At 38.6% G+C, this 72,089-nt stretch overlaps 1 protein-coding gene across 1 annotated transcript; it reads left to right on the top strand.

Moving 5' to 3' along the window:
- The first annotated feature begins 51,838 nt into the window (after positions 1 to 51,838).
- LOC104238582 (acetate--CoA ligase CCL3-like) lies at positions 51,839 to 57,444 on the top strand. The gene is made up of 3 exons (XM_009792983.2): positions 51,839 to 52,183; positions 54,671 to 55,261; positions 56,331 to 57,444. The coding sequence occupies exons 1-3, from the start codon at positions 51,968 to 51,970 to the stop codon at positions 57,225 to 57,227; spliced, it is 1,704 nt and encodes a 567-aa protein (XP_009791285.1). The 5' UTR covers positions 51,839 to 51,967; the 3' UTR covers positions 57,228 to 57,444.
- Positions 57,445 to 72,089: the final 14,645 nt, after the last annotated feature.

The following is a 72,089-nucleotide window of genomic DNA, read 5'->3' as shown; positions in this document are numbered from 1 at the left end:
GCTGGGTTATAAGGTAAAGGTTCCGAGATTAGCTTATTGTATTCTATTTTTGAGACCTAACACTTCGTTAGGAGGTGTTGTTTAAACGATTTTCTTCCCGACTTATAAGGTTAGTAATTTTTACTTATTCTTGAATTAATTCCATGCTTTTCCATAGATTTTTACTCTTAAATCCAAGATTTCATAGTGTGAAAATGTAACGACACCGGTCGTTTTGAGCATTTGCATTTCGCTCGCCAGTTCTAGAGCATGACTAGCCCCATGTGACGTATTATGACTTATGTAAATCGTCGGTTTTGGTTTTCAGGATAATCGGAATAGATTTAGAAGAACAATTCTCAGTTTAAAGCTTTAAATTTGAAATGTTTGACCAAGTTTTGACTTTTTAGTATTCGATCTCGGATTTGGATTTTTATTATTTGGTTAGCTCCGTTAGGTGATTTTGGACTTGGGAGCACGTCCGGAATGTATTTTGGAGGTCCATGGTAGATTTAGGCTTGAATGGGCAAAATTAGAAATTTGGCATTTTCCAGTCGGCAGTGAAAATTTTGATATCGGGGTCAGAATGAAATTTCAAAGATTGGAGTAGGTCCGTTGTGTCATTTTTTATGTGTGTACAAAATTTTAGGTCATTCGGACGAGGTTTGATAGACTTTTTGATCGAATTCGGAATTCGGAAGTTTTAGAATTCTTAGGCTTGAATCCGAGGGTGATTTGATGTTTTGATATTGTTTTGAGCATTCCGAAGGTTGGAACAAGTTTGAATGATGTTATGGGATGTATTGGCATGTTTGGTTGAGGTCCCGAGGGCCTCGGGTGAGTTTCAGGTGGTCAACGGACCAATTCTTAGTTTTTGAGAGTTGCAGATTTTTTCTGTTCTGTTGCAAAGTTTTGTTCTTCGCGTTCGCGAAGGATTGTTGAGAGAGGCATCTAGTTTGTTCTTTGCATTCATGATTTAAGTCCCGCGTTCACAAAGGTTCCTGAGTTAAAGCTACGCGTTCGCGATGAGCGTTCCGCGTTCGCGTAGGGTCGACTGTTTAGTCTTCGCGTTCGCAGGTAGGCCCTCACGTTCGCGAAGAAGGGAATTTTGGCCTAAGGAAAATTGTGCTTCACGAATGAGAGGGAGCTACCGCATTCGCGAAGAAGGAATTAATAGCTGGGGCAGAATGTTTAAATAGTGCCTTCGCGATTTTTAGCCCATTTCTACCATTGTTGAGCGTTTTTGAAGCTTTTTGAGAGGGATTGAAGAGGGAATCGAAGGGAAATACTTGGAGGTAATATTTTTTAACTCAATACTCGATTCTATGGTGATTTTTAACTAGTTAGACATAAAATTAACGGGATTTAAAGCCTAAAATTGGGGAATTAGGGCTTGAAATTGGAGAGGGTAATGGGATTTGAGGGGCCATTTGAGGTCCGATTTTGATGTTCTTGGTATGTATGGACTCGTGGGAGGATTCTATTGATGTGATTTTTATTGGATTCCGAGACGTGGGCCCGGGGTCGGGTTTGGCCAATTTCAGGATTTTTGAGTTAATTCGATTATTTTCGCTTGGGCTTTGTTCCTTTAGCGTGTATTAATGATGTGGAACTGATTTTGCTTAGATTCGGAGCACTGGGAGATCGATTCGAGAGGCAAAGGCATTGCGGGCTAGAGTTTGGACTGGATAGAGGTAAGTAATGATTGTAAATGTTGTCCTGAGGGTATGAAACCCCGAATTTCACATCGTTATGCTACTTTGAGGTGACACACACGTTAGATGATGAGCGTGGGGTCGTGCACCCTTGGGGATCATGACTTGGTCTGTCCCGTACGATTATTAAGTCGCGTATTTGATTGAAAACTGTTTGATATCATTGTGTTTTGAAAAGTATTACTATATTTTAGGTTGAATGCCATATTTGGGCCTTGTGCCAGTTGTGTTGGACCCTTAGGGGCTTTTTACTACTACTCCTCATTGTTTTAACTTAATATCTGTACTCAATCATACTATACTTTACTATTTTCATAACTCAGTCGTATTTACTCCGTTTTGATATTTTTAAATGATATTTTGGGTTGAGCATCATGTTTTACTGTTGCCCGAGTGTCTTGAGAGATTTCTGACTGAGTGAGGCCGAGGGCCTGTGTTGTGAGGATATTATGGGATCGGGCTACGCCGCAGCATATTGTTGCTGATTCATGATTATGAGGCTGGGGGCCTGATTGTTATGCCATGAGGTGGCTTGTTATGAGGCCGAGGGCTAGTTTGATTATGCCACGAGATGGCTTGTTATAGTGATTGCGCTGTAGGAGCGCCTCCGGAGTCTGAACACCCCCAGTGAGCGCGAGTACCAAGTGTGAGTGATGTGATGTAGCCCGAGGCGTTGTTGTTGTTTCATATTATTGTCCGAGGAGCGGTTATTGATTCATGTTATGCTCGATGGGCTGATTACGAGTGGTTGTGAGGTAGCCCGAGGGGCTGGTTCTGTTGATATTATGCCAGAGGGGCAGTTTATGGTACATATTTTTTTCTCGAAAGGCTGTTTACGTTTCTATCATTTTCACTCACTATTTTGTCACTCGTCTGAAACTATTGGAAGATGTTTTAAAAAGGAAAGGGTTTTTACTGAAACTGAGTTTGATTTACGAAATAAATGATTTCTGTACTATTTTGGAAATGTACTGTATTTGATGTAGCGTTATGCCGTGGTTTACTTGTTTTCCTACTGCTCAGCTTTCATTTACTTTTATTATTTACTGAGTTGGCGTACTCACATTACTCCCTGCACCTTGTGTGCAAATTCAGGTATTTCTGAATCCGGTAGCGGGTGTTGATCACTCAGTGGCAGATTCATCGGAGATAGCAAGGTAGCTGCCCGACGTCCGCAGCCCTACTCTCTCTCTCTCTCCCTCTTATCTTCCTTAGCCTATTATAGTATATTTTCAGACTCTTCGTTGTATTCAAACCTTAGTAGATGCTTGTGACTTGTGACACCCCGATGTCGGGCTTGCATTATGTTTTCACACTAGTTATTTAGACTTTTATTATGGGATTTCTCGTTAAATTAATGGCTTAAAAGGACTTTTATAGAAAACTGGTTGATTTGGAAATTGTGTCGACTGGCCTAGTTTCACGATAGGCGCCATCACGACCGGGTCGATTTTAGGGTCGTGACAGAAAAATGGGATTTTGGGGTAAAACTCATGAGAGCTAATTTTGGGGATTTGGACCTCAATTTGAGGTTGGATCTTGAAACTAACTATATACTTGTACTCATGAGGTTATGGGTCATCGGAATTTGGTCTCGATTTTGAATTTAGTCCATGTGGGCATGGGTTGACTTTTGTTGGCTTTTGGGATTTCTTCAAAGATTGAACTATTATTGATTGGGCATGATTCCTTTAGCGTTGTTTGACTTCTTTAGATGATATTTGACTAGGTTTTGATCATTTTAAGGAGTATTTCTAAGAAATCATGTATTGGGTTATGAAATTTGTTCTGAAATAGGTAATTGTCTTGTCTAGCTTTGTTGATGGAATTTTTCCTAAAGAATTATACTGTTTGTTACATGCGGGGTGATGCATATGTGAGGTGACGAGCGTATATGCATGTGCTAGGGTTATCCATGCTCGGGGTTGATTATATGCCTTTTTGCGCTTGTTGAACTTTGTGATCTTTTAACCTATCCTTTATTTACTTTTATTGTGAAATGAGTTTAACTATCCATGCTAGAAATCCTTTTAAAACATATGGCATCTTAAAGAAATTTAATGAGCTATTTTTGAGATTGTTGATGTACTTTACTTGACCCTAGCAATACATATTATGAACACACATCTATACCTGTTATTTTCATATTACTTGAGCTTCTTTATCCGAAATAAGATATTATGATTGGGGCATTAAGGAAATGTTTGGCACTATGGGTATTTTTATGCAGTTGATATGATATAGGCACGATGGGTAATTCCATGCGATTTTAAATGAGATTGGTCGTTGGTTGTTTCTTTCCAAAAAGAATGGGAGTTGGATTTTTGCTATGGTTAGTTATTCATTAGACACATGAATGCACTCTACATTGGTTCTCGTCTATGTTTTCTATCTTGTATGTTACTTTCTCGCCTATGTTCCTTATAAGTTTACCTCTATGTTTTATATCATGAAAATCTCTACATATTATTTTCATGTTACTTGAGCTTCTTTATCCGAAATAAGATATTATGATTGGGGCGTTAAGCTAATGTTTGGCACAATGGTTATTTTCATGCGGTTGATATGATGTTTGCACGATGGGTATTTCTGTGCAGTCTGAAATGAGATTGGTCGTTGGTTGTTTCATTCTGAAAAGCATGGAAGTTGGATTTTTGTTATGGTTACTCATTCGCTAGACATGTACATTCACTCTACATTGGTTCCTGCCTATATTTTCTATCTTGTATATTACTTTCTCGCCTATATTCCTTACGTAGTTTATCTTTATATTTCCTTTTTGTTCTGTTACTATCATATCTATGATCCTACCTTGTTTATTATCGTTATATCTACAATTTTAGTTGATTTACTATTGTTACATGTCCTCGTCTAATTCATGCATTTACTTGTTACTAACCTTTACATGTTACATATTTGTTACGTGCTTTACTTATAAAATATCTTTACATGTTACATGCATTCACTTACTACATGCCTTCAATTGCTACATGCATTAACTTACTACATGCCTTCGCTTTCTATGTCCTTACTTGCTACGGCTTTCACCTACTACATGCCTACTACATGCATTTACTATTACATGCCCCTGCTTGTTACATGATTTCACTTATTAAATGCCTCTACTTGATACCTGATTTTACTTGCCGTATGCCTTACTCATTTCATATTTTACTCTCCTATGCTTAGTTGGATTGGGAGACTATTAGATTGGTTGTGTGTATATGATTTGTGGAAGCCTTGTTAATATATATGGGACACTAGCTATTGGATACTAGGTTACCCATCTTACTTTGTTTGAGTTTGTATTTTCTAGTTGAATTGACGAGTTCGTGCTCTTTGTGCTATGTTGTGAATTTTTCTATGCTATTTTTTATTGGATGGTCTCATATGAACTGATATATTAAGATCCGGTTACAGCTGCAACAATATTTATATTAATATTGGGATAGCATTGCATGTTGCAACAATATTTATATTGATATTGGGATCAGGTTATATGCCGCAACAATATTTATATTGATATTAGGATCAGGTTGCACGGTGCAACGATATTTATATTGATATTGTAACGACCTGACTGGTCATTTTAGGAATCTGCACTTCGCTCGGTATCTTGAGGGCTCGAGTATCTCTGCATGATGTATTATGACTTGCGTAAATCGTCGGTATTGGTTTTCAAGTTATCAGGAATTAATTTGGAAGAATGAACTTCAAGATTTAAGTTCTAAGTTGGAAGAATTGATCGAGTTTGACTTTTTAGCATTTGACCTCGGAATGGAGTTTCATCAGTTCCATTAGCTCCGTTGGGTGATTTTTGGATTTAGGAGCGCATCCGGATTGTAATTTGGAGGTTTGTAGTTGAATTAGTCTTGAAATGGCGAAAGTTGGATTTTTGAGAAGTTTGACCAAGAGTGGACTCTTTGATATCGGGGTCGGATTTCAATTCCAAAAGTTGGATCAAGCTCATAATTTCAAATGTGACTTAATTTTGGGCAAAATTTAAGGTCAATCAGACGTGATTTGATGGGTTTTAGCATCAATTGTGGAAGTTTGAAGTTTCAAGTTCAATGATTTTTGGATTGAGGTGTGATTCGTCGTTTCGATGTTGTTATGTGTGTTTTGAAGCATCGAGTAAGTCCGTGTTATGTTATGAGACTTGTTGGTTTGTTTGGACGTGGTCCCGAGGGGCTCAGGTGAGTTTCGGATAGGTTTGAGTTGTGTTGCGCTCGTTTTTCTAATGTTTCGAAGTTGTTTTTTCAAGCATAAATGGTACTACATTAAGAAACTGAGCTCCAATTTTTGTTTTTATTAAAGCATTAGATTTGTATCGTAATTACGAAACCATAGCAAAAAGAATCATCGAATTTGGACATCGTGTGAGGAGTTTATGGTCATTTTACTAAGAATTGGGTTGCTAGATTTTTCAGATTAATTACGAAATTGCCACTGATTTCGTTTTTAAAAACGAAAAAAGGGATGATTTGTCCTTCTACTATAATAAATTGTTTAAAGTTGTCCTCCGTTATACTATTGGGCCATAAAACTCCTTGTCGTCTTACTATCCTAACAAATATATCCTTAATTAGACGGAGATAATACGTGGAAGCCATCCGTGCCCTTTTTACATCTGGGCACATATTAAGTGACCCATTCCACGAAACCCCCATACCTATAACCCATAATTTATAACACAAATTAAACCCATTTCATTCATTTTCTCTTCTTTCTCTTTCACTCTCTAGAACTCTCTAACCGCTCTCTTCCCTATTTGGTAGGGCTGCCATTTTATCTAGAACCTTCTTTCATAAGGTGATAGGAATTGGTGGGGATAAATAAAAGTTTCTAGCTTCCAAGACGGTGCAATCGAGAGACTACTACTAGATCGGAGGGGTGACTAGAACTAAGTGATGGAGAAGCAAACAATTGTAGAGTTGGATCATGAAATGTCTCTTGGTAACTCAGCAGAAATCAAATATAGAGGTTTTGTTGTGACAAATTATTACAATCATTTAAAGTCATTTTTTTGCAGAAATTGTGTTGCTAGTCGTGGAATTATTTGAACCCTTTGAGATGAAGTGTGTTCCTTTTGCTCATCTTTATAAGCACTTGCATAAGATTGGTCATAGTTGGTATCCAATTTGCTACAATTTGGGTGTTCATTTGGCATTGGGAACAAATAATTTAATTGTGCTTTAAGCCTAGGAACTTTTTCCAAAGCACTATATAAACTGATTTCTGTTTTTTGATAAAGCATAAAATGATTCTTTGTCTGAATTATATGGAAAAGTAAATCGACTCCACCCTGTTAATAATCAACAGAGAGGTTAGAGAGTTCTAGAGAGTGAAAGCGAAAGAAGAGAAAATGAAATTGTTGGTAATCAACAGAGAAGAGAGAGATTAGAGAGTTCTAGGGAGAAAGAGAAAGAAGAGAAAATGAATAAAATGGGTTTAATTTGTGTTATAAATCACGGGTTATGGGTATGGAGGTTTCGTGGAGCGGGTCGCTTAATATGAGCCCAGATGTAAAAAGGGCACGGATGGATGTCACGTGTCACTTCCGTCTAATTAAGGATACATTTGTTAGGATAGTAAGACGGTAGGGAGTTTTATGACCCAATAGTATAACGGGGGACAATTTTAAATAATTTATCATAGTAGAGGGACAGATTAGACCCTTTTCCGTTTTAAAAATCTCCATTATTTTCAAATATTAAAACTAATATATCTCCTTCAATATAAGGTCAAATGGAGTGATTCAAGAGCCTAACTTAACTAGAATTTTACAAGGAATCCATTGGAGGCATCAAAAATGAGTTTCGAGATTATTTGGTATAAGAAATGTGGCAGAACAGTGTTAAAACGAGGGTTTTGTTCATTTAACATATTTTGAGTTGGGGAGCTCGGAATTTGGAAATTTTTGAGGCAATTATCACCATATGAATTGGGGTAAGTGTTCATGAATCTTTCTTCGATTTTAGCTTTTGGTTGATGAATTTTAAAGAGGAAATTGGGGGTTCTGGCCTAAAGTTTCATAATATGATTTTTTGTGTTTTAAACATCGATTTGGAGTTGGAATTGAGTGATAGTAGTATGGTTGGACTCGAAATTGAATGGGTTATCGAATTTTGTGAGTTTTGTCGGGTTCCGAGGCATGGGCCCGGGTGTGATTTTTGGCTGAGTTTGGGATGTGATTTAGGATTCGATCTTTATCATTTAGAATTGTTTTCTTAGGCTTTATTTGATGTATTTGAGTTGCTTTTGGCTAGTTTTGAGTCATTCGGAGGTCACTACGTGCGTGATGGTATTTTTGGAGCATCACTTGGCTTGCTCGGTATTGTTATTAGCTTGTTCTAGGTAAGTATTTTGCCTAACTTTGTTGAAGGAATTTTTCCTCCTATGTATCATATTTTGCTACATGTGGGGGTGATACATATATGAGGTGACCAGCCATTATGTATGTGTCGGAGTTAATCATGCTCGGGGATAGATTGTGCTATAATTGTGTCTTGTAGGATTACGTAACTTCCTTGCTTCATGCTTCACTTGATTTACCGATGTTAAGAATGTAGTTGTAATAACCCGACCGGTCATTTTGAGCCTTTGCACTTTGCTCATTAGTTTGGGGGCATGAGTAGTTCTGTATGATGTATTAGGACTTGTATACAAAATTTGAGTTCATTTCGAGTTGATTTGATATATTTCGGCGCGAGTTTTGGAAGTCGAAAGTTTGAAAGCTCATTAAATTCGATTTGATGTGTGTTTCGTCGTTTCAATGTTGTTATACATGATTTGAGGCCTCGAGTAGGTTCGTATTATATTATGGGACTTGTTGGTATGTTCTTACGGGGTGTCGAGGGGCTCGGGCTATGTTGCGCTCGTTTTCTTATGTTCAAACGTCGTTTCTTCAAGTATAAATGGTACCACATTGAACAAATGAGCTCCGATTTATATTTTGATTGAAGCATTAGATCCGTATCGTAATTACGGAGCCATAACAAAAGGAATCGTCAAATTTGGACATCGTATGAGGATATTATGGTCATTTTACTAAGAAATGGGTTGCCTGAATTTTTCAGATTAATTACGAAATTGTCACTGCTGCGTATTTAAAAATCTGCACTATTTTCAAATATTGAAACCAACATATCTCCTTTAATATAAGGTCAAATTGAGTGATTCAAGAGCCTAACTTGACTAGAATTTCACAAAGAATCTATTGGAGGCATTAAAAGTGAGTTTTGAGATCTTTTGGCATAAGAAACGAGGCAGAATAGTGTTAAAATGAGGGTTTTGTCCATTTAACATATTTTGAGTTGGGGAGCTCGAAATTGGGCAATTTTTGAATTTTCAGCATATGTATTGGGGTAAGTGTTCTCTACTCGGTTTTGTTTATATTTTATGAATTTATCTTCGATTTTAGCATTTGGTTGATGAATTTTAAAGAACAAATTGGGGGTTTTGGCCTAAAGTTTCATAATATGAATTTGAGTTTTGAACACTGATTCAGAGTCGGATTTGAGTGAAACTAGTATGGTTGAAGTCGTAATTGAATGGGTTGTTAGATTTTATGAGTTTTGTCGGATTTTAAGGTGCGGGCCTAGGTTTGGCTTTTGGCCAATTTTGGACTTTTGATTAAAGCGACCTTTTTTCGATTGGGATTGGTTCCTTTAGCATTTTTTGATGTATTTGAGTTGTTTTTGGTTAGTTTCGAGTTGTTTGAAGGTCGGAATGTGCGTGATGGCATTTTTGGAGCATCGCTTAACTTGCTCGATATTAGAATTGGCTTGTTCGAGGTAAGTAACTCTTCTAAACTTAGTGTTGAGGGTATAAAACCCCGCAATACGTGTTGTGTGATTGGTATTGAGGTGACACACATGCTAGGTGACAGGCCTGTGGGCGTGCACCCTGTGAATTGGGACTCTATTGCTCCCATGGCCCTGTATAGTGGCCCTATTTTGTTGATATTTGTGTTTTCACCATGTGATAAAGTAATTGAGCTGTCAATCATGCTAAACATCATGTTTAGACTTCATGTTGATATTGTTTGTACTTATAGTGGTTATTTCTGATTGTTATCTCACTGATTTCCATTGATATTTTTGTACTCGGTCACATTCATACATTCATATCATATCTCAGTCTCAGTTGTTGTTATTGATACATCATATCATTGATGTCGGGCTAGATTCATGACATTGTGTGCTCGTGAGTGAGACTAGAGAGATTGATGATTGAGTAAGGCCGAGGGCCTGGGTGAGAGTGACATTTTCTGGATCAGACTGCACGCCGCATCATATTATATCTATTATACTTTATGGGATTGGGCTGCACGCCGCAGCGATATATTGATTATATATATGTATATGGATCAGGCTGCACGCCGCAACAATATATGGATCGGGATGCACTCTACAGCGATATTGGGTCAGGTTGCACGCCGCAGCGATATAGCGCTTGGGCTGAAGGAGCCCCTCCAGAGTTTGTACACCCCTAGTGAACGTAATCGACTATATTATATATATATATATATATATATATATATATATATATATATATGGATCGGGCTGCACGCCGCTGCAGTTATTATACACTACTGAGTGATTTAGTCTACTGAGTATTGAGCTTTGTGAGAGAGGATGCGAGGCAATGAGATTGAGTACTCTGAGAGTGTGAGTACATGTTTCAGCTCTGAAATACATGGCATTTACATGCATACATGACATGCAGACATAGAGATGCCTTTTTCCTCATGCTATATGGTATCACATCATTCATGACTTATTATACACATTGATATATGGGTATGGAGAGGCACTTTATACTTGTTGTTTGGAAAGAAAATGAAATATTTTATTTATTGTGAAAAGGATATTTGAAAAATTACAGTTTTCAAACTTACTCGTACTTTTGGCATTTTCGGTAAGAGATTTGGGATTTTCTTTCACTAAGATATTTGAAAAGCATGACCATTTTCTGGAACTGTGAACGAGTTGAGTATTTTACTTTTGAGATATCTCTTTTATAATTGCATTTATGTTGTGGAAAATATTGGCATTGGACCTGATCCTGTGTTAGCTCGTCATTGCTGTCAACCTAAGGTTAGGTTTGTTATTTACTCAGTACATGGGGTCAGTTGTACTGATTTTATACTTTTGCACATTGCGTGCAGATGTCGGTTGCTATTGTTTTTGTGCTCGATGGTTTCAAGACTTGAAGATGTACCGACGTCACTGTTGTAGTTGCCTCATTTGTTCGGGGTAGTCTTAGCTTATAAAATTCTATTTATGTACTTTTCAAACAGACTATGTATTTCTTTCATTTCGATTTTTAAACTCTATTCTTAGAAGCTCGTGATTTGTACTACTAGTCCTTGGGATGTATGTAGAATTCAGTAAATTTATTTTTTGTTTAATCGACTTAATAAGATTATTGAAACTGGATAGCTTTAGTTGGCTTACCTAGTGGGTTGGGTTAATTGCCATCAAGACTGGTGGATTTTGGGTCGTGACAGTAGTATAAAATGTTAGTAATCAAGAATTAGCCCAATATAACTTTATTAAATTTGGTAGAATTCTTAGAATACATTGATGTGTCTAATTCGGTCATCTCTATGCGAAATCAGTATTACATTACTACGGCCCATATTCATGAGATACTAGACTCTTTGCTTGTGTTGTAGATCATTGTGACAATTGTGGAAGTATTTGAATAATACGATTCTCGAGGGTTGTTGAATCATTGTTGATTTGGAAAGATGTGATTGGGATTTGTTTGAAATATTTGTTAAAATACTCTCCTTGATGTTATTTGTGCTTCCTACCTTATTTGTCATTGATACTCATATGCTTGGTAAGGAAGATTGTAAAGCACGAAGGGTAATGTTGTGCCATTGTTTATACATTATCATGTGAGGGAGAGTGTAAAGCACGAAGGGTGATGATGTGCCATATCATTGAGAGTAAAAGCATGAAGGGTGATGTCGTGCCGTATTATTGAGAGTAAAAGCACGAAGGGTGATGCCATGCCACATTATTGAGAGTAAAAACATGAAGGGTGATGCCATGCCATATAATTTGAGAGTTAAAGCACGAAGGGTGATGCCGTGCCATTTTATTTATATCATTATTCTTGTATGTTATCTTGAGGTCATGGTATGATGGGTGTTTCCGTGCAGGCGAGGATGAGGAACATGCATTATGTTTGATATCAGTCTTCTGTGTATATGTTCTTGTCTTTACCTTGAACTGTTATTGTCATAATTATTGATGATGTGATTTACTGCCATTGTTCTGTCATGATCTCCATCTCAATTGTTGTTGTGTTGCTCATACCTTCTACTTGCTTAACTTGCAAATACATTCTTATTTCCTGCTTTTATAATTATACTCATGTTGTATCTATTCTGTTGTACCTTGGTGTAAGACTTCCACCATGCTAGTCATTCATGCTCTTACTCGTTAACTTGTAAAGATCTTGTGTTTCCTTCTCGTTTGCTATATTTGTACTTAGGCCTCCACTATGCTAGTTAATTGAAGTTGATACTTTTTGTTTTCCTATTGGTTGTTATTACTCACGTGCTTTCCGCCTAATCTTTTGCGGTTGCCCACATGTATATCCTCATCCATTGTTGTTACTTGCATATTTTCTACTTTGTAATTCATGTTATGGTGTTTTTGTCATCTGGTTGGTTATGCTATACATACATTTGGGAAGGATGAGTTGAATGCATGAAGGGTGTTGCCGTGCTAATTGATTTGTCACATAAATTTACTTATATATGGTGAGGATGAGATAGAAGCACAAAGGATGTTACCATGCCATTTGACTTGATATCTTGGATATACTTCTCATACTAGGAAGGATTGTAAATCTTCTACTGTGATTCCTGCTAGTAATTGTTGACTGTCTCGTAGAGTTGTATACGGTACTTTTATCCGTTATATTTGAAATTGCTTATACTGTTAGTCTAATGTACAGGTTATAACAATAAGCATCTTTCAACTAAAAGCTTTGTCACTACCTCGAAGAGGTTAGACAAAATACTTACCAGTACATGGGGTCAATTGTACTGATATTGCATTTCTCCACGTTCCGTGCAGATTTTGGAGCGGAGCTGCTGGTGAAGTCGGGTGTTGATTCAGAAGATATTCATGCATTTGGTTATAGCTGTCACTTGTCCTTGGTAGTTTAGATTATTGCTAATCTGTTTATGTAACTTTCAAATAGAACGTGTATTTATTTATATCAGTTTTGAAATTCCAAATCTTAGAAGCTCGTGACTCGTACTACCAGGTCTTGATAAATTTGTAAATGCTCAGTTATCTATTCTCTTTTCTCTTATAGCCTCAGTGGATTGTGTTTTTCAGTTAGATTGCTTACCTAGCGGGTTGAGTTAGTTGTTATCACGACTTGTGATTTTTGGGTCGTGACAAGGTGGTATCAGAGCACTAAGTTCGTAGGTTCTATGAGTCATGAGCAAGTGTCAAGTAGAGTCCTGTGGATCGGTATGATGACGTCCATACCTATATTTGGGAGGCTACAGGGCATTTAGGAAAAATTTCCCTTTCTTCTTTCCTCATCGTGCAGCCTTGTTTCAGCTTGAAACCTACGACTTTGACTCTTCCCGGTCGCTCATATATGATATTGTGCGCTCAATATTCGCTATGAGCCGACGATCAGTGATGTTGCAGATGGATTACGATGGGCTATGGATGCTTGATTATCATCGTGATGTGTTGTCTAGACTCAGAAGCGGATGCAGTGTTAAAATCTTCTAGTCGTTCATTTATGGTACGAGGCGGGTGCATATGTCTGGTTGGTAAGCATAGATTTGGGAAGATTGGCGGGTAGCTAGGCTATTGTGATTAAGGTGGGTTCATGGCAAGGTGTCGATTTGAGTAAAAACTGGTGGGTCATCTGCTGTATGATGAGTTTGGATCGTATATCTCGTATGAGGTTTCCATTCGATGGAGTGCATATGTCATCCTTCCAGGGCATTTGGGGGAGTTGTTTGCCTGTTGCAATGATTGGAGAGTGTTTGGCAAAGTCTTCGAGGTGTTCTATGACTAGAATTTCATGAGTTTAGAAGTACTCAGCTAAATAGTCGTGCAGTATTGGGGAATGCTATGAAGATATGGTACTTTGGGTTGCCGATGAGGTGTTCTATGACTACGAGCTAAATGGTGGAGTCTGCTAATGACGATCGGATTGTAGGATTATGGGCCGTATCAGTTTCCGAACCGAGAGATTTCTAGGTTATTTCTTTGAATGGGCATATGCTGGTGAAGCACAGGTGGGCTTGAAAATGGTAGCGAATGGTAATCGGATCCGCGGTATTTCCTTGTCAAGAAAGGTCTACAAGTCAATGTTAGGGTGGTGCAAGAAATGGCTTCGGGTTCCTAGGAAGTTCCCTCAGGGCGATCATATCGGATTGAGTCCCTTTCGGGTTTGCGGTCTGCGTGACTCGATTGAGTTGGAGGTAACTCGTTCTGATTGCTCGATTATGTGTTACTGAGTTTCGAAGAATTTATCATGGTTATGACCACGGTCGGAGTTGATGTTTTCTACAGGTATAGAAGATATATTGCATGTGGTGGTGTTTTCCTGGGTTGATATAAATGAAAGATTCTCGGTTGATGAAGTGTTCAATTTTTGTAAGGTTCAGAGTTGACTATGAGATTTTCGTAAGTGTTGCGAGTTAGCATCTTAGAGGCAATGCGCCGTGTGGGGTTGGAAAGTTGCATGTGCAAGGTTGAAGATAGGTTAGGAGGGAAGGATATGAGTTGTTGATGTCACGAACGATTTTGGGTGTTTAAGGTTTAGCTGGCATTGTGTGTTCCCATCGAAGTAGAGTTCACCTGTTAGTAGTTACATTCTGTTTCGACTTATTGGTGTTTCTCCGTGAGATGATGGAGTATGAATTACGTGTCAGCTATTTGAGTAGCGGCGTTGAGATTGGGTATGAAAATTTTGGTATTTATGAGGCTCAGAGATTGAATGTTCTTGTTGGCAGACTATTCTTTGCTTGCGAGTTAAGAAGAAATGTAGAGGATTGGATGATTGATGGTAGGTGTTATGGAAAAGGTTGTTATAGACTTTTGGAAGGTTTATTACATGTTTGAGGAAGATCGGAATTTGGTTTGGGATTATTTTGAGCCTAATAAAATGTATATTCTGTATCGGATCGGACCTGTTTATTCTTGCGCAGTTGTTACCATATGTATATCATCGAGTGAAATGGATGTCATTCGTGCCGGGTTTATGTTATATGTTTCTCTCTTATACTACGACAGGTTGTGAGGGTTACATGATTCTTCGTACGCATATTGTGATTCAGTTTAGGCCTCATGGCATTATGGGCGAGATAGCCTTTGTGATGTTGATTTACTTATTGCACCATAGTAGTGCTTGTCTCAGTATTGTTTGTTCCTAATGATTTTGCCCACAGTTATATTTTGTGCACTCTGTTGTGCTTGATGTTGATGCACATATGATCAGTGAGCCCGAGTATTATGGCTCGACGGGTACCCTATATGGATTGATATGATGGGATCGGGTTGCACGCCGCAATGGTACAATGATGAAATGTGGCTTCTTATTTCTGTTTTGTGTATATTGCTTTCACCCTGCTGAAAATATTTCATAGTAAAATGCTAAAATTTCCCTACCTGCTTAACTTGCTTAGTAGTTTTCTTATTTAGTTTTCTTATTGTTATCTGTCATGTCTGAATTATTACTTGTTAGTGTACGGAACCGGGTTGTGTGTGTCTCCATATGATTATTGTCGATACTTGTCAGTGTGGCTGCTTGTGTTGGCTGAGATGAGGTTTCTAGACCTGAGATTTGCGCTATTGTATTGGAATGAGGAAGGTTTGGAAGAATAACACTATAGTTTGTTGAGGATTTGGACAATTGCTCTGGTCGGGCGAGTGAGTTTCTTGGCTTATTGATCAGATGAGTGGTTAAGCGGGTATGCGTGTTTCTTTCATAATTGGTAGGGTATGAAGGTTTTGAACGAGGTTCTAATCGATACGGGGTTTGCTATCGGCACCGGATTTGTTTTGGATTTGGTTTGGGCAGTAATGGTGGTCGGCAGTTCCTACTGTGAGTGTCGAAGAGATGGGATATATCATGTGATTACATCTTGTGTTATGGTTATGACTTGATACGGCTTGTTCAGACTTATACAGTGTGTGGCTATGGGATTCGGGTCTTGTAATGAGTTCTGGATGATAGAGATTGAGTTCTAAGGTTTAAGGACCAAGGTTGAAATAAGTATCTCTAATTATATTGGGTTGGCGGGCTTACGTGGATCAGGGTGATATGAGATCTCCCCTGGGTTTATGCTTAGTATGATTACACCGTGATTTGATAGCTTTGGAACGACTCCTAGCAATTTCGAGGACGAACGTGTGTTTAAGTGGTGGAGGATGTAATGACCCGACTGGTCGTTTTGGAAATCTGCACTTCGCTCGGTATTTTGAGGGCTCAAGTATGTCTTCATGATGTATTATGACTTGCGTAAATCGTCAGTATTGGTTTTCAAGTTATCCGGAATCAAGTTGGAAGAATGAACGTCAAGATTTTAGTTCTAAGTTGGAAATTGACCGAGTTTGAGTTTTTAGCATTTGACGTTGGAATAGAGTTTTGTCAGCTCCATTAGCTCTGTTGGGTGATTTTGGACTTAGGAGCGCGTCCGGATTGTAATTTGGAGATCCGTGATTGAATTAGTCTTGAAATGGCGGAAGTTGGATTTTTGAGAAGTTTGACCGGGAGTGGACTCTTTGGTATCGGGGTCGGATTTCAATTCCGGAAGTTGGAGCAAGCTCGTAATGTCAAATGTGACTTGTGTGCTAAATTTAAGGTCAATCGGACGTGATTTGATGGGTTTTGGCATCGATTGTGGAAGTTTGAAGTTTCTAGTTCAGTGATTTTTGGATTGAGGTATGATTCGTCATTTCGATATTATTATGTGTGTTTTGAGGCCTCGAGTAAGTCTGTGTTATATTATGAGACTTTTTGGTCTGTTTGGACGTTGTCCCGAGGGGCTCGGGTGAGTTTCGGATATGTTTAGGTTGTGTTGCGCTCGTTTTTTTAATGTTTCAACGTGGTTTCTTCAAGCATAAATGGTACTACATTAAGCAAATGCGCTCCAATTTCTGTTTTTATTGAAGCATTAGATCCGTATCGTAATTCCGGAGCCATAGAAAAAAAGAATCGTCGAATTTGGACATCATATGAGAAGTTTATGGTCATTTTACTAAGAATTGGGTTGCCGGATTTTTTAGATTAATTACGAAATTGCCACTGATTTCGTTTTTAAAAATCTGCATTATTTAAAAATATTGAAACCAATATATCTCCTTCAATATAAGGTCAAATGGAGTGATTCAGGAGCCTAACATGACTAGAATTTCACAAAGAATCTATTGGAAGTATCAAAAATGAGTTTCGAGATTATTTGGCACAAGAAACGAGGTAGAACAGTGTTAAAATGAGAGTTTTGTTCATTAACATATTTTGAGTTGGGGAGCTCTGAATTTGGAATTTTTTTAGGCGATTATCACCATATGAATTGGGATAAGTGTTCTCTACTCAGTTTTGGTTATATTCCATGAATCTATCCTCGATTTTAGCTTTTGGTTGATGAATTTTAAAGAGGAAGTTGGGGGGTTTGTCCTAAAGTTTCATATTATAAATTTTTGAGTTTTGAACAACGATTTGGAGCTGGAATTGAGTGAAAGTAGTATGGTTGGAATTGAAATTGAATGGGTTGTCGGATCTTGTGAGTTTTGTCGGGTTCCGAGGCGTGGGCCCGGGTGTGATTTTTGGCCGAATTTGGGATTTGATTTAGGATTCGATCTTTATTATTTGGAATTGTTTCCTTAGGCTTTATTTGATGTATTTGAGTTGCTTTTTGCTAGTTTTGAGCCGTTCAGAGGTCACTACACGCGTGATGGCATTTTTAGAGCATCACTTAGCTTGCTCGGTATTGTTATTGGCTTGTTCGAGGTAAGTGTTTTGCCTAACTTTGTTGAGGAAATTTTTCCTCTTATTTGTCATTGTTTGCTACATGCGGGGGTGATACATATGAGGTGACAAACATATATATATGTGTCGAGGTTAATCATGTTCGGGGATAGATTGTACTATAATTTTGTCTTGAAGGATTACGTAACTTCCTTGCTTCATGCTTCACTTGATTTACCGATGTTAAGAATGTAGTATAAAATGTTAGTAATCAAGAATTAACCCAATATAACTTGATCGAATTTGGTAGAATTCTGAGAATACAATGATGTGCCTAATTCGGTCATCTCTATGCGAAATCATTATTACATTACTACGACCCATATTCATGAGATACTAGGGTCTTTGCTTGTGTCGTCGATCATTGTTGAGAATTGTGGAAGTATTTGAATAATACGGTTCTCGAGGGTTGTTGAATCATTGTTGATTTGGAAAGATGTGATGGGGATTTGTTTGAAATATCTGTTAAAACACTCTCCTTGATGTTATTTGTGATTCCTGCCTTATTTGTCATTGATACTCATATGCTTGGTAAGGAATAGTGTAAAGCACGAAGGGTGATGTCGTGCCATTGTTTATACATTATCCTGTGAGGGAGAGTGTAAAGCACGAAGGGTGATGTTGTGCCATATCATTGAGAGCAAAAGCATGAAGGGTGATGTCGTGCCACATTACTGAGAGTAAAAGCAAGAAGGGTGAAGTCGTGCCATATCATTTGAGAGTTAAAGCACGAAGGGTGATGCCGTGTAATTTCATTTATATCGTTATTCTTGTATGTTATCGTGAGGTCATGGCAGTGTTCGTGCAGGCGAGGATGAGGGACATGCATTATTGTTTACCTTAAAAATGGTAATTACAATTATATTTGATTTTGTGGTTCTAAAAATACGTGATTTATTTTAATTCTAGTTGTTGGGCAATAGATGCTAAGTGTGAGCTAGGAAAGTAAAGTAAGAGTAAGAGTCAATGTTGTTATTCAAACCGAACGGCTATGAATCGGAGCCTCGGACTAGCCCAAGCTGGGCCTCGAGGTTGAGCTAATGAGCTTGACTGGGGATGATCGATGAAGGACAAACAATTCCAATGGCCTCAATAATGGCTCTTTATGATCAATGATGAATAATAAATGAGGAACAATTAATGAAACACAATAAATGTAAGCAATAAATCGAAGGAAAGACAATGAATAATGTTTAAGTTAGAGAGCAGAGAATGTTCTTGTTCTTGTATTAAATATCATATGTCTTACAAAATGATAAGGGTCCTAGTTATATAGGAGGGGGAATCCCAATATAGTACAGGTGCATTTATTACAAAGATATGCGACTGGTACAGCCACTTAATGTCACGGTACGGACTTGTACTATTCTTGTAGACCAGGTCAACTCTAACCACGTGCCTTGGGAATCTCCCGCTTGTCCATCATAGCCACCGATTTGCATTGCCTCGAGGTCGAACATAAGGAACCCTCAGTATCGAACCTCAAGTTGTACCACGAGGGTTCTGGAGACGGGCTGTGAAATGCCATAATGATCACAAAATCAGACTCTCCGATTTTAGCCGTATACAGATAGTCCCTGCATTTCTTAGAATAGATTGATATGAAACGACTTTGACCTCGATTTTCCCGAGCCTTTCATGATGATGTCATGCTCGTGATGTAAGATTTCGGGGTGACTGAAATATCCCATCGGTTCGTCTCCCTAGAAGCACTGAATATACTGATGGTTCCTTTTCCCAAAAGCGGTGATTGCGCCGCCGATCCGTTTCTCCAAAAGCATTGATTGCGTCGTTGATATGTTTCCCCAAAGGCATTGATTGTGCCGTCGATTACATTACTGTCCCTCTATAAATGGGGGATTACTTGAACCAAGACTTCATTTAGCCCTTCTTCAACGGCCTTTAGCCCTCATCCAAACTCCTATTTCTATGGTTCAAAACCGTGACCATAAGGTCACACGGCAGCACTTTGTCAGTTATGCCATAGATATTTTTCATATCCTTTCCCCACTGAGTGGGATTATACTGGTTATTGTTGTATTGTTGTGTTGTTCCGAAATAATGAGAGAGAGACCTCAAATTCTTCCTGCATCAAAAGATATGTGGACTGTAAACCGCTGCTCATCGCTCTTAACTTCAACTTGGAGTGGCGGTCCACTCCCTTTGCCTCCCATGGAGTGAGGTGGTGCTATCTACTAACTTTTGCATCCTACACCGGTGCAATGTCTCAAGAAGTGGCTTCACAATAGCAGTGCTGATGAGACCCATACTCGCCAAGTTTTTTACCAGGCCACAATTTTCCTTGCTTGCTAAGAGCTTTTGCTCTTTGATATGCTATAGCCTCTTCCTCATCTATTGCTGCCTCGGAGGAGGTCCTCGAAGAAAACACTCTGAAGATCGAAATGGGGTCCCTGAGGAAACTGTTCTCGAAGATGATGTTCCCGAGGATATACCATCGGAAGTAGATTAGGCTTTTCAGCTGTTGTTTTTGCTTATTTGTTTCTGTGTAAGGACCCTTTGTGGGTTTTTGTAATCGTCTTTTATTAATATAAGAGTTTCTTTATTTTGCCTTCAATTTGGGCTGAACTCCATTTTGCCTTCGTTTGTGAGAAATCCAAGTGCACGACTTTACCGATAGGTCTGAATACTGGACTCGGTCATAATAACCCTTAGGTCTTTAATTGGTTAACATGATGTTCCTTGGAGCTCTCTGCTATCCGTTAGACTAAGCCTGTATTGATTTGATACGAACCAAGGTCGTCGGGGCTTCGAGGCCCGAATTGAGTGAGAGCAGGGTCTCAATTTTTGAAATAAGGCCTAGCCCTTTTAGGCCTTGCTAATAGTCCTCGAGTAGTAAGCTCCTCGAACAAAAGCAGCTTTTAGATTTTGCAACTAGGGGGCATTTGTTTGATCATCTGAAAATAAAGATAGACCTTAGGCCTTTACAAATATTCCCCAAGTGAGAGTTTGCTCGAACTCAGGCAACCTGCAATTTGAGCGAAATTTTGCTCAAACTTAGAGTAAAGATAGCTCTGAGGCCTTATAAATAGTCCCTAAGTGAGAACCTGCTCGGACTTGGGTAGCCCATGGGCTAAATAATCGAGTGAGCGTTCGCTCGAACTTGAGAGAAAAGGTGGCCCTAAGGCTTTATAAAAAGTCCCTGAGCGAGAACTAGCTCGAACGCGGGTAGCCCGGGGGCTAAATAATCAAGTGAGCGTTCGCTTGAACTCGATAGAAAGAGTGGCCCTGAGGCTTTATAAATAGTCCCTGAGCGAGAACTGGCTCGAGCTCGGGTAGCCCAAGGGCTAAATAATCGGGTGAGCGTTCTCTCGAACTCGAGAGAAAGAATTAATTGGCCTTCAGAATAGGCGAACAATCGGCGCTTGCTCTATATATGTGTTTGCTTTCTTCTTATTTGAGGATTCCGCTACTTTGAGTAACTATCCTTCTTGTAGAGTTTTTCTTCTTTGGATCAGTGCATCCATCATTTTAATTCAAAGCTTTCACTTAAGTTTTCATCTCCTTCTTCTCGTTTTAAGCTGGCGCTTATGCTCTTACGCGGTTGGTCGGTACGACCTCTAATATAGATTGGCACTTAGGCTCTTACGCGTTGGGTCGGTACAACCTCTAATATAGGCTTTATTTTTTTCCCTCGTCAAAGACTTTTTTGAAGTTTTTGTGTTAGTCCGACTCTTCAATGGTTTGACAAGAACCTCAGTTGTGAGCCATTATGTGACGATAAATGAGCACCTCGTGAGGTTTCGCTCGACGGCTGAATTGTTTCGAAGTCTTTTCATTGTTTGGAGCTGACATGATTGAAGCTCTTTTGCTTATGCCGAGGGTAGCCTGATTAACTGGTTCTTTTCGAAGTAATTGAAGGCCTGTGATTTTATGGTGATGGTCGAGCGTCCCCGAGTCACGTTAGTTTGGCCGGAGCCTTATGACCGTAGTCATTGTGTTTGGTTGTAGCCTTTTAGTCCCCGAGTGAGGTAGCCTCGGCGTTTATATCGAGGGTATGCCTTTTTAGGGGTCTTACATGTTTGAATATATAGCCTTGACTTTAAGATCGGGATTATGCCTTTTGTAAGGTCTTATAAATTTGAACATGCCTTACTTGAGGTCTTACAGATTCTTTGGTTACTTGGAACAAGTATAATTCATGTCTTGCTTGAGGTCTTACAGATTTGTTATTGCCTTATGGAGGTCTTAAAAATTTGTTATTGCCTTATGGAGGTCTTACAGATTTAGTATTGCCTTATGGAGGTCTTACGAGCTCGAGGTTTCCCCATGGAGGTCTTACACTATTGATAATGCCTCATGAAGGACTTACATTTTCTAGTATTGACACATGGAGGGTTTTCGGGCTCGAGGTTGCCCGCTTGGGGTCTTATGGCCTCGAGTTTTTGATAGTTCGATGGGGTGACAATCGGCGACAGTCCCCAAGACATCGAAAGCTTTTGGCTCTGGAGTCGTTCCTTGTAAACTTGATGTTGCCTCATTGAGGGCTTATAAGCTCGAAATTTTTGAGTGTTCGGGAAATATCTGGCCCTAGGGTCGTTTCTTGTGAAAATAGCTAACTTCTTTGAAGCAGTGTTTTGATGGTAAAAGATGTTCCTTTCGTAAAAGCATTTTGATTGTAAAAGATACTCCTCTGATTACTCGGTATAAGCATACATGTTTTCGTCGTCGAGGGTTCGATCATTCTATGCGGACATGGTTCATTTGACCGTTTCGCCCGATACATCATTTTTCTATTGAGACCCTCTTTGGCTCATCTTGATTTCTCCGTGGAGATGATCTCCTATGGGGATGCCCCTCAGTATTCAAGGTTGATTGAAGAGAAGCTTTTGAATACTTGTTAAGTTCTCCTTAGGTAGCATATAGATGTTGGCTCGTTAAAAACCTTGTCGGTTAAACCCTTCTTAGGATAAAATCCGATCGAAGGAAAAGAGTGCACCGCATGCTTTAAAACCTAAGGTCTTCAAGCTAGAAGGTGCTTCGACTTTTCTAACCGGACACCTGCACACGGGTTAGTGTAAGACGTAAATAAAAAGGGAGACGATTATACCTTAGTAGTGATGGCGTTTCGAGCCTCGATACGCTTCGACTGCTTGCTCCGGGGACGCGGTACGGTCTTTTGATCATTCACTTGGGTGCAGCTGAGAACGTAGCTTGTGATTTTTACTTCGCTGTTTGTCTATCTTTTGGCTCCTTCGATGTTGAAGGTGTCGATGTCGGTGCTACGTCGTGCACCGCAAACATCTCTCTTGTTGCATACAGCTCCCCGTATGCCTTTTTTATTCCGTCCTTCATTGGAAACTTCATCATTTGATGAAGGTTTGATGGCACTGCTCTCATGCAGTGTATCCATGGCCTTCCGAGCAAGGCATTGTACCTCATGTCTCCTTCGATAACATGAAACTTGACATTTTGGGTTGTGTTGGACACGTTGACCGAGAGCATTATCTCCCCTTACGTTGTCTCACTCACCATGTTGAATCCATTGAGGACTCGAGAGACGTGCATGATCTAGTCGAGTAGTCCGAGCTGCTCCACCACCCTCGACCTGATAATGTTGGACGAGCTACCTGGATCCACAAGCACACGTTTAATTTGAAATGTATTCACAAGAAAAGAAATTACCAATGCATCACTATGAGGCTGAGACAAGGACTCGATGTCCTCTTCACTGAATGTGAGAGCGTCCTCGGGTATGTAACCTCGAGTTCGCTTTACCTCGGTGATGGATATTTTTGTTCGTTTGACAATGGGTTCCTGTGGGATGTCGATTCCTCCAACGATCATGTGGATGACATGTTGTGGCTCTTCTGTTTCATTTTTCCTGTTCGTCTCTCTTTCCCGAAGTTGGTTTTTGGCTCGGTCACTGAGGAACTCTCGGAGGTGCCCTTTGTTTATTAGCCGGGCTACTTTTTCTCGGAGCTGTCTGCAATCTTTGGTCCTATGACCATGTGTGCCGTGAAATTCGCACACCAGGTTAGGGTTCCTTTGCAATGGATCTGATAGTATGGGTTTTGGCCACCTGGTGTCTTTGATTTTACATATGGCTGATACGATATCCGAAACATCAATGTTGAAGTTGTACTCAAATAATCGGGGTGCATCCGTCGATCCTGTATGTCTGTTGAATCCGGCTCTGTCATGAGTCCCCGAGGATTCTAACCTCGATCTGTCCTTCGGTCATTCCGGGGTATGTTACGCCTTGGGGCATTTTTTCGATCTTCAGTGTATGGTTGGTATCTCTCCTTGTTTGGCCTTGGTTCCTTTACCAGGAGCCTGCTAGGATATACTGAGCCCGAGGGGGCTCCTAGTTGGTCTTCCTCGACCCTAATCTTTGATTGATACCAGTTGTGGACATCCGCCCAAGTCACGGCGGGATATTCAACCAAGTTATGCTTTAGCTGCTTCGAAGCTATCGAGCTTCGTTCGTTCAAACCTTGAGTGAAGGCCTGCACTGCCCAGTCATCGGAGACCGGTGGTAATTCCATTCACTCCATTTGAAAGTGAGATACAAACTCCTGTAGCATCTCGTTTTCTCTCTGCTTGATTTTGAAGACGTCGGATTTCCTTGTAGCAACCTTGATGGCACTGGCATGTGCCTTTATAAAAAAATCTGCCAGCATGGCAAATGAGTCTATCGAATTCGGGGATAGGTTGTGATACCACATCATGGCCCCTTTTGAAAGTGCAGGCGAGGATGAGGGACATGCATTATTGTTTACCTTAAAAATGGTAATTACAATTATATTTGATTTTGTGGTTCTAAAAATACGTGATTTATTTAATGCTAGTTTTTGGGAAATAGATGATAAGTGTGAGCTAGGAAAGTAAAGTAAGAGTAAGAGACAATGTTGTTATTCAAACCGAACGGCTACGAATCGGAGCCTCGGACTGGCCCAAACTGGGCCTCGAGGTGGAGCTAATGAGCTTGACTGGGGATGATCGATGAAGGACTAATAGTTCCAAGGGCCTCAATAATGGCTCTTTATGATCAATGATGAATAATAAATGAGGAACAATTAATGAAACACAATAAATGTAAGCAATAAATCAAAGGAAAGACAATGGAGAATGCTTAAGTTAGAGAGCAGAGAATGTCCTTGTTCTTGTTTTGAATAACATGTGTCTTAGAAAATGATAAGGGTCCCATTTATATAGGAGGGGGAATTCCAACATAGTACAAGTGCATTTATTCCATTGTTGTTACTTGCTATTTCCTACTTTGTAATTCCTGTTATAATATTTTTGTCATCTGGTTGGTTCTTCTATACGTACATTTGGGAAGGATGAGTTGAACGCATGAAGTGTGTTGCCGTGCTAATTCATTTGTCACATAAATTTATTTATATATGGTGAGGATGAGATAGAAGCACGAAGGGTGTTATTGTAAGGCCCCGTGAAAATATCTACCCAAAACCCGAAAGCTCCTAGTGCGAAGTTAGGAATATGTGTTAGAAATTGGTAAAATTCTTCGCGGCTCACAAGCTCGCCACGGTTCGGACCCTTTGGACTGATCTGTGCATTAAGAAGTTAAGGGATAATATTTTTCAGAAAAGTGTGTTTCCTCGGTCCATTATGCGGTCGCATAATGGCTATGCGGACCGCATAGTCGCCGCAGAGTTAGATAGTTTGATGGTTAATTTCGAGGTCAATTATGAGGCCAATTATACAATCGCATAATCAATATGCGGGTCGCATAGTCATCGCATAATCCCCTTGGAATTTTTATGAGGGGCAGTTCTGCGGTGCATTATGCGACCGCAGAACAAGTGTGCGGACCGCATTCTTGCCGTATACCCGGACAGTTTGTTCAGGTTTTTGGGACCATTTTTGCGGTCCATTCTGCGGGCTGCATATCCATTATGCGATCGCAGAGTATGTCAGGGATCCTATTTTCTAACTTTTAAAACCCAACCCCATCCCATTAAAAACACCTCCTTAGGTCCCTTTTATGATATTGTACTGCAAATAGAGTGAGAGAGGAGGTTCTAGAGGGAGAGAGTGATCTTCATCAAGTTTCCCACTCAATCCTTGCCTAAAACCTTAAAGATTATCAAGTAAAGCTGATAGGCCTTCACCCCAAGAGGTAAACATTTGAGCCCTAACCTTTAATTTCGAAATTCACACTAGAATGAATAATTAGCAAGTGGGTTCATATGTATGAGAATGGATTTTCTTGCATGCATAAATGATAATAGGGAATGGGGAGGTTGTGATCTAAAAAGATAGCAATTGGGGTGTAAGATGATAAAAATCTCACAAAAGGGTCCTAAAATCACAATGCACACTTTGTGCTTGATAATATGTTCAAATGAGTTAGAACCTTAATCATGTCTCTAATTCTTGGTTCAATTTGTAATTCTCATAAAATAGGTTGAAGTTGCTAGGAAATTTCGGAATTTATTATAAGGATTTAAGGAAAGCTCTATTGAGGTATGTATGGCTAAACCCCCCTCCCCCCCTTAGAAATTGAGCTTCCATGGTGTTCGTGCAAATGTTGTAAGTCCAAAATTTGATTGATGTAGTACTTGTTATATCAAATGGATCGATGTTGTGAGAATGTATGTGGAAGGTGCGTCTCCATGTATTTTATATGCTATTCTTTGTAAAATTGAGGATATGTGAAGAACATGAATTATGTGCTAAAATGCCTAAATTTCAAGTCAAGGTTACATTATGATTATTATGCCGAACTAGATGAATTCCTCTCTATGCTTATAACTTGAATTGCTCTTGTATGAGCCTGTGATGTTAAATGGCAAGTTAATTGTTGAAAAATGAGAATAATATGAAACGTGAGTTATGGAATGTGGCCTAGTGCCAAGTATGATGTGGTAATTGTGGCCCCAAGTGCCGATGAACTAATGTATGTGAAACCAAAAATGGAAGTGAAATGATTAATAGAAAAGGGTAACGTCTTGGTAAGATGGCCTAGTCGATCGGGCCATGATCGGACGACATGCTATATACATGGTGGTATTGTGTTGATAATTGAAACCGGAAAGCGAGAATGAAATGATGATTGAGGTATATATCTCAAATGAGGCAGTTTAGCTGATCAGGCCGTGATCGGACTCCACTGAAGAAAGCGGTGGTATTGTGAATGGTGATGAACAGTATTAAAGGACCCAACCTAAAGCTACGGAAAATATGTGAAAGTTATATGATTCTTTTATTTGATGATGTCGTGTTCGTTTAAAGCCTTTGATTGATTCTTTGTGATTTTCTTGTTCTTGTATGATAGTTCTTTCTAATGAGATGGTGTTTAATTATACATACTAGTACTATTCCATGGTACTAACGTCCCTTTTGCCGGGGGCGCTACATTTTTGAATGAATGTAGGTGGCTCTATAGCGAACAGTGTCGATCGCACGTAGCGGAGTATCTTCCTCTCAAAATTTTGGTGAGCCCCTTTTCCTTCAAGGGGTTATGTTGTACATCTTTGGTTGTAAATTTTTACTTTTGAGGTATAGTCGGGGCCTTGTTGCCGGCATTATCATAACTGTCTTTTGTACCCTTACAGGCTTCGTTGACGTTTGTGTGGGTTATGTTCGAGTTGCATGGGTCACTAGACCATGTTGAAATTTTGAACTCCTATTTCCTCTAAACTGTAAACTGTATGATGTTTTGGAAATATAACCACGATTTAAGGTTTACAATATAAAATGGACTAATAATGTTGAATGTATGATCTCTCCTAATGTCTAAATAAACAAAAGTGTGGTTCCCTTAATCATATTGAGTTGGATAGAAAGTGTTATAAAGGCTTGCTCAGTTGGGGTCACTCGATTGAGCGCCGGTCGCGCCTCCCGAGGTTAAGACATGACAGTTACTGTGCCATTTGACTTGATATCTTGGATATACTTCTCATACCAGGAAGGATTGTAAATCTTCTACTGTGACTCCTGCTAGTAATTGTTGACTGTCTCACAGAGTTGTATACAGTACTTTTATCTATTATGTTTGAAACTACCTATACTGTTAGTCTAATGTACAGGTTATAATAATAAGCATCTTTCAACTAAAAGCCTCGTCACTACCTCTAAGAGGTTAGATAAAATACTTACCAGTACATGGGGTCGGTTGTACTGATACTGCACTTTTGCACGTTCCGTGCAAATTTTGGAGCGGAGCTACTGGTGATGTCGGGTGTTGATTCGGAAGATATTCGTGCGTTTGGTTATAGTTGTCACTTGTCCTTGGTAGTTTAGATTATTGCTAATCTGTTTATGTAACCTTCAAACAGAACGTGTATTTATTTGTATCAGTTTTGAAATTCCAAATCTTAGAAGCTCGTGATTCATACTACCAGGTCTTGGTAAATTCGTAAATGCTCAGTTATCTATTCTCTTTTCTCTTATAACCTTAGTTGGGTTGTATTTTTCTGTTAGTTGGCTTACCTAGCAGGTTGAGTTAGGTGTCATCACGACTTGTGGTTTTTGGGTCGTGACAAATATTAGAATCGGATTGCATGCTGCAATGGTATTTATATTGATTTTGGAATCCAGTTGTATGTTCAGCGGTATTCATATTGATATTGGGATTAGGTTTCACGCAGCAACAATATATATTGATATTGGGATCGGGTTGCACGTGGTATTTCTTATTAATATTTGGTTACGATCCCTGTGTGTATTTCAAGATTATTGTTTCCATCGTAGAAATTGTTATAAGGTTATATCTTTGTTTTCCATGTCTGTTAACTTGCTCCTTAGTCTCCAATTGATGTTCTTATTGTTATTCGTTATATCTCTTGCCTTGTTTTCTTGCTTATTATCTGCACAGGTAAATATTAAGTGAGTATCTTTTGATTTAAAATTCTCGACACTACTTCACTAAGGTTAGTAAAGATATTTACTGAGTATATGGGTTCGGTTGTACTCATACTACACTTTTGCACCTTGCGTGTATATTTTGTAGCTGAGTGGCTACGGATGACGACGTTAGAATTAGGTATGTACTAGAGTTTCAGATTCAAGCTACCCCTTGTTCAGGGTGGTTTAGGACTTAAAATTCTATTTATATAAATTTCAAATAGATGTTACATTTAATCTTCGTACCAGCTTTGTAAATCTCAATTGTAGTGGCTCATGACTCGTACTACCAATCCTTAGGATAGTTGTATGGACTTTTTGTCATTTTATTTGTTGTTCTTATATGATCTTTATTCAAGTTATGTTATCTATTGTTTAGATTACCTAGCATGTTTGAGTTAGGTGCCATTACGACTAGGTGAGATTTTGGGTCATAAAAAAATCTTCACTTCATTCCCAATTCCAACTTCAAGAGAAAATCAAAGCAAAAGATACAAAATTCGAACAACTTTTCGCAACATGTAACAATGTGAAAATAACGTCAAGATTGAATAGTTTTATTCCTAATTCCGGAACATAAATAACAATACAAATTCAAGATTACTCCTATTGAAGACAAAAATATATCTCAAATTTCATGTAATTCTATTTTTTTTTCTTTAAAAGAAGCTTAATTTTCATGTTACTCAAGGCCCTAAACCATTGTTACTTTAAGGTTAAACAATAACTTATTCTTTAATTTAAATCCTAATCTTATCCAGACTCAAACAAAAAAAAAACTAACTTTAATTGCAATAAAGAAAAGAAAAAAAAGGACAAAATATTAGCATTGAAGGTCGGAGAAAGGATGAAGGAAGAACTTACCTCGTTGGAGAATATGCACGCCGGATTCTACAGCCTAAAGAATAAAAAAAATAATTGGTAAAAACTTACCAAATCTATATGAGAAAGGGATGAGGGGGAAAGAGAGGGAGATAGTGAGATAGCGAGAGAGGATTCGCCAGAAACTTGATTGATGGAGAGCTAACGGAGGCTAGCGATGAACAGTAAGAGAAAAGAGAAAGAGAGAAAAAAGAAGAAAGGGGTCGGGGCAGATTTTTAAAAGATATTTTCGACCGATTCGGTCGGTAAAAAAAGTAATAATTTAAAATTTAACTTTTTTCGACCGATTTGGTCGGCAATATACTGATAGAAAATTTTAAAATTATTTTCGACCAAATCAGTCAAAAAAATTTAAAAAAAATACTTATTTATTTTATTATCTTTTTACCATTTCAGTTGAAAAGACAAACTAGTCAAACATAATAAATTTGACATTCAAGGACCGGCTGAATTAGTCGCAAACATAATTTCTAGATTTTTACGCCAAAACTATGCGACTAATATTGTTGGAATATGGTCGAAATATTATAATAAAAAAATTAACAATATTTTTTAAATTTTTCAACCGAAACAGTCGGAAAATTTCGACTACAATTTTCAGTAATGCAACTAGAATAATTCTTTCCTAATCATGAATTTGTTCTCCGATGCTCGAATTCAAAGAAGTTACTCTATTCAATCTTATATGCAATCTATAGTGCTCACTTTCGAGTTCAACTATAATATTCATAAATAGTAATCTACTGTAGCTACCGCAGTAAAACAATTGAGTACAATATTAAAAAAATAAATCAATATGATTAAATCAAGTAATATCGTCAACCGCCAAATAACAATACACATGAACGATCCATAACCCCTGAAAAAGGAGGTTTTAGCCACTCATGATCATAAAAGCAAGTAAGATATTATTTTAAATCATAAAAGCTAAAAATACGAGATGAAGGATAGAAGAATATATGACTCCGTGCTCCGTTTGTGTTTTCAAGCCCTCTTTACCTTTAAAATATGTCCGGCCCTTTACTAGACTAGTTTAGAGAGTATTTATGGGATTGGATCGAAGTCTCCAAATACAAATCTCAAAAGGAAATAGTTTCTTCTCGGAGAGGGAATCAGGTGTTTTTCCTTGCGAGGCCAGGTCTGGGGTGAGGCTCTGTGCCCAGGCTAGGAGCATGGTGGAGCTCACCTGGAGCCAGGTCAGGCCATGTCTGGGGAGAGATCCCTCTTGCCTTGCGCCAATTTTTCCTTTCGTACTCTTTTCTTGTTTTTCAACATCCTTTTGTGCAACCTGCATTCCTCTATGCAATTCAATTGTCCTACACATAAAAATAATTTAAGTAAGCTCAAATATCGCATGATTTATTATTAAAATACCAAAATGTAAGGTAACTAATGCACTAAAATTTTAAAATTATAGCCCAACATCAATGACTATTTTTTTTGGTTGCAATTCAAGTTCTCAAAAAGAATCCTAAAGCAAATGAAACTAATTCTATGATATGCTTCTTTATCGTTATCTACTTCTAATCATGCTCCCACACTTTATTTGTATATAACAAACCATTAAACCCTTCCCTTTTCTTCATGACAACAATTGACACCAGCTATGAAATTAAGAAGTATAAAGAGAACTCAATAAAGACAGGGCAGGAAATAAGATCAAGAACACAGTTGAGAAGATGAAAATGAATGAAGAAGATGAGGAGAACTGAAATGCTTGGAAGAGCATTAGTTAAAAAGAATATGCAAAAATAAAGAGGAAAAACTAATATGTTTGTGACCGTTGGAAAAAAGAACGCATAGAGTCGACATGTAATAGAATAGAAATTTAGAACCAAATGGAAAGGACACGTAATTTTTCCAACACGAAAGTGGCGTTGGTAACTGATCGTAAAAGTCCATAATACCCCTCACATTATAAATTAATGCCTTGAAGCACACACGTCGAAAATCTTTGCTCTTCTTTATAATAGAAATATAAAATTCATCACTTAATTTTGATTAAGTGATACGTATATTCAGCTTAATATTTTATTGCTAAATTTAAATTGATTGATTTATTGTTTAGTATGAGTAAGTTTTGATCAGCAGAGAGCTAGCTACCCATCGAGTCACAATCGGGAATACATGAAAATAGAATAATACAATAATTTTATAATCTTCTCTTAAGCTGCTCCTAAGACATGCCGCTAATTATACAGGATCTTTACAAAATCTTTAGTATTACTCTAACTCTGATTTTTATATACTTTAGTCAAAATTTTAAATATGTCTCTCGTATATGTAATAAAAAAAACACCTCCTACGTTGCAAATTTGCAATATACATACTTCTTCAGGATAGCAATGAGTCAACTTTATTTTAGATATATCAAATAGTAAGTCGAGTAAGAGAAACATACAGAATTTAAATTTTATGGGTTTAATTTTTAGTTTTCTCAGCATTGAACACATGTACTATTAAATTATGGATTCACATCTACTATATATTATAATTTTAATAAATTTTTTAGACATAAATTTATGCTTTACATTGAAAGTATTGAGCTTAATGAACCTGATGACACAATAACACATTCGCCTCTGAGTCGAATATATGGAGAAAAATTATTAAAATTAACTTCTATCACAGCCCAAAATTCACTAGTCGTGATAACACCTAACCCTAATCCGCTAGGTAAGCCAACAGTCACCTAATAAAAATGAAATCCAATAATCATGGTTCAATAACTCAACAACGGAAAAATATCATAAAGTATATGAGAATCAAGCCAAAATACTGGTACAACCAACCCAAAATTTGGTGTCAATGAGTACACGACCACTACTGAATAACGAGATACAAGCAAAATCCTCTAATACAACTATCTAAACAATAAAATAGTAAAGATAGAAATAACTGAAAGAGAACTTCAAGGACTCCGGACTACATAACAGCTACCGTGTAGTCTCCCAAAAGCTGGCACCAACTCAAATCTGAAAAATCACCTCGACCAGATGTGTCTGGATCTGCACACTAAGTGCAGAGTGTAGTATGAGTACAACCGAACCAATGTACTCAATAAGTAACAACATTAACATTGGGATAAAAGCAGTGACGAGCTCAGAATAATAGTCAAATGCCAATATCAATAACCAATAACAGTTCAGAATTTAAAGGGAAAATCGTAGAGACAAGTAGCTTAATGATATCTTGTTCATCTTGTTCACATTTCAGAAATTTAGACAGGCTTTCAAGTATAACATTTAATGCCCAACACAGATAAAATATGTTATTTAACAACTAGCGTGTGGAAGGTACACCTCTATGCCTACATGTCAAGTGTACATGTTGATAACCAATTTTTCCCTATATATTTTTTAAAATATGTATAAATACCTTCAATAAGCATATATATTCATATATAAGCATGCACAAGGTTTTTATAATTTTTTCCATAATTTTAGGGATTTAAATTGATTTATTTTCTTCCCTTTCATTCATAAAATCCTCAATAATTATTTTCCAAATTATTTTTATGATTATTTGTTAATTTAATCTCTATACTTATGCAAAAATATGGTTGATATATTTTTATGCATTTTTTTTATAATTGCATTTGGTATTTTCAAGCTAAATTGCATATAATTGCAATATTAGCCCCTTTTAATGTATAATTACATTTTATATAGGTAAAATTGATCCCTATATTTTTAAAATGATAATTACATATTATAAATTATTTTGGTATAGAAATTTATTTTCAAAAAACTAATTATTTATTATAAATTAAAATAGGGAAAATTGGCTATTGAAATTATAGCCAGATTTGGCTTTCAATTATAGACCAAACTAAACCCACTACCCAGCCCAATTTTCTACCCAATTAACCCGACCCAAACCCTATAAACACCTACCCAGACCCGAAACCCATTTACCCGGTCAAATCCTGACCGTTGCTCTCTCATATCAACGGTCCACATGAGCCCTTTCCTTTTTTAATTCAAAAGACCACCTAACCCTACCTCATTTCCAAACCCCTGCCGCCTTCAGATGCTCTCCTCTCCTCTCTTCTCTCAAACCTAACCCTAACCCCTCTTCAACCGCCACCTCCTTATCCGATCTTCTCCGGTGACCACCTTTCAACTCCAAGCTTCCAATGGTTCCTTTATCGCCTTGCTCTTCATCTTTAAGGACTTCAAGGGCCCTGGGCCATGCCGACTTGTATCTAGGGTTGCTCTTTGATGTTCATGGCTTCTCCGGTGTGATTTTTGGGCAAAATCACACTATATTTGTTATGATCTATGAAGTCCTAAGCAGGTTCTTCTATCTCTACATGGGTTTCCTTTGAAACCCTAATTTTTCGTTTGTATCCCTTATATCTGGGCCATTTTTAAATGATTCAAGCCTGTTCCTTTTATGTTCTACACTGCTCTCAAACCTCTTCTGAAAAATCATCAACTTTAAGCTGTTTTAATTTCTTTTAAAAATTAGGGTTTTTCGGAACTTCTTATACACTTTATTTAAACTGATTCTTTATGTTTAAAACTTCTATCCTTGCATATCTTGACTGATTCTATGTTCTTACTACTTTTTCAACACGCCTATATTAAAAACCCTAATTTTTAGATCTTCTTTGTTTTGGTTCTGTGTGTTAGCATGACTACTCGATTATTGTTAAGTTTTTGTGGTTACCGTTCTTCGAATAGGTTTTATTGAGTCCTTAGCCTACTTATATCACCTCTATGTGATTGTATTCATCTTGATTGTTCAAGACTTGCCTCTTTTTGTCGATATTGCTGACCTTGCATGTTTGCTAGATCTTTTTGTTCTTCTCTATTTATATGTTGAAGTATAGAATCATAACTTCCTCTTGATTGATTTTGATTTCCTTATTTTATGGTTTAATTGAAAGATTTTCTTTTAAAACCCTAAAATTCTACCTCGCCTGTTTAAATTGATTGATCCCCTTACCTTATTTGTTGTGGTACTTTATTCTTACTGAATCATTTCCTTAATTGGAGTTTTCTGAACTTAGTCCTAATTGACTACCCAATGCTTACTGAACTTCTGATTCTTTCCTTATTAGTCATGTACTGAATTTTCTTGCCTTATATGATGTTGGTTCGTACCATTTGAATTAATTCCCTTAACTCAAGGGAGTACTTTCCTTGATTTTCTGATTGACTGATTTTGAGTTCCTTAATTTCTATGCTACTATGATTCTTACCTTATTTACTACCTATTTTCAAACTATAAATACTCTAGTCTTTCATTAGCACAGGACACGAACTCTTGGGTTCAAAACTATCTCTCATACTAAAAAAAACCTTTGCTTTCTCTCTCTTGTGCTACTTGCTACTGTTCTAAGTTAGCCGGCTGCAAGCCAAGGCTAACCATTTGTGCTCTCTTGTTTTTTCATTCTGTTTACTTTCCTCTTCACCAGTATGTCCTAGTTTCAATTCAAAGTTCCAACAACAACATGATTCTCTATTGTTTCAGTTCCTCTTATTTCTGGTTTGTTTCTATTTGTGGTTCTGTTGTGAAACTTGTAGTTAAGAGTTATATTATCAACATGTTATTATGCCTTCCCCTTCTTTTAGATCAGTATATTCCCCTTTATGTGTGTTTCTGAGCATGTCTTACCAATTATCTCTTACTTGTTGTGTACTTACCATCCTATATCCCATGGATCCCCAAATCCCTATCACCCCTCTATGTGGTTGTGTTCTTCATATCTAGTTTTGTGACTATGCCAATGTCAGTTGTTTCTGAGCATGTCTAAATCATTCCTAGACCTTTGCTGGGTTATGTGTTTGCAGTCAAATGTTCTATGTGTCCCAAGCCCCTTGACCCCTGTGTGTGACTACTGAATTTACTTGGTTTTGTGAACTAGTTGTGTATGAACCTATCCTAAGGTGTTTGGACTTTGTTAACTACTCCAATCTCTTTTTCAAACAATCTCTGTTGCTTTACTGAATTACTTTCAAAAAAGGCTTTTGTTAAATACAGTTTCTTTCTAAAACCTTTTCAACTTTTGTCCATCACTTTTCACGCTACTCTTAGTCAATAAGTTACGCCCCCTCTAGTATGCGTACTATCTTGGGATCCTTTTGATAACCCTCTCAACTCTAGCATACTGAGGCTGGCCTTTCCACAATGTACTTGTTCAATTCTTGGTTGCTAAGTCTAGGTGTAAGCACTGCCCGGGATCCTTGAGATCCTTAGGGAACTTTGATGCACCTAGACTCTGATTTGTCTATGGAACTGAAGCATATGAGCCATTGGAAGCTTTGGGAAATCTGGGCCTAATTGAAGGCTCCCTATAGAATAGCTTCTTGATTTTCTATTTTTTTTACTTATGTAATTCATTCATTGGCATGTAATAATTTATAAACAGATATGGGGGTATTTAGTAAAAAGGTTGGGTAGATGCATACTTTATGGGGTAATACGGGTAAAAATCCTGCTCCTCGGACCTTACTTTTTAAGTCTGTTTGCTCTACTAAATAGAAAACATGCTCATAGGACTTTACTCTTTAATCTGATTGCTATGCCTAATAGAAATCTTGTCCATAGGGTTTCACTTTTAAGTTTGTTTGCTCATCAAGTAGAAACTATGTCTATAAGGTTTTACATTCTATCATGTCTAGAAACCATGCTTATAGGTTCTAAACAATCATGTCTTAAAATCAGTTCTGCAAATCGTTAAAATCAGTATTACACTAGATATCATGCCTATAGGGAGCTCTACTTGTAATTCTATCTGTTAATCTAATTTAGTCTAATAAATCAACTTGATTACGCCTAGTTCATTTCTAAATTGGTATTATTAAGTATTAAGTCTTTTCTGAAACAAGTTCTTTCAAATTGCCTCAATCTCATTAGATATCATGCCTATAGGTATTGAAGGAGTCTATTTCAAAATCTGGTTGTTTCTACATTAATATAGACATTAGTACTTTGCGTGTAGGCAAGCCCTTATGGCATTTTCAAAACTGCATTCTCTGAAACTGCCTCCATCGCTTAACGTTTTCTGACCCTAACAAGCTTTAAAAAGAGTCCCTAGGCAACTTCTAGGGTGTAACTTCTGAGTCTAAAAAGGGTTTGTCTGTTTTTGCATATTCACTTAGATATCCTGCTTTAGGACATTGTCTAATAAAAGACCTTAACTATGCTTGAGTCATGCTGCTTATGTGTTTGTTTGAGGAGGAAACTCTGAGCCTCTTAATTGCTCCCATTATGTGTGAAAGTCCTAAATGCTTTTGACTGTCACCTTAGAATTTTCGCCTTTTAAAACCTTAGGGGTACGTCTAGAACCACCCATAGGTAGAAGTCCCAACTCCCTCCAGGACCATTAAGAAGGGACGGGTAGCAGCACGCAATCGGAACCGTTGACCAAACACTCGCTTTGCATGACCAATAAGGGGATGGAAAGAGTAGACATGGGATATGATGACTACGCGTTAATGTCACGTGTAGCCCCTAATTGAGAAGTGTTTAACAGACATTGTATGGGATGATCCTATAGGATAACCAACCTAGGACCTTCTTTACCAAATCCTTTCTTTATTTAAACCTTTGTTTTACAACTTGTTTAAACCTTTATCTTACTACTTGAGTTATTTTAACGTACTTTACTTGCAAATTATTTTATTCAACTGCTTACTTGTAATGGACTAATTTGTGAATATAAGTTTAGCCGGTACCCACAGTTGGACCAATAGGGGTGCCTAACACTTCTCCTCGAGGTTACTTCGAGCCCTTACCCTAATCTCTGGTAATGCAAACCAACCCAAGAGTTAATCGCTCTAGGTGCCCTAACGCACCATAACCTGTTAGGTGGTGAATCTTCAAATACCCAATTCCCTAAAGGAAATGAGTCATTACACCCCGTAAATGTCGAAACCCGGACCTCTCCCCATTAAAAAGGGGAGGAAAAAGGGGGCGCGATAGCATAGCGACTCTGCTGGGGATATTATTAGGCTCTTTCCATAACGAACTTGTCTTTTACAAATTAGTCCAAGCATGCTTATCCCGTACCCTTCTCCCTTACTAGAATTTAACTGCCCATTTTTTAAGCATTTTCGATTTCTTTATTTCCATGAAACTGACTTGTCTCCCTATTTCCTTTTTCCTGTAACCATCTTTTAATTATTTAAATACTGTATTTATTTTTCCATACGTGAAAATACTTGACTACATGTTATTAATTGCTGCATAAATCATGCTCCGCATCATATTCCCTTCGTGCGTCTCAAATCCTATAGCAACGCTTTAATGAGTGCTTGCGCTCTTCCTATATACTACCCTTAAAATCAAAAAAGCTCATTTGCGGTAAAACCAGTCAATCAACGATGCAGTCGACGGTTCCGTGCCTTCCCCCTCAAGTTGTCCGCTTGAGGGTATCAGTCTAAAACCCCATAGAAACCTTACTCTATTTAAATTGTGCATGCATCATGGTCAAACCTAGTTGGATCAGTTATTTTGTCCACGTAATGATCCTTTAAGATAAGTCCTATCCAAAGTCCATCAGGTTTTCCATAATCCTAATGGGCGCAACCACGTTTTGTGCATTAATTTGGAGAACTAAATGCCGATATGTTGATCATAAATGTATAAATAGTTGAGTCTGGTTGGGGTAAGGCCTAACCCTTTTGTTTTGCAGAAAATGAAGAATGAGGTCCCCAGCTTCGGTATGGTTAGCACATCCTCACTCTTGCTAGAATGGTAGAGGAATCTTCCATCAAATGACCAAATCAATGAATGGAAAGAGAGGACCGTCAAATCTAGCGAAAAGCTAGAATATCTAAAATACAGTCTGCTGGAATTGGAAGGAAAAGTGAGGAAGAGAGTTACCGACTGCCAGAACGCCGAGGGAAACGAAGGAGGACATCTAGCAAAGGTGTTCTTACTAATGAACCTAACGAACTGGAGAATTTGATCAACGAGAACAACCAACCTGAGGAAGGTCCTTACGAGACCAAATAGATTAGGTTTACTCGCTTTCAAAATGTAATAAGGCCAAGTGCGAGTAGTGACTTATTTTTATTATTATTTTAGTATCGTTTTGGGATTCGTCTATTTTTATATTATGAAATGAAGCATTTATTGGCATTAAAAGTTCTCCAAATTTATTTGTCGCTAGTCCTATCTCGGGCACAATGAGGCTCTCAAATTAAGATGCGCTTTTACATTTCGCAATATGTATTTAAATACTGCAAACATCTCAAAATCCTTACTAACTTATTACCTTTTTGTTTTTTTGGCTTATTTTCATTATTATTCCAATCCCCTTAGATTGGTTCGCTCATACTGGCCTCAGCCATAATTGAGGAGGAGGAGGAAGAAGGCCTCACCATTTAGACTGTGGCAAAGGGAGCTGTTCTCAGAAACTGGACTGCCACGCCATCCCGAGCCCGCCGAGTCCCTGGGTAGCTTGGCCAAATTACTTCTATAGCCATTCTAGGCATTTAATATTTCTAATAATTTTGTTTAAAGATTTACTTATTTCAAAATAATTGCTCAATTCGTTGAGCCAAGCTCTGTCTGAACAATTTTTCTCAGTTTTAATCAAATACATTTATCCTTTATCATTATTCATTACTATTTTTATACCTTTCCCTTCTAGAGTGTTAATATTACTTTTCCCCATAAACTAGTGACTGTGACATGTAATGAGGTAACGCAACATGAGAATAGTGACTTAGAGGAAGAAGATGAGGTACCCGAGGAAATTGTCAGAGAAGTTAAGAATTTTGAGAACAAGCCTAAGTCCAACTTGGACGAAACAGAAGCAGTAAATTTCGGAGACGCCGAGACCGTCAAAGAAACCCGCATCAGCATTCACTTGTCGCCAATAGAGAAGGAAGAATACATCCATTTTCTAAAGGAATACGAGGACATCTTCGCATGGTCATATGACGATATGACTGGTTTGAGCACATCTATAGTGGCTCACAAGTTGCCTACTAATCCCATGTGTCCGCCAGTCAAGCAGAAACTCAGAAAATTCAAACCAGACATGAGTTTGAAAATCAAGGAGAAAGTTACCAAGCAGATCAAAGTCAAGGTTCTCAGAATGGTTGAGTACCCAACATGGTTAGCTAACATTGTGCTAGTTCGGAAGAAAGACGGGAAGGTCAGGGTATGTGTTGATTATCGGGATCTAAACAGAGCAAGTCCCAAGGACGATTTTCCACTGCCAAATATACACATCCTAATCGATAACTGCACCAAGCATAAACACCAATCCTTTGTAAATTGCTTTGCAGGTTATCACTAGATCTGGATGGATGAAGAAGATGCCGAGAAGACAGCTTTTATTACGCCTTGGGTTGTATACTATTACAAGATGATGCCATTCAGTTTGAAGAATGCTGGGGCCACTTACATGAGAGCCATGACAACTATTTTCCATGATATGATACACAAAGAAATAGAGGTGTATGTGGACGACGTCATTATCAAATCCAAGATGGCCTTAGATTACATAGCAGACTTGAGGAAATTCTTCGATAGGCTCAGGAGGTACAATTTGAATTTGAACACCGCAAAGTGTGCATTTGGGGTTCCTGCAGGAAAGTTATTGGGATTCATTGTCAGTCACCGAGGGACCGAGCTAGATCCGACTAAAGTCAAAGCGATTCAGGAGTTACCACCACCTAAAAGCAAAAAGGACATGATGAGCTTCCTGGGACGACTCAACTACATCCGTCGATTCATAGCACAGTCCACAGTAATATGTGAACCCATCTTCAAGATGCTAAGGAAAAATGCTGAGACAAGTTGGATCGACGATTGTCATAAAGCTTTTGACAAGATCAAGGAGTACCTGTCCACACCACCGGTTCTTGTCCCGCCAGAACCAGGAAGACCTTTGCTACTCTATCTATTTGTATTAAATGGAGCCTTCGGATGTGTTTTGGGACAACATGGTAAGACAGGAAGAAAGGATCAGGCCATATATTATTTGAGCAAGAAGTTCACACCCTATGAAGCACGGTATTCTCTGCTTGAACGCACTTGCTGTGTTTTGACCTGGACAACCCAGAAATTGAGGCATTATTTCTGTGCCTACACTACATACCTCATATCCAGGATGGATCCTCTGAAGTACATATTTCAGAAGCCCATGCCTACTGAGAAGTTGGCTAAATGGCAGATACTACTGAGTGATTTCGACATCGTCTATGTAACTCAAAAGGCAATCAAGGGACAAGCATTGGCATATCACCTCGCTGAAAATTCGGTGGGAGGAGAATACGAACCCTTGAAAATGTCTTTTCCTGATGAGGAAGTATCATTCGTAGTAGAAGACATACTAAAACATATAACGGTTGGAGGGTGTTCTTTGACGGAGCTGCAAATTTCAAACGAGTAGGCATTAGAGCAGTTTTGGTATCAGAAACGGGTCAACATTATCCTGTATCTTCTAAACTCAGATTTCCCTGCACCAACAACATGGCAGAGTACGAAGCATGTATACTAGGGCTCAATATGGCAATCGACATGAACATTCAGGAGTTGTTGGTGATCGATGATTTAGATTTGCTTGTGCACCAGGTATAAGGAGAGTGGGCCACCAAGAATTCCAAGATATTACCATATTTGCACCATGTACAGGAATTGAGGAAGAGGTTCACAAAGATAGAATTCCGACATGTGCCCAGAATTCAGAATGAGTTTGCCGACGTATTAGCCACTTTGTCATCAATGATGCAGCATTCGGATAAGAACTATATTGATCCCATTCCGGTGAGGATCCATAATCAGCCGGCATATTGTGCTCATGTTGTGGAAGAAGCAGATGGAAAGCCTTGGTTCCATGACATCAAGGATTACTTATCAAAAGGAGAATACCCGAAGCATGCAAATCACATTCAGAAATACACACTCCGGAGATTGTCAAATCACTTCTTCCACAGCGGAGAGAACTTATACAGAAGGACTCGTGATGTGGGTTTGCTAAGGTGTGTCAATGCGAAGGAAGCTTCTAAGCTACTTGAGGACGTACATGCTGGGACCTGTGGTCCGTACATGAATGGTTTTATTTTGGTTAAGAAGATACTCAGGGTAGGTTACTTTTGGATGACCATGGAGACGGATTGCATTCAGTATGTCCACAAATGCTTTCAATGTCAAGTGCATGCCGACATGATAAAAGTGCCACCAAATGAGCTCAATGCAACAAGCTCACCTTGGCCATTTGTCGTCTGGGGAAGGGATGCTATTGGTCCGATTGAGCCCACAACTTCAAACGGAGACAGGTTTATTCTGGTAGCCATTGATTACTTCACAAAATGGGTAGAAATTGCATCTTACAAAGCTGTAACCAAAAAAGTCGCCACAGATTTTGTCAAGGATCGTATTGTCTGTCGATTCGGAGTTCCCGAGTCCATTATTACTGACAATGCCGCCAACCTCAACAATGATATGAGGAAAGCTATATGTGAAACTTTCAAAATCAAGCACGATAATTCCACAACCTACAGACTTCAGATGAATGGAGCCGTAGAAGCCACCAACAAGAACATTAAGAAGATACTAAGGGAAATGGTGGAGAACCACATACAATGGCATAAGAAGTTACCCTTTGCTCTATTAGGGTACCGCACCATAGTTCACGCGTCAATCGGGGCAACCTCCTACATGTTGGTTTATGGTACCGAGGCTGTCATCCTAGTCGAGGTAGAGATTCCTTCTTTAAGAGTCATACAGGAAGCTGAACTCAGCGATGCGGAATGGATAAGGAGCCGTTTTGAACAATTGGCCTTATCGATGGAAAGAGGATGAACGCAGTATTCCACGACCAACTTTACTAGAACAGAATGTCTAGAGCTTTCAACAAAAGAGTCAAACCAAGGCAGTTCGCACTAGGGCAGTTGGTATTGAAGAAAATCTTCTCGCATCAAGATGAAGCCAAAGGAAAATTCTCTCCCAACTGGCAAGGTCTGTACATGGTTCATAGGGTCATGACAGGAGGAGCACTCATACTTGTAGAAATGGATGGAGAAATTTGGCCAAAACCAATCAATTCAGACGTAGTCAAGAGATACTATACCTCGATTATTTCACATTTCTTTTCTGATGTAATTGAACTACGCTTGACCTGATTCCCATTTAAGAAGGGATACGTAGGTAGCCTTATGGGTTCGGTCATATCATAATAAAATGTTCATTTCCCCCAAAATCAGAAACTGGGGCAGAATTTTAAGGAGGGTCCTCAAAATTTCGATTCACATACCAGGAAGTCAATAATCAGTCAAGAACTGGGGTCGAATTTTGAGAATCCTTCTCAAAATTCAGAATAAGATTTAGCAGGGTCCGCCATCCGCAAACAGTTAAAAAATCATCTACCAAACTGGGGCAGAATTTTGAGGAAGACCCTCAAAATTCCAACATAAGAGAGCTGCAATGCCTTTGAAATGTGTCACAGTCACTAGTTCATCAAAATTACTTGATATATCAAAATGCTCCCAAAACGATTCTATTTTATCAATGAATACATATTTTTCGAAAATTCTAGTTTTCATAACTGTTAGGTGCTACCTAGGGGAACTCGAAGGGGGCTTCTAGAGAGGAGCAGAGCAAGGCCAGCAGACGAAGCAAGAACCAACCTCCCTCACAAAACTTACAATTTTTCTTTGAACGCAAGCACATTTGACGTAACGGTATCATTTGCGAAACCTGTATACACAAAGCAAATTCACCATCCATCCGGCCATCAGACACTGAATATATCTCCAGCTAAGATATACCTTACCCTTATCTGCTCTTCGCTCTTTGCATGAGTCTAATCTTTGACTCCATATTTGTCTAATCTCTGACTCCATATTTGCATGAGTCTAAGCCCTGACTCCATATTTGCATAAGGCTAAGCACCGCCTTCTCTATGCATGAGACTAAGCCCTGTCTCCATATTTGCATGAGTCTAATCCTTGACTCCCTATTTGCATGAGTCTAATCTCTGACTCCATATTTGCATGAGTCTAATCTCTGACTCCATATTTGCATTAGTCTAATCCTTGACTCCATATTTGCATGAGTCTAAGCTCTGTCTCCAATATTGCATAAGTCTATATCCTATACTCCACATTTGTATGGGACTAATCCCTATCCCCCACATTTGCATGAGGCTAAGCCTTGCCTCCATAGCTGCATAAGGCTAAGCATTGCCTTCCATTTGCATGGGACTAAGCCTTGTCCTGAATCTTGCATGAGGTTAAGCTCTACCTTCATATTTGCATAAGGCTAAGCATTGCCTTCCATTTGCATGGTACTAAGCCTTGTCCCGAATCTTGCATGAGGTTAAGCTCTACCTCCATATTTGCATAAGGCTAAGCACTGCCTTCTCTCTGTATGAGACTAAGCTATGTCTCCAATCTTGCATGAGTCTAATCCCTGACTCCATATCTGCATAAGGCTAAACACTGCCTTCCATTTGTATGGGACTAAGCCCTGTCCCGAAGCTTACATGAGGTTAAGCTCTACCTCCCTTTTGCATAAGGCTAACCCCTGCCTCCCTTTTGCATGAGTATAATCTCTGACTCCGCGTTTGCATCCTTGACTCCATACTTGCATGAGTCTAAGACCTGACTCCATATTTGCATGAGGCTAATCCTTGCCTCCATATTAGCATAAGTCTAGTCCTTGACTCCATATTTGCACGAGGCTAATCCTTGCCTCCCCACTTGCATAAGGCTAATCCTTGCCTTCCCACTTGCAAAGGGACTAAGCCCTGTCCCTCTTTGCATATATATTTCTCTATTTCTACTACTATCTACTTGCTTTTCAATCGGGCTAAGCTCTGCCCTCTATTTCACAAGACTAAGCCTTGTCTTATTACATCATATTATTGCATATCATGGGCTGAAACATCGCCAATCTATCCGAAGGCATCATAGTCTAAAGGCATCATTCTCATAGCTGGAAGATATCATGTCATGGTCTGAAGATCTCTCGAACTTGCATATCATTATTCAAAGGCATCATGGTTCGGAGGCACCATTTTCATGGCCCGAGAACACCATTTTATGGCCTGCGAATCCCTCACTAAACAATTCATGGCCCAGGATGTCATGGTCCAAGGACGTCATCTTTAACCGTCCGAAGACAACTTTCATGGTCCAAAGGGAATCTGCATCATGTTTAAATTTTCGCGAATACGTTTGTAGCATCTTTTATCTGCAGGTAACCAGTAAGCAACCACTATTCTAGCAGGAACATTCTCATTCCAGTTCCCTCCAACCATCCCGAGCCTTAACCGCTCACCGTAGCCACTTCCGCATCTCGTGTCCATTCTTGTAATAATTTCATCGGCCTACTCCGTGGGAGAATCCAAAACTACACATGGCCTGATTCCTGTAAAACCAGGGACATGTAGGCACCTCAAAAATCGGAGTTCGGCCTCTGTCTTTCAAAACATCCCATCCGGTCAAAATTGGCCATCATTTCTTTACGCGAAAACTCTTCCATCCTTCCCGAGTAAAGAGAGGCAGCTGTTGATATCCAATTTTTCCCTATATTTTTTTTTTAATATGCATAAATACGTTCAATAAGCATATATATTCATATATAAGCATGCACAAGGTTTTTATAATTTTTTCCATAATTTTAGGGATTTAAATTGATTTATTTTCTTCCCTTTTATTCATAAAATCCTCAATAATTATTTCCCGAATTATTGTTATGATTATTTGTTCATTTAATCTCTATACTTATGCAAAAATATGGTTGATATATTTTTATGCATATTTTTAAATTGCATTTGGTATTTTCAAGCTAAATTGCATATAATTGCAATATTAGCTCTTTTTAATGTATAATTACATTTTATGTGGGTAAAATTGATCCCTATATTTTTAAAATAATAATTACATATTTTAAATTATATTGGTATAGAAAATTATTTTCAAAAATTAATTATTATTTATTATAAATTAAAATAGGGAAAATTGGCTATTTAAATTATAGCCAGATTTGGCTTTCAATTATAGCCCAAACTAAACCCATACCCAGCCCAATTTCCTACCCAATTAACCCAACCCAAACCCTATAAACACCTACCTAGACCCGAAACCCATTTACCCGGTCAAATCTTGACCGTTGATCTCCCAAATCAACGGTCCACAAGAGCCCTTTCCTTTTTTAATTCAAAAGACTACCTAACCCTACCTCATTTCCAAACCCCTGCCGCCTTCAGATGCTCTCGTCTCCTCTTCTCTCAAACCTAACCCTAACCCCTCTTCAATCGCCGCCTCCTTCTCCGATCTTCTCTGGTGACCACCTTTCAACTCCAAGCCTCCAATGGTTCCTCCATCGCCCTACTCATCATCTCTGAGGCCTTCAAGGGCCCTAGGCCATGCAGACTTGTATCTAGAGTTGCTCTTTGCTATTCATGGCATCTCCGGTGTGATTTTGGGCAAAATCACACTATATTTGTTACGCTCTATGAAGTCCTAAGCAGGTTCTTCTATCCCTACTTGGGTTTCCTTTGAAACCCTAATTTTTCATTTGTATCTCTTAGATCTGGGCCATTTTTAAACGATTCAAGCATGTTCCTTTTATGTTCTATACTGCTCTCAAACCTCTTTTAAAAAATCAACTTTAAGCTATTTTACTTTCTTTTAAAAATTAGGGTTTTTCGAAACTTCTTCTACACTTTGTTTAAACTGATTCTTTATGTTTGAAACTTCTATCCTTGCATATCTTGACTGATTCTATGTTGTTACTGCTTTTTCAACTCGCCTATGTTAAAAGCCCTAATTTTTAGATCTTCTTTGTTTTGGTTCTGTGTGTTAGCATGACTACTCGATTCTTGTTAAGTTTCTATGGTTACCGTGCTTTGAATAGGTTTTACTAAGTCCTTAGCCTACATATATCACCTCTATGTGATTGTATGCATCTTGATTGTTCAAGACTTGCCTCTTTCTGTCGATATTGCTAACCTTGCCTGTTTGCTATATCTGTTTGTTCTTCTCTATTTATATGTTGAAGTATAGAATCATAACTCCCTCTTGATTGATTCTGATTTCCTTATTTTATGGTTTGATTGAAAGATTTTCTTTTAAAACCCTAAAATTCTACCTCGCCTGTTTAAATTGACTGATCTCCCTACCTTATTTGTCGTGGTACTTTATTCTTACTGAATTATTTCCTTAATTGGAGTTTTCTGATCTTAGTCCTAATTGACTACCCAATGCTTACTGAACTTCTGATTCTTTCCTTATTAGTCATGTACTGAATTTTCTTGCCTTATATACTGTTGGTTCTTACCGTTTGAATTAATTCCCTTAACTCAAGGGAGTACTTTCCTTGATTTTCTGATTGACTGATTTTGAGTTCCTTAATTACCATGCTACTATGATTCTTACCTTATTTACTACCTATTTTCAAACTATAAATACTCTAGTCTTTCATTATCACATGACACGAACTCTTAGGTTCAAAACTATCTCTCATACTAAAAAAATCTCTACTCTCTCTCTCTTGTGCTACATTCTACTGTTCTAAGTTAGCCGGCTGCAAGCCAAGGCAAACCATTTGTGCTCTCCTGTTCTTTCATTCTGCTTACTCTCCTCTTCACTGGTACGTCCTAGTTTCAATTCAATGTTCCAACAACAACATGATTCTCTTATTGTTTCAGTTTCTCTTGTTTCTGGTTTGCTTCTATTTGTGGTTCTATTGTGAAACTTGTAGTTAAGAGTTACATTATCAACATTTTGTTATGCCTCCCCCTTCCTTTAGATCAGTATATTCCCCTTTATGTATGTTTCTAAGCATGTCTTACCAATTATCTCTTACTTGTTGTGTACTTACCATCATATATCCCACGGATCCCCAAATCCCTATCACCCCTTTATGTGGTTGTGTTCTTCATGTCTGGTTTTGTGACTATGCCAATGTCAGCTAATTCTGAGCATGTCTAAATCAGTCCTAGACCTTTGCTGGGTTATGTGTTTGCAGTCAAATGTTCTATGTGTCCCAAGCCCCTTGACCCCTGTGTGTGACTACTGAATTTACTTGGTTTTGTGAACTAGCTGTGTATGAACATATCCTAAGGTGTTTGGACTTTGTTAACTACTCCAATCTCTTTTTCAAACAATCTCTGTTGCTTTACTGAATTACTTTCAAAAAAGGCTTTTGTTAAATACAGTTTCTTACTAAAACCTTTTCAACTTGTGTCCATCACTTTTCACTCTACTATTAGTCAATAAGTTCTGCCCCTCTAGTATGTGTGCTGCCTTGGGATCCTTTTGAGAACCCTCTGAACTCTGGCATACTGAGGCTGGCCTTTCCATGCTGCACTTGTTCAATTATTGGTTGCTAAGTCTAGGTGTAAGCACTGCCCAGGATCCTTGAGATCCTTAGGGAACTTTGATGCACCTAGACTCTGATTTTTCTGTGGAACTGAGGCATATGAGGCCATTGGAGGCTTTGGGAAATCTGGGCCTAATTGAAGGCTCCCTATAGAATAGCTTCTTAATTTTCTATTTTTTTACTTATGCAATTCATTCATTGGCCTGTAATAATTTGTAAATAGATATGGGGGTATTTAGTAAAAAGGGTGGGTAGATGCATACTTTATGGGGTAATACAGGTAGAAACCCTGCTCTTAGGACCTTACTTTTAAAGTCTGTTTGCTCTACTAAATAGAAAACATACTCATAGGACTTTACTCTTTAATCTAATTGATTTGCCTAATAGAAATCATGTCCATAGAGTTTCACTTTTAAGTTTGTTTGCTAATCAAGTATAAACCATGTTTATAAGGTTTTACATTCTGTCATGTTCTGAAACCATGCATATAGGTTCTAAACAATAATGTCTTAAAATCAGTTCAATAATAGATGTCATGCCTATAAGACCTAATCCAGATTCAGTTATAACAGGTTTATGTATGTTGCCATACCTGCAAATGGTTAAAATCAGTATTACGCCTAGATATCATGCCTATAGGGAGCTCTACTCGCAATTCTGACTGTTAATCTAATTTAGTCTAATAAATCAACTTGATTATGCCTAGTTCATTTCTAAATTGATCTTATTAAGTATTAAGCATTTTCTGAAACAAGTTCTTTCAAACTGCCTCAATCTCATTAGATATCATGCCTATAGGTATTGAATGAGTCTATTTCAAACTCTGTTTGTTTCTGCATTAATATAGACATCAGTACTTCGTGTGTAGGCAAGCCTTTAGGGCATTTTCAAAACTGCATTCTCTGAAACTGTCTCCATTGCCTAACATTTTCTGACCCTAACAGGATTTAAAAAGAGTCCCTAAGTAACTACTAAGGTGTAACTTCTAAGTCTAAAAAAGGGTTTGTCTGTTTCCGTATATTCACTTAGATATCCTGCTTTAGGATAATGTCTAATAAAAGACCTTAACTGTGCTTGAGTCGTGCTGCTTATGTGTTTGTTTGAGGAGGAAACTCTGAGCCTCTTAATTGCTCCCATTATGTGTGAAAGTCCTAAATGCTTTTGACTATCACCTTAGAATTTTTGCCTTTTAAAACCTTAAGGGTACGTCTAGAACCACCCATAGGTAGAGGTCCTAACTCCCTCCAGGACCATTAAGAAAGGACGGGTAGCAGCACGCAATAGGAACCATTGACCAAACACTCGCTTTGCATGACCAATAAGGGGATGGAAAGGGTATACATGGGATATGATGACTACGTGTTAATGTCACGTGTAGTCCCTCATTGAGGAGTGTTTACCGGACATTGCGTGGGATAATCCTATAGTATAACCAACCTAGGACCTTTCTTTACCAAATCCTTTCTTTATTTAAACCTTTGTTTTACAACTTGTTGAAACCTTTATCTTACTACTTGAGTTATTCTAACGTACTTTACTTGCAACTTATTTGATTCAACTGCTTACTTGTAATGGACTAATTGGTGAATATAAGTTCGGTCGGGACCTACAGTTGTGGACCAAAAGGGGTGCCTAACACCTTCCCCTCGAGGTTACTTCGAGCCCTTACCCTAATCTCTGGTAATGCAAACCAACCCAAGAGTTAATCGCTCTAGGTGCCCTAACGCACCATAATTCGTTAGGTGACGACTCTTCAAATACCCAATTCCCTAAAGGAAATGAGTCATTACACCCCGTGAATGTCGAAGCCCGGACCTCTCCCCGTCAAAAAGGGGAGGAAAAAGGGGGCGCGACAATACATGTCAATCAACAATGTCACAGTGGATCCATCAATATTCACACTTAGCACCGTACAGGTGCCTGACATAACTGCCCATCATCAAGCACTATATAAAACATTGTACCTGCACCCACTGCTGGCATGTCAGACTCCGGAAGAGCGTATCCTGCCCAAGTGCTAATCATAATCAATTAACCGAATAGTAAATCTTGGTGCATGCGTCACCCCAAAACAATAACATTTAGCCCAAAATGGGCATGGCGTACGCGTCACTTCAAAATCAATACCAAACCGACTCTATGGCCGAAACTCAGTCATTTACCGTTCATGTCTCAGATAAACACATCTCAAAATACTCAATTTAACAGTGTTACACATAAGAGGCATTAACAACATGTGAGGAGTCAAATAAGAAGTACCGAGACAGAGATATCATACACAGATAAAGCAAGATTGAGAACATATGTACGAATAAGGCATATACCTCTGAAACAACAAAAATAGCCCTATCAAGTCTCAAACAAATAGCACTTAGCCTAGACATGACATCTAACATGAATTACAGTTCAAATGATTGAACAAGTATGGAAAACACAGGGATAACAAGATATTATAGCAAAACAAGCCTGGCAATAACCTAAAAACCTCCCCAAATCATGAACACACCAGTGCACGGACACACGCCTGTCACCTAGTGCGTTCCTCAAAACGCGCAAATCAATACTCCAACAATTATCAGCCTCCAAACAACTCGAATCCCGTCGCAAACAACTCAATATCAACAATAATACCTGAAAAAACAACTTCAAAGATCCTCATACGGATGTAGTCTCTAGCAGATGTTGGAACAAATTAACTACGAGTATCTCATCGGTTATACTAATTAATTTGACCAAACCTCTTACGCGAACGAGGTCTACTGTCGCGAATGTGATGAGCAACTACTCATAAGCTTCGCGATTGCGGACCATATCTCACGACCCCAGAGAACAACACGTGCCACCACATGGCCTCACCTTCCTTATACGCGATCGCATACCCACACTCACGTTCGCGATGAACAACACTCCAAGGCTTCGCGAATGCGAAGAGAAACAAGTGACCTGCCAGCAAAGACTCTACACGATCACAACCAATTCTTCGCGATCGCGAAGAAGGAAACCAGAAGCACAGAAATCAGCAGTCCCACTAAGTCCAAAATATTGCCAAAGTTGATCCAAAACATACCCGAGGCCACCAGGATCCCGCCCGAATATACCAACATGTCCTGAACACAATACAAACTTACTCGAAGAGTCAAATCACATCAAACAACACCAAAATCACGAATCACACATCAATTCAAGCCTAATGAACTTCCACTTCTAAAACCAATGTCGAACCATACCAAAACAAATCCTAATAATCTCAAATTCTGCATGCAAGTTCCAAATGACACAACAGATCTATTTCAATTTTTAGAACCAAAATCCGAACCCGATATCTACAAAGTCAACTCTCGGTCAAACCTCTCAACCTTCCAAACCTTCAACTTTTCAAACTTTCGCCAAAAGTGTCAAACCAACCTACGGACCTCCAAATTAATATCCGGACATACGCCTAAGTCCAAAATCATTATACGAAGCTATAAGAAGCATCAAAACTTCATTCCGAAGTCGTCTACACAAAAGTTAAACTCCGGTCAACTCTTTCAACTTTGACACTAAGTGTCGCAACTACGAACATCCTAGGAACCAAACTAACCCCTCGAGAAAATCACATAACCACAAATGAACATAGAAGAAGTAGTGAATAGGGGAACGGAATTGCAATACACAAAACGACCGGCCGGATCATTACAACATCTTTATCTTATGCAAAATTTCAAATATGAATTGAAATGAAATGTCAACCATACCAAATTTCCAACTCAAAATTCCGTAAGTAGTAAAACTCCAGAATTTGACAGTTATAAGTTCTTCGTTCATTAAAAAAACTCGAAATTAGCTCCAATTACACATATAACTACTAAATAACTGCGGGACTGTATATCATAGTAAGCATAAATATTCGAGACACTTCACAAAAGTTTTTCAGACGAGTTCCAATTTTGAAAGAAGCAAAGAAGAAATTCTTATACAAATTCTAGCCAAGGTTGTCTTTTCTGCTCATCAAAATCATCACCATAATAAAATAGGAAAAAGAAGCAAAAAGTCATCACCATAGCCAACATATCCAATATAAAAGGACGAGAAAAGAATACTACTCCACTCCACTAGCAATTAAAAAAAAAAAACTCAACGCAACACACGAATCACACATCCAACATATTATATACATAGCATTTCTGCTCTCCATTTTCACAAAACTCCTCTTCTCAAGTCCAAAGAGAGAGAGAGAGAGAAAAATGGTGGTAGAGAGAGATATCGACGATCTTCCAAAGAATGAGGCAAACTACACCGCTTTGACGCCGTTATGGTTCTTGGATAGGGCGGCGATGGTGTATCCCAACCGAAAATCGTTAGTTCACGGCTCCATTGAATACACGTGGCTTCAGACTTATCGCCGTTGCCGTCAACTGGCTTCTGCTCTTACCAAACGCTCCGTCACTTTTGGAAGCACGGTATCTCCGCTTCTTTACTTCATTTTACTACTCCATTATTCTTTTCTCTGTTTTCCTTCACACTATAGTAAGAGAGTTGTGGTAAGTTCATCAGTTTAGAATTGATTTAACCAAGTATAAAGGATTTCTTTTTATAATCAAGAAATCCAAGGGGACCAGTGGGAACAATGGACTATTTATAAAGGATTTTTATGGGCAACACTAGCTTTATTTTTTAAGAATCGGGCTTCTGTTTTTTTTCCTCTTTCTTATTAGAGTAATTTCCATTTTCTCCTTTGCTTCTTTATGTTGTTAGTTTGTTTCATGTCTTGTGTGTTGCAGCAGCGGATTTTTTTAAATTAAGCTTAATTGCTGTCATGGAAGTAAAGGGAATATGATGATTGTTGTGAATTGTATGAGATTACTAGTAATCTGTTTTGACATTGTCTTGTTTGGTAATAATTTCTTGCAAGAATAGATTTTTTAGCTAGTATTTCCGCTAGTAGTACTTTTCTTTTCTTAGTTTTTTTCCTATGTGACTTTTGTTTTCGGGTTCTAGCTGGCAGTATTTAGTTTCTGCGGATAGCTATGTGATCAGTCACGATGAGAGGAAATGATGGAAATGCTGTATATTGGCCACAGGACTTTACATGCCCCAAATGGTTACTGTTAGCAAAAGCATAAAATGTATACAAAAAGATTCTTAGTGTCTGCTTTGGATAAGAATATTTAATTATTTGATTTTGGTTAAGCGAGAAAGGTTTAGTGTGTGAGAGACTGAGAGTAAATATACTTTTGCTCCATACTTGGTGTATGTTCGGCTAAATCTTATGTTCAGTTTATTGAATGATTGCAGACACTATATGTTAATATAGTTTTTATTCGACTAAACCAAATAACCTTTCCTATACACTGTATGATCCCTACAAATCTATTTTCTATTCTTGGTCAAATTAGTATAACGGATGAGGTACTCGTATTAATCATATAAGAATCTGTTCCAACATCTACTAGAGACTGCATCCGTATGAGGATCTTTACACCCTGCCACTGTTATAGAGATTTCTGTATTGATTGCGTAGAGATTCCTTGGGTGTTTTGCTGGCATTGATTTACCTCAGTCCTCACCATCCTGATCTACATAGCATATTTGATAGTGTTTCTCAAGACTCAATACAGTATGGATAAGGGTGATTCTTGGACACTAGTCCATGTAAAATAGACTAATGCAAATGCATAATATCCAATATCTAGGAGAAATTGCCTTAGACATGAGTTGGCATGTTGGAGTTCCATTCGTTGCTAAGTGAGAATTTGGCACTTCAACTTGAGTCGTTTGGCGCAAGCTGTCTTATATCTTCATTCCATACTCCCTCATATACTCTTTATGGATCACTAATTTAACACAGACAGACCATACTCGTTAGCTGATTTTCTGGTTATACGAGGGAAAGAAGAGGAAAACTTATTTGGCCTGTTGGAGATTTTGCATACAGTAATGTAAACAGTGTAACAGAGTCTACAGACTTAGCTCACACTGTCCCGTTTCCTTGTGGAGCAAATGAGTGGGTGGAGTCAGATTGGTCTTTAGTTTAGAAATTACAGGAAGATCTTTGATTCATTGATAAAGCTCATATATCTGTAAGGTTCATCACATGGTTTTGTGCCTTGCCTTTCTGTAAGTTCATTCTCTGGATGGAGTTGACCCTTCTCCATTTTTTTCTTGTTCTGGGGTTATCAGGAGTCAAAACAAATATTATGCTAATATCTATGTGTTCTTACTTTAAACTTCTTAACCCCCATTTTTAGGAATTTTAGGGAACTTAGGAAGGGTGAATAAGAGTAGAGTTGCTAAAGTAAGTAAACTATATTATTAAAAAATCGGTGGTAATGAAGTGCTGTAATTTACAAAAGTTTCAGGCATCGTCCCGGTTACATGTGAAGGGAGCCCGTAACTTCCTAAAATTCTTCCAGATTATTCACTGAAGTCTAGATAAGCTAAACCTACTGTCTTCGAAGAAGAGTACATTTGTTTAAAATGTAATATTTTGGATACAAATGATCAGGTTTTGAATAGCCTCTCCTCAGGGTTAAAGAAACTACTCCCTCCATTCCCCCCGTCTTCTTTTTGGTCTGTTTCTAAAGAATTACCCCTTAGTACATTTGAAAACAATTTAATTTGAATGTCCTATTTTACTCTTAATAACAAGCTTTTATAGCCACTCAATGTTATGACATGCTTAAGACATAAGTTTCAAAAGTCTTAATAGTTCTTTCTTTCTTAAACTCCGTGCCTAGTCCAGCAGGTTCACATTAATTGTAACGCACGGAGTATTATATTTTTAAGTGTTGCATCACCTATCGCATGTTTCTCCCTATTGATTGAATGGACAGACAGGAACTTTCTATAGTTCTTAAAGGATGTACAGTTTTATCCTCTTGACAAAATGAATTTTCTGGTATCCAGTGGGAGCCTTTTAAATCCTTCCCTTTTTGGCGTCATGGCAGGTTGCAGTGATTGCGCCAAATGTTCCTGCTATGTATGAAGCTCATTTTGGAATTCCAATGGCTGGAGCTGTTTTAAATGCTGTCAATGTTCGTTTAAATGCAGACACAATTGCTTTCCTTTTGGGTCACTGCTCAGCTGCAGTTGTCATGGTGGACCAAGAATTCTTTCCCTTGGCCGAGGAAGCTTTAAAAGTCTTAGAAAATAAGAGCAAAGGAAAATCAAATCGACCACTTCTTATTGTTATTGCTGATAAAAACTGTGATCCAGCCCCAGTCCAGTATGCGTTGGAGAAAGGGGCAATTGAATATGAGCAATTCCTGGAAACTGGTGATCCGGAGTTTCCATGGAACCCACCGCAAGATGAGTGGCAAAGTATTGCTCTAGGTTATACTTCTGGAACGACAGCTAGTCCTAAAGGAGTGGTGCTTCATCATCGTGGTGCTTATCTTATGGCTATGAGTAATGCTGTTGTTTGGAGTATGAAAGAGGGAGCTGTGTACCTTTGGACTCTACCAATGTTTCACTGCAATGGTTGGTGTTTCACATGGACACTTGCTGCAATTTGTGGGACTAACATATGTCTTAGACAGGTAATCGCTTGGCTCTTTTCTTGCACATGGGGATTCATATGTCCTATTTATGGTACTTAGTTCTGAGTACGGTGTAACCTTATTAATGCACGTGCAAATAATGTAGGATAAATGTAGTTGATAACACGATACCAGACTTTGGCATGAGAAGTGTACAATAGAAATAAGAATGAACAGATGAAAGTCATGTTTGTTTATTTTTTTACCACATTGCCCCACCACTATAGTTGACAAGTGTGTTTTAGAGTAGATGCATATCTGGTGATTTCCCTTTTGCACGGCCTGAATGTATATGACAGAAGTAATTAGGCTTATCCATCAAAAAAGGGTCGAAACATGGAGGGATAGCATTTGCTGCTTGTGTGTCCTCCAAGAGCTCTGCCCACCCTCCTAAATTTTTTTTATTTTTTATTTTTTTTGGGAAAAGACGCTCCTAATTCTTGTTCTGGGGTCATAAAAAGATATGAACTTCCAACTCTTACCATTAAATTTTTAACAAAATGAAAACTGCTTATTTCACTAATAAAAACAACAATCCTTCCCCTTCTGCTATCTACCTTTACTCATTTCTTCTCCCACATACATGATTAAGTGTTCAAATAATGGGTGATTATAAACGGAAATGTAGATAGAATCCTCTTGAAAAGTATGGAGGAGTTAGATACTTCACCCCCCCCCCTGTCCGTTCCAGTTTCCAAGCTGAAATTCAACAAAAAATCAGTATTTAATCATCTGATCATGCAAGTCATGCAAGTCACCAACAAGAAGCAATGGCATCTTATTTTTCAAACTATCAGGGTAAAACACAATTATACAGTATTTAAAGTAGGTTAATGGACTAGAAGAATCTTAAAAAGAAAATATCTATTTTTACTATCTTAGGATGTTCATTTAAAAAAGTAGTAACACGTAGCTTACTTCCTAGTTAAGACCCGAAATGATTTTTTAGATGGAGATAAAAAGAAAAACATAACGTCTTTGAGGCTGGTTGAGCACATAGTTTTCTTCCCTTCCTTATGCTGGTTCATGACAAGTTTGCCTTTTGTTTCTGTCCTGGGTCCATATGCAGGTAACAGCAAAGGCTGTTTATTCAACTATAACCCACCTTGGTGTGACCCATTTCTCTGCTGCACCTGTGGTGCTCAACACCATAGTAAACGCCCCAAAAGAAGAGACTATCCTTCCCCTGCCTCGTCTAGTACATGTAAGCACAGCTGGTGCTTCTCCTCCTCCTTCAGTTCTCGCTGCAATGACTCAACGTGGCTTCCGTGTCTTACACACTTATGGCCTCTCCGAAACCTATGGCCCCTCCACTATATGCACATGGAAGCCAGAATGGGACTTACTTCCCACAGATGTCCAAGCACGTCTCAATGCACGTCAAGGTGTCAGATATGTGAGCTTGGAGAAACTAGACGTAATTAACCCAAAGGACATGACACCTGTTCCAGCCGATGGAAAAACGATGGGAGAAATCGTCTTCAAGGGTAACGTTGTGATGAAAGGGTACCTGAAGAACCCTAAAGCCAATGAAGCTGCTTTTGCAGGAGGGTGGTATCACTCTGGTGATCTTGCTGTAAAACATCCAGATGGGTATATAGAAATAAAAGACAGATCAAAAGACATAATTATTTCTGGTGGTGAAAATATTAGTAGTGTTGAGGTCGAGAATATCTTATATCAACACCCAGCAATCCTTGAGGTCTCTGTTGTTGCAAGGCCTGATGAGCAATGGGGGGAGTCACCTTGTGCATTTGTGACATTAAAGCCTAATGTAAAGGAAACGGATCAGCAACAGTTGGCAAAGGATATTATGAACTTCAGTCGATCGAAGATGCCAAGGTACTGGGTTCCAAAGTCTGTAGTTTTTGGACCATTGCCAAAGACAGCTACAGGGAAAATACAGAAGCATTTGTTAAGGGCAAAGGCAAAGGAGATGGGACCGGTGGGAAAGAGTAGATTGTAGATGTAACACGATTGACTTGCTGTCAAATTTGTCTTTGTTTGTATAAATTATCTGCTGTTTAGTGATCGGTCTATGCATCTCTGCGTGTATCTTCACTCTCATTGCAGATATAATTTGTATCTTCATATTCTGGTGAAATGCCAGTTCTTTCCATGAAGTAGTAATTCACTATGCTTTCAGTAAATGATTTTTATGAAACAGCATCTCAGATTGTCGACATCTTACCACTTGATAATTTCTTTTTTCATTAAGACACTGGAAATTGATAGAGTTGTATGTTTCTTAATGTCTATATGTTTCATAGAAGAAAGTCATTTACAAGGTAATTGCATGCAACGGTTTATAGTTTAATATATGTGGTTATCTTAAGAAAAGCTAAGTAACCTCTTACCAGATACTTTTTTAGTTAGTGTATTTAAGTTAACTCCATAAATAACTAGTGCTCCTCATTTAGTTTGTCATCTTGCTATAAGAATTGCAAATATGAGGACGGGCTGTCTGTATAAACTAGACTACGTCAAATGCTACTGTACAGAAGTACTAGGAGGGTGTTTGGCTAAGCTTATAAGCTGGTTAAATTGGCCCATAAATACCTTTTGGCTTATCTATGCGTTTGGTAAATACCCAAAGTGTTTATAAGCCAAGTGCTTATAAGCTAAAATAAGCCATAAGTCATAAACTTTTCACCCCCAACTTATGGCTTTTTAGCTTATAAGCACTTTTAGTTTGACCAACACTTTTACTAGTTTATCCTTAATGATATTTTCTAATTCACAAAATACTTTTCCAAAAATAAATTTTTTGACTTTGTCTCCATTCCATATTCGTTGTTAATTCTTTTCTTTACAAAGAAATTTTTAATTTTTAATTTTTTGAAAAACATTCTAGGGTATTTTAGTCATTTTAACAAAAGAATAAGCTTATCAGCACTTTTTAATCAAATACATCAACTGCTTATTATCAGTTTCAGTACTTCTATCCAAACACGTAAATGCTTATTTTTTAAAATCAGTTCAGCACTTAAAAAGCTTTTCAACACTTCAAGCTTATCAGCTATTCACAATCAGCTAATCCAAACGAGCTCTAAACCATTTCATTAAGTGTTGCATTGAAAACATGTTTGGTTTGAACAAAAGAATACAATAAAGAGAGATGATGACACTTAACCTTCCATAAGTGGATATATATATAAGGGAGCGGCTCTGCTCCCTTGTCCACTGAATATTGCTCTAGTGATGGTCAAAAGTAGCTTAGATTCCTGATATGTATTCATATAAATTTTAAAGGCTAGGATTATTTTTGTTTTGTGGTAAGAAATTAAAAAGAAATTCTTGGCGGAGTTTTCGGATATACGTAACGACTGACCGATCGTTTTGTGTAATTGCGTTTCGTTACCCCTTTTTATGCTTTACACATATGTGTTTATGATATTATGACTTGCGGGGTCTGTCAATTTCGTTCCAGGAAGCTTTCAGGTTGATTTGGACTCTTTGAGTCCTGACTTAGAAGTTTAAAATAGAAATGTTGATCAAACTTTGACTTTTTGTGAAAACGATCCCGGAGCGGTATTTTGATGGCTCTGATAGCTTCATATCGTGATTCCGGACTCGAGCGTATGCCTGGAATTGATTTTGGAAGTTCATAGGTTGATTTGGGTTGATTTGCCAAAATTTGGCAATTTGAAGTTGAAAAGTGTGACCGTAGGTTGATTTTTAGCTATCAAGTTCGAAATTTAATTTTGGGACTTGGAATAAGTCCGTTATGCTATTTAGAACTTGTTTGCAAAATTTAGTGTCATTTGGAGTTTTGATTGGATTCGGACGTTTAGTTGTAATTCTAGAAATTCTTGAACTTTACTTCATGTGTTTTAGTGTTGGATTCGTAGTTTTAGATGTTATTTTTGTGTTTTGATCGCGCGAGCGAGCTTGTATGATGTCTTTAGACTTGTGGATTTGGAGCCCCGAGGGCTCGGATGAGTTTCAGACATGTTTCGAAATGGGTTTGAATTGAAATGAACTACTAGTGCTCAAGTATCACAACTGCGAGCACCAGCATCGCAATTGTGAAGGTGACAATGGGGGCTTAGATGTCGCAATTGCGAACTTGTTCGCAATTGACTCAGTTTGCATTTGCGAACATTTGTTCTCTTTTGCGAGATTCACAACTTCGCAATTGCGAAGCCTATTGTCGCAATTGCGATATTGAAGGAGGTTGTCAGGGTTCACAAATGCAAGCCCTAGTACGCAATTGCGAGGGTTTGCAAATGCGACAACTGCAGCTGCTACAAAGGGCTGGGAGACGGGATTTTTCAAAACATTCTCTCATTTTTAAACCCTAGACTCGGTAGGGGGCGATCTGGAGAAGGAATTTTCACCTACAAACTTTGGGTAAGTGATTCTAATTTATTTCTAGTAATATTCCATCAATATATCTTAGATTTTAACATCAGAATCATGTGAATCAAAGTGAAAAATTGTGAAACTTTGTCAAGCTTTTTTTAAAAAAAGAATTTGAGTTTTGAGAATCGATTAGGACTCAGATTTTGAAACTAATCACATATATAAACTCGTGGGGTCATGGTTGGTCGGAATCTACCGTTGGATCCGAGTTTTGAACGGGGTGCCCTAGGTTGAGTTTTTGGGAAAAGTGTGAAGGTTTTAGCTTATCTATTGTAATTGATTTTTCTTGCATTGTTTGATGATATTAACTCGATTTGGTTAGCTTTGAGCCGTGTGGAGGCGAATTTTAGGAAAAAAGCTATTTTCAAGGGTTGATTTAGCCTAGTTGAAGTAAGTATCTTGCCTAACTTTGTGTGGGGGAACTATCCCTTAGGATTTGGGATTGATTGTGTCTTTTGTGCTATGTGAAAGCTGTGTATGCAAGGTGACGAGTAGCTACACAGGTTTTACATGGTATTTGACCGGTTTAGACTACTTCGACTCTTTTCATGCTTTAATTGAAACGTCATATCATGTTCTAAATTTTCATAATCAATCTATTGTTACTTGCGTTGATCTATCCTTACATGCCTTAAATGACTTGTTTAACACTTGTTCTACATCCTACTTGATAAATTGCTCTCATGCTTTAGTTAAACTTGTTGCCCCTTTTAATTTTACATGTTATCTCTTTCATTGTTGATTATCATTATTTGAAGTCATTGTTACAAGTTATCTCTTTATTACTATTATTCTTATTTGAAGTCATCTTATCTCTTCCATTGTGAGTTATTTATATTTAGTTCGTGGTTACACATTATTTTTGTCATTGTTGAGTTATTGGTGTTGAAGTTGTGAAAGCCGTATCACTTTTAGGCGAAGTTGTCAATTGTTGAGATATCTTTCTTGTTAAATTTTTTACGTTCATTGTTATTATTGATATTCTTTTACACGTTGTGGTGGAGCCATGGGCTATTGTTGTGAAAATATTGATATTGTTGATTGTTAGCAAGTTGTGATATATGGGCACTTGTGGTGCAAATTATTATTGTGATGTGATATTGATGCGCATGCGACTATATAAGGCATGGGTTAATGTGAACTTGATGGCATAAGGTGGGACTTATATGTGTCGCTTGTAGGGAAACTACGTGAAGCTACACAGCGTCATAAAGTGGGCTAAAGTGTGTGTAGCTATTTCAAAAAAACTGTTTTTAAAACCTATTCAAATGTAAGCCTCACATGGGGGTATAAGAAAAGATTGTAATTGAGAATGTGAGTTTTTAATACAAGGCGGTACCTCGGGTTGTGATTATTGATATATACACAAGGTGGTAACTCGGTTGTGATTCTTATTGTATACGAGGCGGTACCTCATTGTGATTCTTGTTGTTTATCTCATGTTGCGATGAGTTTTGGTTGGAACACTTCTTCTTATTGTGCTCTTCCTCATTCTATTAGTTATTGTCCATATATGGTCATTATGGTTCTCTTCAATTGATTTCTTTGTGTTATTTCCATGCTTACAATTTCGGTATTAGTTCATGCTATTCACTTGTTTCGTATCAGTTGTTTCTCTATTTTCCATTATTTATCATTGTTATGTTTTCATACTATTTATTTATATCCTAGTAGGTGTCTTGACATGTTCTCGTCACTATTCTACCGAGGTTAGGCTTGATACTTATTGGGTGTCATTATGGTATACTAACACTACGCTTCTGCATATCTTTTTGTGTAGATCTAGGTACATTTGCTCATGTCGAGCGTTAGTGATCGACTGTTAGCTACTTATGGAGAATTCAAGGTATGTTTGTTCGGTGTCCGCAGGCCTCGGAGTCACCTTCCTTTACCTTTATTCGTGTTGTATTTTTATTCAACAGTGATGCAATAGACATCTTAGTTCACTCTATAGAGCTTATGACTTAGTTCCACCAGTCTTGTGGAGTGTATTGTTGATATTATGTTTTCAGAAGATTATATGAGTTATATTAGACTTGTTTTTAGCATTTCTGCTAATTATATTTGTCAAGTTGTTATCAAATGTTAGGCTTACTTAGTCGTAGAGACTAGGTGCCATCACGACATCCTACAGAGAAAAATTGGGATCATGATAAGTTGGTATCAGAGCTCTACGTTTGTAGGTGTTACGAATCATAAGCAAGTTTAGTAGAGTCTTGAGGTTCGGTAAGAAAACGTTTGTACTTATCTTCGAGAGGCTATGGAAGTGTTAGGAAAATTTCATTTCTTTGATTCCTTATCATGTGAATTGGTTGACTTTGAAAACTGAATCTTTGACTTTCTATGCCCTCACAGATAGTGAAGACACGCATTGCTGGATCCGACGATCAGACACACGTGCCTCCTACTAGAGCCACAAGAGTCCGGGCTGAGATAGAGGCCGACGAGGGGCATGTGGTGCAGCCATATAACCTGCTCGAGTTGCGATAGAGGAGCCACCGGTAGTTCTAGTTGGGGGACAAGCACCCGAGGCTCCTGTTGCAAACCCATGAACTTCAGGAGTCCCTTGTATAGCTCTTGCGCATGTTTGGTACTCTAGCTCAGGCGGGGTTGATTCCACTTATGCCAGCCACATCTCAGGTTGGGGGAGGAGCTCAGACTCCCACGGACCATACGCCATAGCAGCGGGTCCATGTTGACTAGGTCCCAGAGGTTATACTAGTGCAGCCTGTTGTTCCGGTTCGGCCCGAGGTTAGGGCAGCAACATATGAGGAGAAGCAGCTTAGACTTGAGAGGTTCAAGAAGTATCACCCTCCTACTTTCAGAGGTTTGGCTTCAGAGGATGCCCATGGTTTTCTAGAAGAGTGCCACCGTATTCTTCGCACCATGGGTATTTTGGAGAAAAGTGGGTTTTTTTTTCACTACTTTCCAGCTATCAGGAGCAACATACAGTAGTGGGGAGTGTACGAGGAGGGTAGCCCAGCTGATGCCGCTTCACTTACATGGACTTAGTTTTTAGAGTTGTTCTTGAGAGAGTTTGTTCCACACACCCTTAGGGATTCATGGCGCGTGGAGTTTGGGTAACTGCGTCAGGGTACTATGATAGTGTTGAAGTATGCCGTTCGATTCAGTGATTTATCTAGACATGCACCTGCCTTGGTTTCTACAGTCAAATAGCAAGTCCGTCTATTTATCGAGGGGATCAACTATGGTATTACGTTCAACATGGCGCGAGAGTTGGAAATAGATACCCCATATCAGCAGTTGGTGGAGATTATACGGAGGTTGGAGAGTATGCGTGTGACGACCCGGCCAGTCATCTCATGAATTACCGCTCCGTTTTCCCCATTTCAGCTTCTTTACGCTTCGTTATTCGTGTTTTATGTGATCGGGTTGATTAGTTTGAGTTCGGAGAGGATTTGGTAAGAAATGAGACACTTAGTCTCTTTTAAGAAGGCTTAAGTTGGAAAAGTCAACCAGATGTTGACTTATGTGTTAGAAGGCTCGGAAGTGAGTTCTGATGGTTCGGTTAGCTTCAGGAGGTGATTTGTGACTTATGAGCGCGATCGGAATGGGTTTTGGAGTTGTAGAGAAGATTTAGGCTTGAATTGGCGAAATTGATATTTTGGCAAATTCCGGTTGATAGGCGAGATTTGATATAGAGGTCGGAATGGAATTCAGAGAGTTGCAGTAGCTTCATTGTGTCATTTGGGATGTGTGTGCAAAATTTCAGGTCATTCGGACGAGATTTGATAGATCTTTTGATCGAAAGCATAATTTAAGAGTTCTTGGAGTTCGTAGGCTTGAATCCTATGTTAAATTGGTGATTTGATGTTGTTGTAAGCGTTCCGAAGTGTTGAACAAGTTTGAACGATGTCATGGGATGTGTTGGTACAATTAGTTTGAAGTTTCGGGGGTTCCGAGATGTTTTAGTGCGAAAATCATAGCCGTAGCAGGTCCAGAAGGGTTGCAGGCCCCGGAACTCACTCACGCGGTCCGCACAAAAATTAGTGCGCCCGCGGTGAGTGCTGTGCGGACCGCACAAAAGCGGGCACGGCCGCGGTAGGTGTCGCGCGGACCGTACAAAAGGGGCCGCGGCCGCGGTGAAGAACCTTCCCGCTGGTCCAACTTCGAAAGCTCATATATTTTGATCTACAAGGAATTTTGAGGTGATTCAAAAACGAAAGTTGTAGCTCTTTGTGTCTAGTTTCCATAAATGTAAAGATATCACAATTTGGACATCTGTAGGGAAAGTTTTGGCCAAAATGATAAAGCCTGTCACTGTAGAGGAAGGCCTGTGCGGCCGCGGTTGTTTTTACGCAGACCGTACTGGCTTGTGCGGCCCGCGGAGGCTGAAATCTGAGGGGTACCCTATAAATACGAGTTTTGGGTTTTATTTAATATTTTGACCTAGAGAACTCGGATTTTGGCGATTTTTCGAAGGTTTTTCAAGAAATTCATCGGGGTAAGTGATTTTAACTCAAATTTGGCTAGAATACATGAATTTATTACTCAATTCATTATTTAATTCGTGATTTGGGATGGAATTTGGGAAGAAAATTGTGAAACCTTTCAAAAATGTAAAATGATGATTTGAAGGACCAAATGGTATCGGAATTGGATAATTTTGGTATGGTTAGACTCGTGAGGGTATTAGGATTCTGAAAATGCAAATTTTACCCGATTACGAGACGTGGGCCCAGAGCTCGGGTTTTGCTAATTTCGGGATTTTTGATATTTTTCGAATGTTTTCGCTTGGGCTTTGTTCCCTTAGCATATTGTGACGTATTCATTCTGATTTTGGATAGATTCGACGCGCGTGGAGGCCAATTCGAGGGGCAAAGGCATCGTGAGCTAGAGAATTAGCCAGTTCGAGGTGAGTAATGGTTGTAAATGATGTCCTGAGGGTTTGAAACCCCGGATTGCACATAGTAGTGCTATATTGAGGCAAGATACGCATTGGATGATGAGCGTGGGGTCTTTTACTACTGGGGATTGTGACTTGGTCCGTCCCGATTGATGATTTTACCGTGTATTTGACTGAAATTCATTTGTTATCATCATGATTTGGGCTGATTTCCATATTTGGGCTTCGTGCCAACTATTTAAACCCTTCGGGGATTTTTATCACTGTTTCCTCACTGTTTGACTTAATATTTGAACTCAGTCCTGTTGATATCTACTGTTTTACAAACTCAGCCACTTTTACTCAGATTTGAAACTTAAATGATATTTCTATATCATGTTTTGGGTTGAGAACTACTATTTTACTAATGCCCAAGGGGCTTGTGATGATTTTTGGACTGAGTGAGGCCGAGGGCCATATGTGAGGATATGCTGAGTGATATGAGACCGATGGCCTGAGATAATTTATATGCCACGAGGTGGCTTGAGTGATGTGAGGCCAAATGTCGAGTGATGTGAGGCCGAGTGCCGAGTGATGATGCCACGAGGTGGCTTGATATAGCGCTTGGCCTGTAAGGGTCCCCTCCGGAGTCTGCACACCCACAGTGAGCGCGGGTACCCATTATGATCTGAGAGTGAGCCCGAGGGGCTGATACTGTTCTGAATGATTGATACTGAGCCCGAGGGGCTGATACTATGCTGAGAGTGAGCCCGAGGGGCTGATACTGTTCTGATCGATTGATACTGTGCCCGAGGGGCAGATTTCTACTTGTTATTTACCTGTTAAATTACCTGTTTTACTTGTTTTAAAAAGGAATATCATTTGATTTCTTCACTGATTTACTACTTTAAGTGATTTTACTGCTTGATATGGAATTGCCTTGTGCCTTTACGTGTTTTCATACTTTCAGCCATTATTTATAATTATTACTCACTGAGTCGGAGTACTCATATTACTCCCTGCACCATGTGTGCAGATTCAGGCATAGCAGAGTCCGCACCTGAGCGCTAATTCCTTCCAGGCTAGGCAGTGATTTGGAGTTACGAGGTAGTTGTTGACGTCCACAGCCCCTTGTCTCTCTTATCCTCTATCATTTATGTTTTCTTCAGATTGTTGTATCGAATTCCTTACTTTGTAGACCTATAGCAGATTCTATAGTAGCTCATGACTTGTGACACCCCGGTTTGGGCTGTGTCGGGATGGTTTCCACTGTTGTTATCGTTAAAGTTTTCGCAACCTATGGATATTATATTATGTTTATTACTATTTATGATAATTAACTGCTTAAAGAGGTGTCCCGTTTTGGTCTGGCTGGACTTGTCTTCACGAGAGGCTCCATCACGACTGGGTTCGTGGATTGGGTCGTGACAATGCAGGGTTGTGAGAGAGAGGACAGGGAGGCCAAGAGGCCTTGAGGTACTGGAAGATTTAGCGGTGGTCACGCTGCAGCTACAGGCCGCCAGGGTAGAGGCTATGTAATCCGTCTAGTTCACTCTGCACTTCTAGCTTCTAGTGGTGCTTTCGTCATTCTGAGATCTCAGGTTGCACAATTTTCTCAGCCACTTTCTAGTGCACCTCTTGCACGGGGTGCCTTTGGCGCTCAGTCCAATCGACCAAACCCGAGTTAGTCCTAGCATCCACGCCCACAGAGAGCTTTTTGTGAGTATGGTGATACCTTTCACATGGTTAGAGACAACCCAGACTCATGAGGGGTGCACCTCTACATACTACAAAGGCTTCACGAATTCAGTCAGGTCCACAGACTTCTCAGGCCATGGTTGCTGCCCCAATTGCCGCTCCACCCGCATAACCAGTGAGGGGTGGGTGATGTGCAGGTAGAAGTCACCCTAGTGGGGGAGACCAAGCTAGATTCTATGCTTTTCCAGATAGGATGGAGGCAGTCGCTTTAGATACGGTCATTACAGGTATGGTTCGGTTTTCCATTGAGATGCATCAGTCGTATTTGATCCGGGATCCACTTATCCATGTGTGCCATCTTACTTTGCTCCGCATTTTGATATATCTCATGATTCTTTGAGTTCTCTTTTTTATGTGTCCGCACCTGTGGGAGATTTTATTGTTGTGGACCATGTGCATCGGTCATGCTTAGTTATTATTAGTGGTTTTGAGATCAGAGTTGATCTGTTGTTACTTAGTATGGTAGACTTTGAAGTTATTTTGGGCATGGATTAGTTGTTGCCCTATCATGCTATTTTAGATTGTCACGCCAAGACTGTGACATTGGCTATGCCAGGTTTGCCACAAAGTGCATGACCATAACCATGGATAAGTAAATAACACAATATACGACAACCCAGAAAGACCATAGCCAATGCGCAATCAACCATTCAACATCCCAATAACCATCTCGCTCGAATTCCGCTATAAAGCCCAAACAAAACTGTATCGGATGTGCATATAACCAACAAATCACCACCCCTCGTAGCATAGAAGATTAACACATAGAACATATCAGGACACAAACAAGCTCTACTATAAACGAATGACACACCTTTCAGCAATAACAATGCTTAGTCACCAAATCTGACCCAGTGTGGAATACACATCCTTCTCGGGCCTACCAATGGCCCCCAAATCAACTCCAGTCATCTCCAAATGGATAAATAGCCACCCAAAAGCCCACAATGGTCTATCCATAACACGTACCACCATCTAGCTAACTTTAGCCACATCTTCACAGCCCGTAACCCCGAAACAATCTGCTATTGAAAACTCCCAGTCTCCAAATCCATAGGACACCTAAATCACCATAGCCGTCCCAACTCCACCACTCGAATGACTAACACATCCCTCATACCTAATCATCCCTATGAGAAATACTTCTATAAGCCTTCCATGGCATATAGTAAAATCTAAAACATCAGCATCCGATCAACCAGGCGAGTGCTGCAATACCAATAAAGCATTCGTAGGTCAAACCACAGTACGCCTTCTGAAATGCGCACCCTTCTCAAGTAATATCAAGTAGTAATATAATTCATCTAGTCATCTGAAACCGCCCATGTTGTCTAAGAATTCATGACCTTCCCTTCAAAATTGAAATGCCACCTTGTACATGCAAATCTCATTCCCACAGGACACACCGCATCTATCATGCCATCATATGAAAAGCACGAGAGTCTCATAATCATCTATGAGTCAATGGAAGAATACATACATGATCAGTCAAAAATCTTCTATTTGATCTCATCCAGGAGAAAATCACACAATACGTAACATGGTCCTCACGCTGGTAGGAAATATCCATCTCAAACCGTGGTAGAAACCATCGGGAACTTTTCGAAACCCATTTGCACATAGCCAAGCCATCAAAACTGAATCTCTCTAACTTAAGCAAGACACACAGGCCCCAGGAGTATTGCCATAAAATACATATAGAGACTCACCACATCATAAGTACCCAAAGAACCGATAATACCATTATTGTGTTGATCCAACCTACTACTAAGCTATCCTATTTCTCCGAGTTTTCTTCTGAATTACGTTCAAGGTGACACTTCTCCTCGCCAAAACAACACGATCCTTACCCAAATCTCACCATAAGAGATCCTAGCATAAAACCACACCACCCAAGGCTTATAAGCCGTTGTATTCTCGCTAAAGCACCCAAAAAGTACCACAATTGAGACACTCACTCTGAAGAGACCTTATGTGAGTCTAAAACCGTTTCCTTTTCCTTCATGATATCTAAATGTAGAATCCATGATGATACAGAAATACCACGAGTCTCAACACCATCCAATGTAAATCTCAGATTCTAGCCATATACAAATCCGAAAAAAAAAATTCTCAATTGCTACATATAAATCTTGAATCCATTAGAACCTTCCCAATAGTCATCCACTCCGCTCAAATCTCAATTGCACCGCCCGAATGTGCAAACGACCTGTTCCCCATTAACACGACAACACTCAAAGAAGTAACCCCGCCTTAGCGCAACCGAGCAAATTCCTACTCCATGTACATTCCATCCTTCACGAATAGCAACTGAATCATTTCATGATTCCCATACACCCATAAAGTCTAATACACCATGCATTCAGAAATTTCCTTATTTAAGTCATCCTTAAACAAGCCTCTACAAGTCATAACTGATCCAGAAGTATGCCTCAAACCAAAGCCAATAAAACATGTAACCATGTAATCAAATCGTCAATAGCAGACTCCTCCACTTGGAATAAAGCCATAGGACATAACATATGATGATCCACAATATTAACCTGCATAGCTCGTACAACACCAATCATGAGATACCTCAAATTGTCTACTAAGAGCATGTCCATCCTCGTGACATTCAAGCTCGCTTCTTCTAGTGCCTTGAATGATAATACGTACCTTTCACCGAGTAGAAATCATATACGAACCATATAGTCTCTAATACCACCCACTATCCTCAAATCATCATCCACCTCATAACCCTACCACTATCGCGATGATTAGGCAACCAATTCAATCTTTCCAAGTTTGTACTTATCAACCAGATGCCATAAGCTCTGCACCCTCACGTGATTAACTGACTAGTCTCTCAATACACTCGCATCTTTTGTCTGGACGACATGTTAAGAAAAGTTTTGTCCCCGGCTCCTCCGTAAACCATCCATAGCATCACGAGCCATCAGCGCATAGCTGATACAGAGTGCGCAATATCATACACGAGTGGATGTAAAGGAATATAAGATATATGCTTCAAACTGAATCGATGCCGTGTGATAAGAAATGAAAGAAGTGGAATTTCCTAATAGTTTAGGAGCCTCTCGAAGATAAGTACAAACGTCTCCATACTGATCCACAAGACTCTACTAAACTTGCTAATGACTCATATCACCTATGAACCTAGAGCTCTGATACCATCTTGTCATGACCCCAATTTCCCACCTTAGGACGTCGTGATGGCACCTAGTCCTTAAGACTAGGTAAGCCTAACACATGCAGATTATTAATGGAATTTAACTAACTTAAGTGCAATACATTAAATAATATATGTAAAACCTAGTTGAACCAACATCAATTACATAACATCAAAATATGTAGTATAAGTCATAAGCTTTTCTAAGAGTCACTAGAAATAACAATACATCACTGTCCCGGAATAATAGGAAATAATGGAAATAAAATACAACAAAAGGGGACTTCGGAGCCTGCCAAATGTCAAACAAGTATACCTTGAAGTCTCCAGCTACGCAGATATAAGTCTCAAACAAATTCGATCATAAGTACCTGAATTTTAAGCGTAGCATGAGTACACCATAGTGGTACCTAGTAAGTATCAAGCCTAACCTCAATTGAGTAGTGATGAGACTAGGTCAAGACACCTACCGAACTTGTAAACCTGTGCAGGATATAACTTAAAGCTAACAATGAAAGGAACATCAATGTAGAAGGATAAATTTTTTACAATAAACAGTGAAAATAATAGGAGCACGAATGGCATCAACAAATAACCATGTAATAAAGGAACAACATAGTTAGGATACGTATGAAATATGAATGAATTCAAGTAACGGGAACCGGTGACAACTCAATCAATCAAATTGTTCTTAATGCACAAGTCACAACAAGAACTACCCAAGGTATCACATCTCGTAAATCTCAAATCATAAGTCCAACTTCCAAATTTTACAAGTATGGCACCTCGTGCCTACATTTTTCCAAATCATTTTCGCACGGCAAAGTCCACGTGCTATCATGTACGTCATATCCGTTCAAATTGCCAAATAAAATATTTGAGAGATTTATTTATATACGATAAAGTATAATAAAAATCTTGAATAAAGCAGGGAATCAATTGAGAAATGAGTTTATTTTAGAAGTCATTTTGGTAAAGAAAATAGCATTTTCAAATAAAACGAAGCATTGGATAAGTTACTGAATTAAATATAGAATTTGTTAAAATAAAACATAATAATCATTTTTAAGTAAAGTAAAAATATCAAATAGGGTAAAAAGTTAAATTTAGAAATCAATTAAAGTAAAGTATGTCAACTATTAAGAATAGTAAAGTATGGAATGATACGACGAGCTCCAACTTAAAAGTCACGTAAGATAAGCTTGTTAAAAATTCTTTTACTGCAAATTGTTATGTTACTGACAACTCAAAAGAGTATGAGATAATGACTCAGCATAGTAAATTCATCTTGAAAATCAATTCACCAAAATAATAATACTAGAAAAGGAAAACAGGAAATGACGGCAAAACATTAGACTAATGAAAAAATTTGAATCCTCGAAATCAGTAAATCAAAAATATCAGTCCTCAGAATCTCATATGATACATACTGAAAGCTAACACGATATAACAATGAATACAACACACATAATTTGTTGCGGCACGCAACCCGATCCCACCGTACAAACACAATCCTCCCTTATTTCACCATATCAATTTGAAGAATGACATATAAAATCCGTTATGGCGCGCAACCTGATCCCACCGTATCAATATCAAGTCCTTCCTTATTTCACCATATCACATAATCCTCCCTTATTCCACCCATTGCAGCGTGCAACCTGATCCACAAGCAATTTAAATTAACAACAACAATCCAATAACTCAATGTACAAGAATTTCTATAATCATAGGGTATGAGTACACGATAATAAAGGAACTGCGTAATAATAAGAGGAATGCAACAACTATTACAAAACAACAGGACAAGTGAAGCACATGACAACTAAGGTGTGCAAGTACAATAGTTAAGGCAAGTAGCAAATAAGCACGGAGTCATGAAAGAGATGAAAAACTCAATATTTCCACAATAAATAGCCCATGGATCCATCACAATGTATACAAGAATTTCAACAACAATAAAATGAATGCGAATACTCAACAAGGTAAGGTAACAAGACAATAAAGAAGGCAATAATTTTATCTAAAGCATATAAGAGCAAAATAACAAGTAAGAGGTAGAACAAGTGCTAACAACGTTAAATAGAGCATGTGAGAGTATATTAACTATGAGATATATCACATGTATGCCAATTCAATTAAAGGCATGTAAAGAGTCTAGATAATCTAAACTGGTCAAATTCAACATATAGGCCGTGTACCCACTCGTCACCTTGCGTACACGGCTTTTACATAAAGAATTGCACAATTAACCCAAATCCTAAGGGGTAGCTCCCCCCCACAAAGTTAGGCATGATACTTACCTCAAAGAATCTAAACCAATACTCTAAAGTGACCTTCTCGTGTGAAACAACCTCCGGATGGCTCAAATCTAGCCAAAATAACTTCATATCATAAATAAAAACCATATGAAACAATTTTGGATAGTAAAGATTCGATCATTAAAGAAAACTAAAAAGTCCACCCCAGGCCCGCACCTCGAGATCCGACAAAATTCATAAAATCCGAATACCCATTCCGATATGAGTCCAACCATATCAAAATTGCTCAATTCTGACATCAAATCGACTTTCAAATCCTCATTTTATCTTTTTAAAAGTTTTTACAATAATTCTTATTTTCTCTAATTTGAATCACTAATTTAATGATAAAAACAAATATGGAATCATAAAATACAATCAAATCAACAC

This window comes from Nicotiana sylvestris, chromosome 9, assembly GCF_000393655.2.
Source record: "Nicotiana sylvestris chromosome 9, ASM39365v2, whole genome shotgun sequence".
NCBI lineage: Eukaryota > Viridiplantae > Streptophyta > Magnoliopsida > Solanales > Solanaceae > Nicotiana > Nicotiana sylvestris.
This window is presented reverse-complemented; position numbering and strand designations above follow the sequence as displayed.

Bases quoted from the DNA above. Each gene is read 5' to 3' on its own strand.
- LOC104238582 (XM_009792983.2), top strand. From the start codon at position 51,968: ATGGTGGTAGAGAGAGATATCGACGATCTTCCAAAGAATGAGGCAAAC. The intron at 52,184-54,670 runs GTATCTCCGCTT...GCGTCATGGCAG, and splicing joins CCGTCACTTTTGGAAGCACG to GTTGCAGTGATTGCGCCAAA. The intron at 55,262-56,330 runs GTAATCGCTTGG...GTCCATATGCAG, and splicing joins CTAACATATGTCTTAGACAG to GTAACAGCAAAGGCTGTTTA.